General features: G+C 37.3%; 1 protein-coding gene and 1 pseudogene across 1 annotated transcript in view; one reads left to right on the top strand and one right to left on the bottom strand.

Annotated features, from left to right (window-relative positions):
* The first annotated feature begins 36,803 nt into the window (after nucleotides 1-36,803).
* Nucleotides 36,804-43,093, top strand: LOC129517968 (proteasome subunit beta type-6-like; annotated as a pseudogene).
* A 25,914-nt stretch (nucleotides 43,094-69,007) lies between these two features.
* CYLC1 (cylicin 1) overlaps nucleotides 69,008-72,089 on the bottom strand; it is a gene marked incomplete at its 5' end in the record, with an annotated part of 11,170 nt that continues 8,088 nt past the window's right edge. Inside the window, 2 exons of the mRNA XM_055338051.1 lie at nucleotides 69,008-69,145; nucleotides 70,943-72,089. The exon at nucleotides 70,943-72,089 is cut by the window's right edge and continues 545 nt beyond it. Coding sequence (XP_055194026.1) covers nucleotides 69,008-69,145; nucleotides 70,943-72,089 — 1,285 coding nt within the window. The remainder of the gene's footprint in view (nucleotides 69,146-70,942) is intronic.

Below are 72,089 nucleotides of genomic sequence, written 5' to 3'. Positions count from 1 at the left end.
CATTTTCTCTCTCCTCTTCTTCTGGGACTCATTAATGTTATTACATTTGATGGATTCATTGATTTTCATATGTCTACTCTTGTGATCCATCATTATTCTTTCTCTTTTGTTCAGCTTCATTATTTTGTCTTCTATACTGTTTATTTCTTCCTTTGCTTCTTCCGTACTTGTGTTCATTGCCTCAATCCTGTTTCCAATCTCAATTATTGTATTTTTCATTTCTGTTTCCCTTTTAACTCTTATCTCTGCAGGAAGGGCTCCCTGACATCTTCCATTTCTTTTCAAGCTCAGTGTGTATCCTTATGATTGCTGCTTTAAATTCTCCACCAGGCATGTTAGTTATATATGGTTCACTTAAATCTGTGGCCATGACTTTATCTTGTTGTTTCATTTGGGATTAATTCATCCATCTTGTCATTTTGATTAAGTCTCCTTCTCATTCTCTGTGTTAGGAAATTCCATTATGTTTGGTGCTCCTGAGAGTAATGGCTTTATGAAGAAGGGGTCTATAGTGTTCCAGGCCTCATACTTCAGGTTATTTCCCTATTGTACACTGCATGCACTTTGCTTTTCTGTTTTGTATGCTCTGTCTTTTAGACACATCTTCTGCAGATGATTTTCTTGTCTGTAGTGGGCAATGCTTGGACCGTAGCAAGAATATGGTGAGTTTTAAGTAGGTGTGCTCTGCTCTGATTGTGAAATGAGATCTGATACTACTTCCACAATAACTGAAATCCTGCATAAGGATGCCTGGTTGACTTAATGGTTAAAGCATCTGCCTTTGTATCAGGGCATGATCCTGAGGGCCTGGGATTGAGTTCCACATCAGGCTCCCTGCATGGAGCCTGCTTCTTCCTCTGCCTGTTTCTGCCTCTCTGTGTGTGTGTGTGTGTGTGTGTGTGTGTATTTCATGAATAAATAAATAAAATCTTTTAAAAATGTATAAGGAAATAAAATCCTGCATAATTCTCATCAGGAGACATGGTGTGGGTAGGGGTTTCTGCTCATTTTCTGGAGAAAGGGCTCACTATTCTGGGACTAAGGCAAACTTGACCAAGAAGGGTAGTACTTGTAAAATAAATTTCCTGTCTAAAATGTTAAAAATGGGAGGAAGACTGGAATATTAACAAATACATGGAAACTAAAAATGTACTTTTGGAACAATCAATGCATCAAAAATAAATTGAAGGGGATATTAAAAATGTATCTTGGGGATCCCTGGGTGGCGCAGCGGTTTGGCGCCTGCCTTTGGCCCAGGGCGTGATCCTGGAGACCCGGGATCGAATCCCACGTCAGGCTCCCGGTGCATGGAGCCTGCTTCTCCCTCTGCCTGTGTCTCTGCCTCTCTCTCTCTCTGTGTGTGACTATCATAAATAAATAAAAATTAAAAATAATAAATAAATAAAAATAAAAATGTATCTTGACGCAAATGAAAATAGAAACACAATATATTAAACCTTACTGGATATAGCAAAAGCAGTTCTTCTTTTAAATATTTTATTTATTTATTCATGAGACACACAGAGAGAGGCAGAGACATAGGCAGAGGGAGAAACAGGCTCCCTGCAGGGAGCCCAATGTGGGACTCGATCCCAGGACCCTGGGATCATGTCCTGGGCTGAAGGCAGAAGCTACCCAAGTGAGCTACCCAAGTGCCCCCAAAAGAAGTTCTAAGAAAGGAATTTTATAGCTATGATTGCATACTATAAAAATATATCAAAAGGCAACCTCACACATTAAGTACCTAGAAAAAGAAGATCAAACTTAGTTTAAAGTTCTTAAAAGAATGCAAAAAGTTAAAACGTGGCTAGAGACACATTAAACAAAGACCAGGAAAACAATAGAAAAGATTAATAAAACTACAACATGATCCTTTGAAAAGATGTACAAATTGCTAAGCCATTACCTAGATTAATGAAGAAAAATGTGAGAAGACCCAAATCAATAAAACTGCAAATGAAAGAGAAGACATTACAACTGACACTACAGAAATACAAAACAAAATATGACTTTTAATAGATATACTCCAACAAACTGGACAAACTAAAAAAAATGGAAAAATCTAGAAACAGAAAATACTTCCAAGACTTAATCAGGAAAAAAAATAGAAAATATAAACACCAAATGAGTACAATGATTGAATCAGTAATAACATATCTCCAAACACAATAAAGCTCTGCACCTACCAGTTGTACAAATACAGGTTGACTTTAACTGCTAAATTATATCAAATATATATAGCAGAATTAACACCTAACCTTCTCAAACTCTTCCAAAAAATTGAGGAGGGAATCCAAATTAATTTTACCATCATTATATTATGCACATAGCAATGCCAAATGAAAAGATTATAAGACACAAAAACTATATTCTAATATCCCCAGTGAGTCTAAATGCATCATTTTTAAACAAAATATTAACAAACTGAATTTAACAGCACTCTAAAGGATTATTTACCATGACCAAATGGAATTTATTCCTAGGATGCAAGAATGGTTCAACATATGAACATAAAATTATGTGATACATTAATTAAATATTTAAAAGGCATATAATCATCTTAATGGATGCAGAAAAAGCATTGGACAAGTACCACATTTTTGCATTGCAAAAACTCAACAACGTGTGTATAGAGGGAACATATTTCAATGACATAAAGTCCATAGTGGCAAACACATAACCAAATTAATAATCACAAAATGTTGAAAGTTTTTCCTGTAATGTTAGGAACAAGACAAGTGTGCACACTCTCACCACTCCTATTCATTATAGTACTGGAAGTCCTATATAGATCAATCAAGCAGAATTAGAGTGGGAGATATAAAATTGTCTCTATTTGCAGATAACATGATTTTACATATAGAAAATCCAAAGACTCCACCAAATACTTGTTTTAGTTAATCAACAAATTCAGTAAACTTGTAGGACACCAAATTAACATAAAAATCAGTGGTGATGCAATTACATTTCTGAAAAACAAAGAAAACAAATGGTAGAAGTTGGAAGATTCTGGAGTAAGAGGACCCTAGCCTCACCTTGTTACATGGATGCAACTAAAGAATATTTGCAGCAGTGTAAAATACTCAGAAAATGACCCAAATACTGGAAGAATAAATTCCACAACTAAATATAGAGAAGAGACTACATTTCTAAGTGGTAGGAAAGGCAGAGATGTGGTCAGGAGCTAAACATATTGCCAGGACTGTTCTCGAGGAGCAAGATGCCTGCAAGGGGAGACTGCACTGCAAGGGTAGAGAAACAAAACCTCACACTGTGGCACCTGCAAGGGCAAGATGAATCCCCATCACATTTGGCTTTGGAAATCAAAGAGGCCAGTTTTTGTGTGTTCTTACAAGCAGTGGGACTTAAAACCTAAAGTTAAAAAAAAATTAATGGCTGGGCTCTGGAAGTGCCAGCAGGGCAAGAGGAAATTGAGTCCCTGACCATAATGAGAGAGTAGTATAAGTAACAGCCCATACAGACACAGCATATAAACAGCAATTTGAAAGTTGCCTGAGTCACATGGAAAGGAGTATTATTTACTCATCTTAAAGCCTGTCCCAGATGAACAGAAATTACTAGGGATTCCTTCCTCCTGGAACAAAAGAACCATTTCCCTCTCCAGCACCCAGTGTAAATACAGGGGCACCTGAAGGACTGGCTATCAAACTTGCTAGCACAACTGCAGAGCTCCCATATGCTATGTTTCTGCCAAAATACCCCTCCAGGTATTGCCTCTGTCCCAGAACTACGAGGCCACTCACATGGTGCTCAAAGCATGTTATCACCACCCCCATGTGACACTGCCCCCTGCAATGTACTTCTGTAGCCCCAAAATGTCTATTCAATCTCTGTGCTGCAAGGTCCCTTCCCTGACACAAAGTTTGCTAGAACAGGTGCCTCAACAAGCAGCCACCCAAATCCACTGCTTCTGTGTTGTGCTTTGGAAGATCCATCTCACCTATATTCTCTCAGCCAGGGTGATGCTACAGGCTTGACAGTGTGCAACCATCCCTTACAGTGGTCAGCACCACTCCAAAGTGATTCCTGCCCTGAAGAGAGAGGGAAAGGTAACCAAACACATCAGTCAGACTGCTGTCCCAGCAGTGGGCTGGAGGAAAGCAACTGATCTAACTACAGTTTCACCCACCAACAGAATCTTCTCAAGAGACAACACAGGGAAAGCACCTATAGCACCTGGTACTATAGAATTTCTGGCAAAAGTCTGGTCTGACTCAACTCAAGTACAAAGCATTTCCAAACTGGTCTACTACCACCACAGGGACCAAACATTGCCTATAACAGACAAAGAGAGCCATTGCAAACAACTAGACTGAAGGATAAAAGTGGCTTAGCCACAACAGCAGGGTAAACACATCATACATAGGGGACACCTCTGAAGAACCATATTTTCATGAATAGAGGACACTACATGGCAGGGGTACTATAGGGTCTCTTCTTCATAAGGCCACTACATCTTGAAGGAGATGTAGCTGTCTGTCTTAAAATAAAGAAATAGACACAGAAAGTGAGAGAAAATAAGGAAACAAAGGAACATGTCCCAAATAAAAGAACAGGACAAAAACATAGCAAGAGACTTAAGTAAAACAAATATAATTATACTGATAGTAAATTTAAAGTAATGATCATGAAGACACTCACTGGACTTGAGAGATGAATATAAGACATTAGTGAATCCTTGGGAAAAGATATGGAGAATTTTTTAAAAAGGAACCAATCAGAGATGAAGAATAGAATAAATAAAATTTTAAAATATACTTGATGAAACAAATAACAGGTGAGAGAAATCAAAGAAAAGAATTAATGGTCTGGAGGACAGATAATTGGAAATTAATCAGGCTAAGCAAATGAGAGAAAAGAGAATTATGAAAAGTGACAGTAGACTTAAGAAACTGAGTAACTTAATCAAGTGAAATAACATTTACATTATAAGAATCCTAGAAGAAGAAGAAGAAAGAAGAAGAAGAAGAAGAAGAAGAAGAAGAAGAAGAAGAAGAAGAAGAAGAAGAAGAAGAAGGAAGAAGAAGAAGAAGAAGAAGAAGAAGAAGAAGAAGAAGAAGAAGAAGAAGAAGAAGAAGAAAAGAAGAAGAAGAAGAAAAGAAGAAGAAGAAGAAAAGAAGAAGAAGAAGAAGAAAGAAGGGGGGCAGAAAATTTATTTGAAGAAATAATAGTTGAAAACTTCCCTTATCTGAGGAAGGAAACAATTATCCAGATGAAGGAAGCACAGAAGGCCACTCCAACAAAATCAACCTAAGGACGTTATACAAAGTAAGATAGTAATGAAAGTGAAAAATGTAGTGATAAAAATAAAAAGTTAAAGCAGCAAGAGAGGGATGCCTGGGTGGCTTAGTGGTTGAGCATCTGCCTTTGCCTCTGAGAGTGGTCCTGGAGGCCCAGGATCGAGTCCCACATCAGGCTCCCTGCATGGAGTCTGCTTCTCCCTCTGCCTGTGTCTCTGCCTCTCTCTCTCTGTGTCTCTCATGAATAAATAAATAAAATATTTTTTAAAAAAAAGCATCAAGAGAAATGAATACATGCAAGGGTAACCCCAAGAGGCTATTAGCAGATTTTTCAGCAGATACTTTGCAGGCCAGAAAAGAATGGCATGTGCTGATAGGAAAAATGTCAGTCCTGGAAGGGAAAAATCTGCAGTCAAGAGTACTCTATCCAGGAAAGCTGTCATTCAGAATAGAAGTAGGGATAGAGGTTCTGAGAGACAAAAAAAAAAAAAAGGATAATAATAAAAAAAAAACCCACCACAACAACAAAAACTAAAGAAGTTCATGACCACTAAACCAGCCTGGAAAGAAGGATTAAAATGGATGTTTTGAGTGAAAAGGAAAGACCATAAATTACAGTATGACAGATGACTATAACTGCAGAAATCAGTCAAGGGATTAACAAAAGCATATAAAATACAAAACCATATACCAAAAACATGGGGAGGGAAAGGAGTAAAGAATGGGTTCAAACATAAGCTATCAACTTAATATAAACGACTATGTTAATAGAAACCTAATGATAATCCAGGGCAGCAATATTTATGTTGGGCAAAATATACTCTAAAACAAAATCTGTGGAAAGGAACAAAGAAAGACACTATATTATAATAATAAAGGAGGCAATCCAACAGTAAGATATAACAATTGTAAATATTTATGCACTAAAGAGCACCAAAATACATAAAACAGTGAATAAAAAAATAAACGAACTAAGTAAGGACAATACAATAATAATAGGGGAATTTAGCACCACACTTACATCAATGGGCAGACAGGTCACCTATATAGAAAATCAACAAGGAAATGATTGCTTTAAATGACACACTGAGACAGATGGATTTAACAGATATATTCAGAATATTCCATCTTAAAACAGCAGAATACACATTCTTTTCAGATGCACATGGAACATTCTTTAAAATGGATCATGTATTAGACCATAAACCAGGTCTCAATATTTTTTTAAAAAAAATGAAGTCATACAATGAACCTTTTCTGATCCCCAAAAATATGAAACTAGAAATCATCCACAAGAAAATATCTGTAAGACCACAAGTTTATGCACATTAAATAACATGCTACTAAACAATGAATTGGTCAAATAAATAATCAAAGAGGAAATCAAAGATTACATGGAAACATATGGAAATGAAAAACGCAATGGTTCAAAATGTTTTTACATAGCAAAAGTCATTCTAAAAGGGAAGTTTATAGGAATACAGGCTTAATTCAGGAAGCAAGAAAAATCACAAATAAAAAACCGAACCTTATTTCTAAAGGAGCTAGAAATCAAAGAACGGACAAAAGCCAAACCCAGTAGAGGAAAGGAAATAATAACCATTAGAACAAATAAAATAAAAATTAAAAAGGAAAAGGAAAAGAACATATGATTGAAACCAGGAAGTGGTTCACTGAAAAAAATAACAAATTGGAAACAAATTGAGCCAGTCTCATCAAAAGAGAGAAAAGGAAGAGGAAATGTAGCAACTGCCATCATAGAAATACAACAGATTTTAGGGGAACATTATAGAATAGCGCATGATAACAATTGAACAACCTAGAAGAAAAGGATAAATTCCTAAACATAATCTCCCAAAACTCAAACAGGAATAGAAAATTTGAATAGACCAATGAACAATAATAGAATTGAATCAGTAATCTAAAACACCCAACAAACAAAAATCCAAGACCAGGGGGCTTCACAAATGAATTCTACCAAACATTTAAAGAAGAATTAATATATATTCTTCTGAAAGTATTTCAAAAAATAGAGGAGAAACGAGAGTTTCCAAATTCATTTTATGAGGCCAGCATTATCATAATACCATAAAACAGGTAAAGACACCACAAAAACAGAGGACTATAGTTCTCTATTAGTCCTGATGAGCATACATGCAAAAACACTCAACAAAATATTAGCAAAGTGAATCCAAGAACATATTTAAAAATATTCACCACATCACATGGAATTTATTCCTGGGTTGCAAGAGTGGTTCAATATTTGAAAATCAAACAATGTGATGCATCACATCAATACAAGAAAGATAAGAACCATTTGATTATGTCAAAGATGCAGAAGAAACATTTGACAATGTATAACATCCAAACATGATAAAAAATTTTCAACAATTTTAAAGAGAACATACCTCAACACAATAAAGGCTATATATATATATATAAAAAAAACCCACAGCTAACATTACACTCAATGGGGAAAATCTGGGAGCTTTTCTCCTAAAGTTAGGAACAAGGCAAGGATATCTTTTCTCATTACTTCCATTCAACTCAGTACTAGAAGTCCTAGTCACAGTAATTAGACAAGAAAAAGGAATAAAAAAAAAACATTCAAATTGGCAAGGAAAAAAATAAACCTTTCACTATTTAAGATGTCATGACTATATAAGAAAACCCTAAAGACTCCACAAAAAAAAAAAAAACCCAAAACCAAAAATAAAACAAACAAAATGACCACAACTGATAGATGAATCAATACGGCCTTGGGATACAAAATCAATTTGTGGAAATCTTTTGCATTTCAGTACACTAATAATGAAGTATGAGAAAGAGAAATTAAGAAAACAATCCCATTTATGATTTCACAAAGATAATAAAATACCTAGGAATAAACTTAACCAATGAGGTGAAACAAAAGAGCATAAAAAGGCGCAGGGTTTCAAATTGGATAAAAAAGCAGGACCAATCTATTTGCTGTCTACAAGAGACTGATTTTAGACAGAAGGAGACCTACAACCTGAAAATAAAAGGTTGGAGAACCATTTACCATTCAAATGGTTCTCAAAAGAAAGCAGGGGTAGCCATCATTATATCAGATAAACTAAAATTTACCCCGAAGACTGTAGTGAGAGATGAAGATGGACACTATATCATACTTAAAGGATCTATCCAACAAGAGGACTTAACAATCCTCAATAAATATGCTCCGAATGTGGGAGCTGCCAAATATATCAATCAATTAATAACCAAAGTTAAGGCATACTTAGATAATAATACACTTATACTTGGTGACTTCAATCTAGCTCTTTCTATACTCGATAGATCTTCTAAGCACAACATCTCCAAAGAAACGAGAGCTTTAAATGATACACTGGACCAGATAGATTTCACAGATATCTACAGAACTTTACATCCAAACTCCACTGAATACACATTCTTCTCAAGTGCACATGGAACTTTCTCCAGAATAGACCACATACTGGGTCACAAATCAGGTCTGAACTGATATCAAAAATTGGGATGGTCCCCTGATATTCTCAGACCATAATGCCTTGAAATTAGAACTAAGTCACAACAAGAAGTTTGGAAGCACCTCAAACACGTGGAGGTTAAGGACCATCCTGCTAAAAGATGAAAGGGTCAACCAGGAAATTAAGGAAGAATTAAAAAGTTTCATGGAAACTAATGAGAATGAAGATACAACCGTTCAAAATCTTTGGGATACAACAAAAGTGATCCTAAGGGGGAAATACATTGCAATACAAGCATCCATTCAAAAACTGGAAAGAACTCACAAACAAAGGCTAACCTTACAAATAAAGGAGCTAGAGAAAAAACAGCAAATAGATCCTACACCCAGCAGAAGAAGAGAGTTAATTAAGATTCGAGCAGAACTCAATGAAATCGAGACCAGAAGAACTGTGGAACAGATCAACAGAACCAGGAGTTGGTTCTTTCAAAGAATTAATAAGATAGACAAACCATTAGCCAGCCTTATTTAAAAGAAGAGAGACAAGACTCAAATTAATGAAATCATGAATGAGAAAGGAGAGATCACTACCAACACCAAGGAAATACAAATGATTTTAAAAACATATTATGAACAGCTATACACCAATAAATTAGGCAATCTAGAAGAAATGGACGCATTCCTGGAAAGCCACAAACTACCAAAACTGGAACAGGAAGAAATAGACAACCTGAACAGGCCAATAACCAGGGAGGAAATTGAAGCAGTCATCAAAAACCTCCCAAGACACAAGAGTCCAGGGCCAGATGGCTTCCCAGGGGAATTCTATCAAACGTTAAAGAAGAAACCATACCTATTCTACTAAAGCTGTTTGGAAAGATAGAAAGAGATGGAGTACTTCCAAATTCATTCTATGAGGCCAGCATCTCCTTAATTCCAAAACCAGACAAAGACCCCACCAAATAGGAGAATCACAGACCAATATCCCTGATGAACATGGATGCAAAAATTCTCAACAGGATACTAGCTAATAGGATCCAACAACACATTAAGAAAATTATTCACCATGACCAAGTAGGATTTATCCTTGGGACACAAGGCTGGTTTAACACTCGTAAAACAATCAATGTGATTCATCGTATCAGCAAGAGAAAAACCAAGAACCATAGGATCCTCTCATTAGATGCAGAGAAAGCATTTGACAAAATACAGCATCCATTCCTGATCAAAGCTCTTCAGAGTGTAGGGATACAGGGGACATTCCTAGGCATCTTAAAAGCCATCTATGAAAAGCCCACAGCAAATATCATTCTCAATGGGGAAACACTGGGAGCCTTTCCCCTAAGATCAGGAACAAAACAGGGATGTCCACTCTCACCACTGTCATTCCACATAGTACTGGAAGTCCTAACCTCAGCAATGAGACAACAAAAAGACATTAAAGTCATTCAAATAGGCAAAGAAGAATTCAAACTCTCCATCTTCGCCGATGACATGATACTCTACATATAAAAACCAAAAGCCTCCACCCCAAGATTGCTAGAACTCATACAGCAATTTGGCAGCGTGGCAGGATACAAAATCAATGCCCAGATGTCAGTGGCATTTCTATACACTAACAATGATCCTGAAGAAAGAGAAATTAAGGAGTCAATCCCACTTACAATTACACCCAAAAGCATTAGATACGCAGGAATAAACCTAACCAAAGTGGTAAAGGATCTATACCCTAAAAACTATAGAACACTTCTGAAAGAAATTGAGGAAGACACAAAGAGATGGAAAAATATTCCATGCTCATGGATTGGCAGAATTAATATTGTGAAAATGTCAATGTAACCCAGGGCAATTTACACGTTTAATGCAATTCCTATCAAAATACCATGGACTTTCTTGTAGAGTTGGAACAAATTATTTTAAGATTTGTGTCGAATCAGAAAAGACCCCAAATAGCCAGGGGAATTTTGAAAAAGAAAACCATATCTGGGGGCGTCACAATGCCAGATTTCAGGTTGTACTACAAAGCTGTGGTCATCAAGACAGTGTGGTACTGGCACAAAAACAGACACATAGATCAATGGAACAGAGTAGAGAACCCAGAAGTTGACCCTCAACTTTTGGTCAACTAATATTCGATAAAGGAGGAAAGACTATCCATTGGAAGAAAGACAGTCTCTTCAATAAATGGTGCTGGGAAAATTGGAAATCCTCATGCAGAAGAAGGAAACTAGGCCACTCTCTTTCACTCGACACAAAGATCGACTCAAAATGGATGAAAGATCTAACTGTGAGACAAGATTCCCTTAAAATCCTAGAGTAGATCACAGGCAACACCCTTTTTGAACTTCTTGCAAGATACATCCATGAAGGCAAAAGAAACAAAAGCAAAAATGAACTATTGGGACTTCATCAAGATAAGAAGCTTTTTTAAATTTTTATTTATTTATGATAGTTACAGAGAGAGAGAGAGAGAGAGAGGCAGAGACACAGGCAGAGGGAGAAGCAGGCTCCATGCACCGGGAGCCCGATGTGGGATTCGATCCTGGGTCTCCAGGATCGCGCCCTGGGCCAAAGGCAGGCGCCAAACCGCTGCGCCACCGAGGGATCCCAAGATAAGAAGCTTTTGCACAGCAAAGGATACAGTTAACAAAACTCAAAGACAACCTACAGAATGGGAGAAGATATTTGCAAATGACGTATCAGGTAAAGGGCTTGTTTCCAAGATCTATAAAGAACTTATTATACTCAACAGCAAAGAAACAATCAATCCAATCATGAAATGGGCAAAAGACATGAACAGAAATCTCACAGAGGAAGACATAGACATGGCCAACATCCACATGAGAAAATGCTCTGCATCACTTGCCATCAGGGAAGTACATATCAAAACCCCAATGAGATACCACCTCACAGCAGTGAGAATGGGGAAAATAAACAAGGCAGGAAACCACAAATGTTGGAGAAGATGCGGAGAAAAGGGAATCCTCTTACCCTTTTGGTGGGAATGTGAACTGGTGCAGCCACTCTGGAAAACTGTGTGGGGATTCCTCAAAGAGTTAAAAATAGACCTGCCCTATGACCCAGCAATTGCACTGCTGGGGATTTACCCCAAATAAGCAGAAAAATGAAACGCTGGGACACCTGCACCCCGATGTTTATAGCAGCAATGTCCACAATAGCCAAACTGTGGAAGGAGCCTCAGTGTCCATTGAAAGATGAATGGATAAGGAAGATGTGGTTTATGTATACAATGGAATATTACGCAGCCTTTAGAAATGACAAATACCCACCATTTGTCAACGTGGATGGAACTGGATGGTATTATGCTGAGTGCAATGAGTCAATCGGCGAAAGACAAACATTATATGTTCTCATTCATTTGGGGAATATAAATAATATTGATAGAGAATAGAAGTGAAGGGAGAAGAAATGGGTAGGAAATATCAGAGAGGGAGACAGAACATAAAGACTCGTAACTCTGGGAAACGAACTAGGGGTGGTGGAAGGGGAGGTGGGTGGAGGGTGGGGGTGAATGTGTGATGGGCACTGAGAGGGGCACTTGAGGGGATGAGCACTGGGTGTTATTCTGTATGTTGCCAAATTGAACACCAATACAATATATATTTAATATTAAGAAAAAGAAATCAATCACAAGGAAAAAAAATTGGAAAACCCCCCACAAACGTGCTTAGGCTAAACAACATGACACTCAATAATCAATGGCTTATGAAGCAATAAAAGAAAAAAATTTAAAAAATATATAAGAAGTCAAATGAAAATAAAAACACAGTGACCTAAAATCATTGGGATGCAGCAAAATCAGTTCTAAGAGGGGAACAGATAGTGGCACAGGCTTACCTCAAGAAAAAAAAGCTCAAATAATCAATCTGATCTTACATATAAATTTCGTAGGAAAAAAAAAGCCCAAAGTGAGTAAGAAGGAAATAATGATGAAAACAGATATAAATGACTAAAAAATGAATAAATGAGAAAAGAAAAAATCAATGAAGACATGAATTGATTCTTTGAAATAATAAACAAAATTAATAAACCTTTATCCAGCCTCATCAAGAAAAAAGATAAAGGACCCAAAAGTAAAATCAGATATAAGAGGAGATGGGTGCCTGGGTGGCTTAGTCAATTAAACATCTGCCTTTGGCTAAGGTTATAATCTCAAGGTCCTGGGATTGAGCTGTGCATTGAGCTTTCTGCTCAGTGGGAGTCTGCTTCTCCCTCTCCCTCTGTGCTGTCTCTCTTCCTCCCAAATAAATAAATAAATAAAATACTTTTAGAAAGAAATAAGATGGGAGAAGTAACAACCAAATTCACAGAAATACAAAGGGTTATAAAATAATACTACAAAAATTATTTGCCAACAGTTTGCACGACCAAGAAGAAATTAGTGGATTTCTAGAAAGGTATAATCATTCAACACTGAATCAAGAAGAGAAAATTTCAACAGATAAATTACTAGTAATGAAATTAAATTAACAATCAAAAAACTACCAAAAAATAAAAATAAAAGTCCAGGACCAGATGGATTCACAGGTAAACTCTGCCAAACATTTAAGGAAGAATTAATACCTATTCACCTCAAACTTTTCCAAAAAACCAAAAAGAAGGGAGAGTTTCAAAATATGTTTTTTGGGGCCAAAATTACCCTGTACTAAAACCTGATTAAAGACACAATTAAAAAAAAAACACTGCAGGGCAATATCTCTGATGAACATAGATGCTAACATTATACTCAATGGTAAAAAAATTTGAGAGCTTCTCCTCTAAGATCAGGAAAAAGAGAAGGATGTCCACTTTCACTATTTTTATTCAACATAGTACCGGAAGTCCTACTGACAGCAATCAGATATGAAAAAGAAATAGGGCACCTATATTGGTAAATGATAAGATAAACCACAGTTCTTTGTAGATGACACAATTGATTCTGTAATAGGAAATCCTTAAAGTCCCCACCATAAAAAACTACTAGAAGTAATAAATGGATTCAGTAAAATTGCAGTATGCAAAATTAATATCCACAGCCTGTAGCATTTCTATACACCAGTAGCAAAGAAACAGAAAGAAAAAATAAGAAAACAAAATAATTTATAATTGCACCAAAAAAAATTAGCTAGGAATAAACTTAACCAGGGAAGCAAAAGTGTTGTAGTTTGAACACTAGAAAATGTTGATGAAATTGAAGATGATATAAATGAGTGAAAAGATATTCCATGTTCATGGATTAGAAGAATTATGCTGAGTGAAATAAGTCAATCAGAGAAGGACAAACATTATATGGTCTCATTTATTTGGGGAATGTAAAAAATAGTGAAAGGGAATAAACGGGAAAGGAGAGAAAATGAGTGGGAAATATCAGAGAGGGTGACAGAACATGAGAGACTCCTAACTCTGGGAAACGAACAAGGGGTGGTGGAAAGGGAGTTGGGTGGGGGGTTAGGGTGTCTGGGTGACATGCACTGAGGGGGGCACTTGATGGGATGAGCTGTCTCTCTTCCTCCCAAATAAATAAATAACATAACACTGGGTGTTATATGTTGGCAAATTGAGCTCTAATAAAAAAATTTAAAAAAATAAAAAAGAATTAATATTGTTAAAATGCCCATTTTAACAATATTTTAAACAATCTGCAGACTCAATGCAATCCCTATCAAAATGCCAATAGTATTTTTTTTCACAGAACTAGATCAAATAATACTAAAATTTGTATGGCATCGCAAAAAATATCTGAATAGACAAAGTGATCTTGGGAAAGAACAAAGCTGGAGGTATCATAATTCTAGATTTTAAAATATAGTACAAAGCTGTTGTAATCCAAACAGTACAAAAATAGACACATAGATGAATAGAATAGAAGAAAGAATAGAATAGAATAGAATAGAATAGAATAGAATACCCCATAAATAAACACATCTATTTGGTTAATCTACAACAAAGAGGATAATAATATAAAATGGGGAGAAGACAGTGTCTTCAATGAATGGTACATAGAAAACTGGATAGTTATACATTAAAGACTAAAACTGGACCAGTTTCTAACATCATACACAAAAATAAGTTCAAAATGGCTTAAAGATGTAAGTGTGAGATTTGAAACCATAAAAATCCTAGAAGAGAATACAGGCAATAATTTCCCTTGCATAGGTCATAGCAACATTTTTTTCTAGATGTGTCTCCTAGGACAAGGGAAACAAAAGCAATAATAAACTATTAAGACTACATGTAAACAAAAAACTTTTGCATGGTGAAGGAAATCATCTACAAAACAAAACAAAGAAAACATATTACTGGATGGGAGAAATATTTGCAAATCATATATCTGAAAAGGGGTAACATCCAAAATATATAAAGAGCATATAAAACAAACCAAAAAAACCCCTAAATAATTTGATTAAAAATGGGTAGAGGACCTGAGTTGACATTTTTTTTTCAAAGAAGACATACATATGATCGACAGGCATGAAAAGAAGCTCAACACCACTAATCATCAGGGAATGGCAAGTCAAAATGACAAGATGTTACAACTCACTAAATAGCTAAAATATAAAAGACAAGAATTAACAAGTGTTGGCAATAATGTGGAGAAAAAGGGACCCCATACACTGTTGGTGGAAATATAAATTTGTACAGCCACCATGAAAAACAACATGAAAGTTCCTCAAAAAATTAAACATAGAATTACCATATGATCCATTAATTCTACCACTGTTTTTATTTTATTTTATTTTATTTTATTTATTTATTTTTTTAATAAATTAAATTTTTATTGGTGTTCGATTTACCAACATACAGAATAACACCCAGTGCTCATCCCGTCAAGTGTCTCCTTCAGTGCCCGTCACCCATTCACCCCCACCCCCCGCCCTCCTCCCCTTCCACCACCCCTAATTTCCCAGAGTTAGGAGTCTTTATGTTCTGTCTCCCTTTCTGATATTTCCCACACATTTCTTCTCCCTTCCCTTATATTCCCTTTCACTATTATTCATATTCCCCAAATGAATGAGAACATACCCTGTTTGTCCTTCTCCGATTGACTTACTTCACTCAGCATAATACCCTCCAGTTCCATCCACGTTGAAGCAAATGGTGGGTATTTGTCGTTTCTAATGGCTGAGTAATATTCCATTGTATACATAAACCACATCTTCTTTATCCATTCGTCTTTCGATGGACACCGAGTCTCCTTCCACAGTTTGGCTATTGTGGACATGGCTACCACTGTTTTTTTAATTTACATTCAATTAGCCAACATGTAGTACATACTTAGTTTCAGATGTAGTGTTCAATAATTTATCAGTTGCATATAACACCCAGTGCTCATCACAACACATGCCCTATTTAATGCCCATCACCAAATTACCCAATTGCCCCCACCTCCCTTCCAGCAAACCTTAGCTTGTTTCCTATTAATAGTCTCTCATGTTTTTCCCCCCTGCGTTTTTGCCACAAGAAAACAAAAACACTAATTTAAAAATATATATTCATCCCTTTGTCTATCACAGCATTATTTACATTAGCCAAGATGTGGAAACAACCTAAGTGTCCCACGGATAGATAATTGGACAAGGAAGATGTAGGATACACATATACATATGGTATATGCATATATAGTAAAATAATACACAGACATAAAAAAGGATGAGATCTTGCCATTTGTGACAATACATATGGAACTAGGGGGTATTGTGCTAAGTGAAATAAGTCAATTAGAGAAAGACAAATACCATATTATTTCACTCATATATGTTGTTTGAACAACAAATGAGTAACAAAAAGCAGAATCAGACCTATAAATACACAGAAAAAAAAATGATGGTTGCTAGAGGGGATAAAGGAGATGGATGGGCAAAATGTGTGAAAAAGATCGGGAGATTCAGCCTTCCAGTAATGGAACAAATAAGCCGTGGGGAAAAAAAAGGCATAGCATAAGGAATATAGTCAATGATATTGTAATAGCATTGTATAGTGACAGATGGTAGTTATACTTGTGGTGAACATAGCATATGTATAAACTTATTGAATCATTTTATTTTATGCCTGAAACTAATGTAACATTGTTTCAACCATACTCAAAAAATTTTTATTTTTAATTTTTTAAAAATTGTTTTAAAGATTTTATTTATTTATTAATGAGAAACATAGAGAGAATGAGGCAGAGACATAGGCAGAGGGAGAAGCAGGCTCCATGTGGGGTGCCTGATGTGGGACTTGGTCTCAGGACTCCAGGATCACACTGTGAACCAAAGGCAGATGCTCAACCACTGAGCAACCCAGGCATCCCTATTTTTAATTTTTTCAAAAAAAAATTTAAAAATTGAAAATGAGTATTTGGCCAATATTGAAAAAATACTTATAAACATGGAGTATATAATAATACTTTTATTTTGTGGAATAAAAGGATATTAATGTGTAATTTGAAAAAAATTCTGTTAATAGATAAAATAGTTGAAGGGGATTAACAAATGCAAACTTACACATCTGTGTTATAAGTCACACAGATGAAGAGTACAGCATAGAAAATATAGTCAATAATATTTTTAATAAGTACTTTCTTCATGGACCTAGAGCCATTTACTTGACTGTACATTAGGGAAAGGAGAATACCCAGGTACTTTGAGGACTATTGGACACAGTATCTGACTTGACATTTATATCCAGAGAATTGAAACATCATCATCATGGTTCCTTTAGTAAGGACTTACAGGTGTTATGGATTGAATTTGTCCCCAAAATTTATATGTTGAGGTTATAACCTTCAGTACTTTAGAACATGACCTTGGAGGGAGAGTCTTTACAGAGATAATCAAGTTAAAATGAGGTCATTGGGATAGAGCTTAATCCATTGTGATGTGTGTCTTTATAAAACTGGGAAACTTGGACACAGAGACATATATAGAGAATGCCATGTGAGTATGAAGGCAGCCACCTGCCAGACAAGTAGAGTACTTCCCTTATAGTCCTCAGAAGAAAGCAGCTCTGTCAATATCTTGGTTTTGTTTTTCTAGCCTCAACAATGGTGAAAGAATAAATTTCTGTGACTCAGTTTGTGGTAGCTTCAGTTTGTGGTAGTTTAGGTACCTGTCACTTTGCTAGACTACCCTAGAAAACAAGTACATGTGAACAGGTATTAGTCTTGGTTATGATTCAGTTTACTATGGGTCTAATTGATCTTACAAACCCACCCACTGGCCTTTTCCTCAACTTCTAAGTGTATCATTTCCGGTTGCATACTTAGCAGTTTGAATAAACCTCTAGGTGGTCCATAGACTGTCAGGTAGTGGCTTTAATAGTAATGAAATCACATGGAAACCTTTGAAACTTCCTCCACACACCCCCTAGGAGAAAAAATAATACATGTATAACACATACACACACACACACACATTGCATCCCTGGATCCATCTGGCAATGATTTATACTACTTTTAGAGATAAAGTATACAGGAGTGATAGTCTCACTCATGTCTCCGCTTAATTTGCCAATCTGACTACTGAGAAAATTGGATGAATAGTGGAGAATGACTACAAACTACTACAAGTTCATCCAGGTAGTATCGCCAATTGTAGTTGTTCTGCTGGGCGTGATGTTGTTGTTAGATCAATTTAGTAAGACCTCAAATACACTGATTTTGACAACTAATTCTTTTCCATTTAATCAGAAAAAATAAATAGAAAAGTTTACTCTCATGAGACAGATGACAATATTCATTTACAATTCTGCACAGGGCTGTATTAAATCTATCATTCTTTCTTATAACATAGTCCAAAAAACTCTGGAAAACCTGAATACCCTATAGAATATTATATCAATGGCATTATTCTGATGATGCAGGATAATAAAGAAAGGTGAATAATATGCTGGAAGGCTTTATTAAGGCATATTTATTTTAGAGAATAGAAGATAAATCCCAGAAATATTCAGCAACTTGCAATATTACTAAAAATTTTAATCCAGTGGTCAAAGACATGCTGAGACATTTTTCCCTCTACAGAAAAGAAAAAAATACTGTGTCTTGCATTTAATACTAAAGGGAAAGAAATACAATATCTGATGGGCTTCTTTGGATTCTGGAGCAACACAGTTCACACCTAAGAATACTACTCCATTTGATTTACTGGGTTACACTAAAGGCTGACAGATTTCAGTGGGACCTTGAAACTGAAAAGAGCTTGACATCAAGTCCAAGTTGTGGTGTCAGTAGCCCTGCTGTTCGTGGTATGCAATGAAGAAAACACTATGATTTGGGAGGTGTCAGTTGTAGGGAAATGTGAAGGGTGGAGCTTATGGCAGGTTCCAGTGTTATAATCTCAATGTAAGCCCCCAGGATTCTGAAGGAAGGCCATGCCATTTATATCAGAGAATTATATGTTCTTTAATAGACAGTTCTTGGCATGGTACTGGGCCATAAAAGAGACAAAATTCTATATATTAGGGCATGAATTCATAGGTTATGAATTCATAACTCCCAATTACAAGCCAGATTCTGTTGGATATACCAAATCAAAAAGTATGCAGGCCCAGTAGCTATCATAAAACGGACATAATCATTCTGGGATCAAGTCCAGGCAGGGCCAGAGATTATAAATAAACTGTATGAATACATTACACAGACCTCTATGTCATCCAACATACTCATACCAGCACCTTCCCTCAGCTTGCATGTATAATTATTTGAATGAGGAGAGAAAGCCTGGATTTGGCTTATAAATAGGTTGGTTCACGTTGGTTCAAGCTATAGATATATGGCACCTACATTACAGCCACACTCAGGGATGACCTTGAAGGAGTATAGCATCCAAACAAAGGATTCAATTCACAGTAAAGGAGGTGCAGGAGTGAACTTCAAACTAAGAGATTCACTGTTAATATTACATATTGTACTATCCATAAGCAGTTGACCTCAGAGAGCGCTTGAATGACCTACTGAAACACAATTAAGTGTTAGCTTGGATGCAATACTCTGAAAAATTGAGTGTCATTTTTTAAGATATAGTGTTATATCTTACAACATAAGATGTGTGTTATCTTATAACTTCTTTAAGATATAGTGTTATAGTGCTGAAAACAGAAACTTCTATATAATGTTGTGTCTTGAATAGGAAAAACATATGTCCTTAGAAATCAAGGAATGTGATATACTCAGGAGTAGCTTCACTTACCATCACTTGCGATAGCTCACTGGGGGCTTGTGTTCTTCTTGTTACATCAGCTCTGTCCAATGCAATTTTAGAAGTCTTAATCCCCCAAAGGGGACATATTATTGCCAGGGGATACAATAACAGTCCCATTGAAGTACAAGTTATGGCCCCTGTCAGGGAACTTTGAACTCCTTATGCTTAGAAGCCATCTGTTGTGAAGAAGAGTCACCAACTTGACAGATAATTTAACCTGGTGAGCAAGAGGAGGTAGAGTTCCTTTTCACAATATAAGAAAAGGAATATCTGTGGAAGCCACAAGATCCACTTAGACTCCCTTGCCCAATTTTTACTATGAATGGAATTTGGAAAGAGTATGGTTACTAGTGCTCAGACCCTTCAGGAATGCAGTTTGAGATCATACCACCAGGTAAGGCAGCAAGACCTATAGAAGCAATAGCTGAAGTTGAGGGGGAAATAATGTACAGTGTAGGAGGTCAGCCACTTGTGACCCTAAGATTAATGGAAGTGATGAAGGCTATCATTTTTCCACTACTGTTAAGTTTCCCCTAAGGAGAAGCCTGAGGGGACTTTGGAGGGGTGAGTTTGGATAGAGAAGTAGATCTGTATAATGACACTCATGGGAGTTTGCTGCTTAGATCTTACTTCAAGAAATATTGCCATGAGGAGTAAAGTTACTTGATAGCCTCAAGCTACAACAATTTGAAATCCACCAGTGTGCAAGCCACAACAGCTCTTTCACTGGATTGCTTCCAGCTAATGATATAGCACTGTGGGGGTACTATGGCACGGATATTACTTACCAACTCAGACTCCTCTAAAGAGCACTATCTGTTTAGGGCTCCTCACTGGCCTGGTTAAGACTTTCTCTGACCTGCAGCACAGTCTGAGGCTCTTCCTTCCCAGCTGTCCTTTTTCTTTTTCCTTTAACATAGGTTAGAACTGCATGGTAATCTGAAGATTCTCCCTACCTACTATTTCTCCTTTTCTCCTTTATTCTTCACCATGGTTTCTCTTAATAAGTATTTTATACATTTCATTTCACTTTACCTTTGAATTTTTGGAGGATCACCGGTGTTCTAGGGGAGAAGGCCAAAGAGACATTTCAGGTGGAGGGTGAACTGTATAGCTGTCATTTATTAACTGTATTGGAAGTATTTTACCAATAATTACATATCTATCCTTGCATATTGTCTGAATAGCAGTATTGGGTCTGAATTTCATCCTTGTTTCTCCGATGTCACTGGTTATTTATAGGTAATTGTGTTTCTTATTTTGTTTCCTTCTAGAGTTTCTTTAAGTAATGACAGGTAAATAGAGACATACACACACACATTTTCTCTTCCTGCTTAAAAAAATACCATAGCTCATACAGCATATACTCTCTTATTCATCTTGATTTTTTTCACTAAAACTTAAGTCAGAGATCTTTCCATATCACTACATAGCTTTATTCCTTTTCTCACTCAAAAGTCATTCAATTGCAAAGTTCTGTTATATATTCAACCAATCACTTATTGACAGATAATTGGATTGTTTTTGAACTTTTCTTGTCTACAATATTGCAGTAAAACCTTTTATGTGTCACTTAAAACATGTATAAGATGTTATCAAATGGGTTAGAAAAATGATACCTCTTTAAGAATTGGATCTGAAATCTAGTAATTTTTGAGTAAATGGAAGTCAAGCTTATAACAAAAGGCAGAAAGCAGATTGGATGCAATGAAGAAAGTCTTCTTATTTATATCTGTTTATAACTCTATATGTATATTTATCTTTGCAATAGATTGAATGTCTGCGTTCTCCCAAAATTCATATGTTAAAATCCTAATCCCCAATATGATGGTATTAGGGTGGAGCCTAATACCCCAAAGGAAGGGCCTTTGGGAAGCTTTGGGGAAGTAGAGTCCTCACAAAGGGAGTTAGTGCTTTTATAAAAGAGGACCCAGAGCTCCACAGCCCCCTACTACTATGTGAGGATACAATGAGAAGGGAAGTCTATGAACCAGAAAGTGGACTCTAACCAGGCTCTGAACTTTCTGGTGCCTTAATCTCAGACCACCCAGCTTCCAGAACTGTGAGAGATAAACTTTGGTGTTTATGCACTACCCAGTTTACATTATTTTTGTTATATCAGCCTGAACACAGACTAAGACTAAGACAATTATCTATCTATCTATCTATCTATCTATCTATCTATCTATCTATCATCTAATCTATAATCTTTCTTCTCACATCCATTTCCTGCTCTCAGGAATAAATGTGACAAGTATATTCCTGGAAAATATAAAATAATCGACAAATGTGCATTATTCTTTCAGGGTATTTTGCAGTTTATCATTAAATAAAGTAATAGTCTATAGAAAACAGTTTCTAAAGGTAAATGATTACATTTAGTGGTTTTCTTACGTATGGAGGAAGTGGTTTTTACTGTCTACATAGAGTTTTCTATTTCTTTTAGAGGCATAAAATATCTGGTTCTTTCCATTCTTTGTTTACTTTTTCTTAATGCTAAGTAAAATATATATTTAAAAAAACATGATAAGGGTATCAAAAGGAAGATTGGTAAGTTTTAACCTAAACTCAGAAATGGTTTCCAAATTAGTTTCAAGAACATGGAGTAAAATGCTACAGCAATTTGGCTTGAGTATTTCAAGCACATTATAAGTACAGCATATACCTCTAAAATCACCTCTATAAATTACACGAAAAAAAATTAGCTCCTGGGACTCACATAAGACTTGTTTTTATTTATTACAGTTCCACAGAAGCAGAAATGCTCACACGAGAGTAGCCAGCATTTACCATGGTAAGGCCATTCTGTGAAACCAAGAGCTCAGTCGTTTTTTAAAGAAGCTTATGAATCCACTTTGCTTCAGGCTGAGAAATAAGGTAAAAAAAAAGAAAGAGAGAAAGAGGAAAATTTTATTTATCTTAATTATAGAGAGTTCCCATTTTTTTCTAGAGACCGCATAAAAACACATAATGTTGTAAGTGAAACTTATATATAATTTTTATTTTTTATTAAAAATGCAGGTCCCTGGAATCCACCCCTGACTTACCAAGTCAAGGACTAAGATGGAGTCAGCAATCTGCATGTTCAACAACTTCCCTGGGTCATCTTAATGATCATTAAAAATGAGAAGTACTGAATACTCATTGTACCGTTAACATTTATGTAGGAATCAAGGCCTATCGACGTACATTATGTGTCTAAGATCTCACAACTATTTTAAAGGACTAGAATATTTTAAATTGGTAACATGATATGAAAACACATAATGTATTTAAAATAACTGATAGTCACTCCAAATTCCACCACACTAATTAAGTATATTAATATTTGCATATTACTATCTTTGTTCAGAAGCATGCAGATATTTGCTTAGCTGTGATCCCATAATATTTTTCCTGCTTCAGTTTTATACCAGGATAGTATTAGATTTCCCCTTTAATTATCAAGGTTTTATAATTATCATTTCAATGAATGCATGCTATTATATGTATTATATTTCACTAAACCAATTTCCTAATTTCATACATTTAGTTTATTTTTTATATAAATTAATTTTTATTGGTGTTCAATTTACCAACACACAGAATAACACCCAGTGCTCATCCCGTCAAGTGTCCCCCTCAGTGCCTATCACCCATTCACCCCCACCCCCCACCACCCTCCCCTCCACCACCCCTAGTTCATTTCCCAGAGTTAGAAGTCTCTATGTTCTGTCTCCCTTTCTGATATTTCTCACACATTTCTTCTCCCTTCCCTTATATTCCCTTTCACTATCATTCATATTCCCCAAATGAATGAGAACATAAACTGTTTGTCCTTCTCCGATTGACTTACTTCACTCAGCATAATACCCTCCAGTTCCATCCACGTTGAAGCAAATGGTGGGTATTTGTCGTTTCTAATGGCTGAGTAATATTCCATTGTATACATAAACCACATCTTCTTTATCCATTCATCCTTCGATGGACACCGAGGCTCCCTCCACAGTTTGGCAATTGTGACATGACTGCTAGAAACGTCGGGGTGCAGGTGTCCCGGCGTTTCATTGCATCTGAATCTTTGGGGTAAATCCCTAACAGTGCAATTGCTGGGTCATAGGGCAGGTCTATTTTTAATTCTTTGAGGAACCTCCACACAGTTTTCCAGAGTGGCTGCACCAGTTCACATTCCCACCAAAAGTGTAAGAGGGTTCCCTTTTCTCCACATCCTCTCCAACATTTGTTGTTTCCTGCCTTGTTAATTTTCCCCATTCTCACTGGTGTGAGGTGGTATCTCATTGTGGTTTTGATCTGTATTTCCCTAATGGCAAGTGATGCAGAGCATTTTCTCATGTGCATGTTGGCCATGTCTATGTCTTCCTCTGTGAGATTTCTCTTCATGTCTTTTGCCCATTTCATGATTGGATTGTTTGTTTCTTTGCTGCTGAGTTTAATAAGTTCTTTATAGATTTTGGAAACTAGCCCTTTATCTGATATGTTATTTGCAAATATCTTCTCCCATTCTGTAGGTTGTCTTTGAGTTTTGCTGACTGTATCCTTTGCTGTGCAAAAGCTTCTTATCTTGATGAAGTCCCAATAGTTCATTTTTGCTTTTGTTTCTTTTGCTTTCGTGGATGTATCTTGCAAGAAGTTACTGTCTCACATTTATATCTTTCATCCATTTTGAGTTTATCTTTGTGTATGGTGCAAGAGAGTGGTCTAGTTTCATTCTTCTGCATGTGGATGTCCAATTTTCCCAGCACCATTTATTGAAGAGACTGTCTTTCTTCCAGTGGATCGTCTTTCCTCCTTTATCGAATATTAGTTGACCATAAAGTTCAGGGTCCACTTCTGGATTCTCTATTCTGTTCCATTGATCTATGTGTCTGTTTTTGTGCCAGTACCACACTGTCTTGATGACCACAGCTTTGTAGTACAACCTGAAATCTGGCATTGTGATGCCCCCAGATATGGTTTTCTTTTTTTAAAATTCCCCTGGCTGTTCGGGGTCTTTTCTGATTCCACACAAATCTTAAAATAATTTGTTCTAAGTCTCTGAAGAAAGTCCATGGTATTTTGATAGGGATTGCATTATACGTGTAAATTGCCCTGGGTAACATTGACATTTTCACAATATTAATTCTGCCAATCCATGAGCATGGAATATTTTTCCATCTCTTTGTGTCTTCCTCAATTTCTTTCAGAAGTGTTCTATAGTTTTTAGGGTATATTTTGAGAACCATTTGAATGGTAAATGGTTCTCCAACCTTTTATTTTCAGGTTGTAGGTGTGCTTCTGTCTAAAATGAGTCTCTTGTAGACAGCAAATAGATGGGTCCTGCTTTTTTATCCAGTCTGAAACCCTGCGCCTTTTGATGGGGTCATTAAGCCCGTTCACGTTCAGAGTTACTATTGACAGATATGAGTTTAGTGTCATCATGATATGTATTTAGTTCTTGTTTTTGTGGATTGTTCCACTGAACTTCTTCTTAAAGGGGAATTTTAAGAGTCCCCCTTAAAATTTCTTGCAGAGCTGGTTTGGAGGTGACATATTCTTTCAGTTCCTGCCTGTCTTGGAAACTCTTTATCTCTCCTTCCATTTTGAATGAGAGCCTTGCTGGATAAAGTATTCTTGGTTGCATGTTCTTCTCATTTAGGACCCTGAATATATCCTGCCAGCCCTTTCTGGCCTGCCACGTCTCTGTGGAGAGGTCTGCTGTTACCCTAATATTCCTCCCCATGAAAGTCAGGGACTTCTTGTCTCTTGCTGCTTTAAGGATCTTCTCTTTATCTTTGGAATTTGCAAGCTTCACTATTAGATGTCGAGGTGTTGAACGGTTTTTATTGATTTTAGGGGGGGATCTCTCTATTTCCTGGATCTGAATGCCTGTTTCCCTTCCCAGATTGGGAAAGTTTTCAGCTAGGATTTGTTCAAATACATATTCTGGCCCTCTGTCCCTTTCGGCGCCCTCAGGAACCCCAATTAAACGTAGGTTTTTCTTCCTTAGGCTGTCATTTATTTCCCTTAATCTGTCTTCATGGTCCCTTAATTGTCTGTCTCTTTTTTCCTCAGTTTCCCTCTTTGCCATTAACTTGTCTTCTATGTCACTCACTCGTTCTTCCACCTCGTTAACCCTCATCGTTAGGACTTCTAGTTTGGATTGCATCTCATTCAATTGATTTTTAATTTCTGCCTGATTGGATCTAAATTCTGCAGTCATGAAGTCTCGTGAGTCCTTAATGCTTTTTTCTAGAGCCACCAGTAGCTGTATAATCGTGCTTCTGAATTGGCTTTCTGACATTGAATTGTAATCCAGATTTTGTAACTCTGTGGGAGAGAGGGCTGTTTCTGATTCTTTCTTTTGAGGTGAGGTTTTCCTTCTAGTCATTTTTCTCAGTGCAGAGTGGCCAAAAACAAGTCGTATTGGAACACGGGGAGTATCTGACCTGATCTTAAGTCCTGACTCCCGGACTGGTCCGTCCAGCAGGTCTTCTGGGGGAGGAGCCTGCTGTGCTGATTTTCAGGTGTTAGCACTTGGGGGAGCTGCTCTGCCCCTGCCTGCTGCAGGGCTCAGTGGGGGTTGTTTACCCCGTGAGGTCCCAGGAGGAACAGCTGCAGTTGCTATGGCAACTCTGGAAGCCTGGATTCAGCCTCTGCAGGAACTACGGGGCTCGGGCTCCGTCTCGTCGCAGGGCCTGGAGGCTCCGGGGCGGGGCCGCTGATCTGCTCAGCTCGGGGCAGGAGCGTCCTTGCTGTCCTGGGCCATCCCGGCCTCTGCCTGTCCCGGGGGAGGCCGGATCCTGGGCTGTGTCCCGGCGCCCTGTGCTCCGGGGCCTGCGCTGTTGGATTCGCGCTCCCGCCCCGCAGCCCCCTCCGCGGAGCCGCCGCCCGAGCCCCTCCGAGCTGCTCCGGGTCCCGCCGTGCGCGCTGCAGCCCTTAGGGAGCTCGGCGCACTCTCCCGGGGCGCAGGTGTCTGTTAGTGTCCCCGGGAGCCCGAGGGCATCCCCGCCCTCCTGGGTCCTGCTCCAACTCCCTGCGAGCCCCTTTCCGCCCGGGAAGGTTGGTGCAGCTCCTGCTCCTCCGGGACGGGGCTCTCCTGTCCTGGGGACACTCGCCCCGGCCTCAGCCCGGTTCCTCGCGGGGCCCCTCCCCCTCGGAGGCCTTTTGTTTCTTTATTTCTTTTTCCCCGTCTTCCTACCTTGATAGAAGCACGAACTCTTCTCACTGTAGCATTCCAGCTGGTCTCTCTTTAAATCTCAGGCCGAATTCGTAGATTTTCACGATGGCTTGAGGGTTATCTAGGTAATTTGTTGGGGACAGGTGATTTGGGGACCCTAGTCTTCCGCCATCTTGCCCCTCCTCCCCCCTATTTTCCCAGTCCATACATTTAGTTGAATTCCAAAGTTTTTCTGTTACAGACAGTACTGCAGTCTTTATTCCTAGAGTTTGCTTTTCCTTCTGCTGATATCTTTATTACAATACATTTAAAATAATGGGATTACTGAGTCAGATAGTATTGCCCCATTTATGACTCTTCCTTCATAGAAGGTTAAACAGTTTACGCTATTCCTCTTTTGCAGTCAACAGTAAATAAATGTGCCACAATCCCTAAAGCCTCACCAGCTCTATGTAAGATATATATGTAAGGTATTTTACAAACATAATACATATAAAATTTGTTATATTTATATAATTTAGGTATACATTATTTAATTTTTATTTCATTATTATTTTTAGGGTCTTTTTTTAATAAATCAATTTTTTATTGGTGTTTAATTTACCAACATACAGAATAACACCCAGTGCTCATCCCGTCAAGTGTCCCCCTCAGTGCCCGTCACCCATTCACCCCCACCCCCCACCCTCCTCCCCTTCCACCACCCCTAGTTCGTTTCCCAGAGTTAGGAGTCTTTATGTTCTGTCTCCCTTTCTGATATTTCCCACACATTTCTTCTCCCTTCCCTTATATTCCCTTTCACTATTATTTATATTCCCCCAAATGAATGAGAACATACACTGATTATTTCATTATTATATGAGAAATGATCTCATAGGATTGCTTTGATTACTAACCATGGTAAATATTTTTAATAATTTTGTTTCTTATACATATTTATTTCCTCCTGTATAAATTACATTTCTGTTTCTTGGCCATTTGTTATGTGTATCTTTATTTTACTCTCAGAAATACGTCTTATCACTAACACTCTTGATTTACAGTTCAGTATTTTTTTTTCTACATCATGATGCTTCCCAAATATTTAGGATGAAGTATTAACTGTGCCAAGCCTTAAATATAGGTGGGATAACTTTCATCTATATATTGTGATTTGGGAGATGCACTAGAAATGCATTTCACATTACCCCAAATCCAAACATTTTAAATTAATTCATGTATATTTTGGCTTTAAGAATTTTTTTTAGGGACACCTGGGTGGCTCAGCAGTTGAGCATCTACCTTGCACTCAGGGTGTGTTCCCAGAGTCTCAGGATCTAGTCCCACATTGGGCTCCCTGCACAGAGCCTACTTCTCCCTCGGCCTATGTATCTGCCTCTCTCTCTGTCTTTCATGAAATAGAGAAAAAAATAAATAAATAAATTTTTTAAATAATTTTTTTAGAGATTTTATTTATCTATGAGAAATGGAGAGTGGTGGGAGGAGCAGAGGAGAGGGGCAAGCAGAACCCATGCTGAGCATGGAGCCTGATGTGGGCTCAATCTCAGGACCCTGAGATCATGACCTGAGCTGAAACAAAGAGTAGGGCCCTTAACTGAATGAGCCACCCAGTGCCCCTTGGCTTTTAGATTTGTAAATGCTTCAAGTTAACACTTGAAGGGAAACTGCTGTGAACTGAATATTTGTGTTCCCCTAAAATTCACATTTTGAAGCCCTAATCCCCAATGTAATGGTATTTGGAGGTAGAGACTTTTAGTGGGTAACTAGGTTCAGATGAAGTCATAAAGATGGATCCCTCATGTTGGGATTGTGGCCGTTATAGGGAAATAAAGAGACCAGAGCTCTTTCTATGCCATGCAAGAATATGTCAAGAAAATGGTGTCTACAAGCCAAGAAGAGGTCCTTTACCAGAAGTCCACCGCTCTTGTACCATAATTGTGCACTGATGGTCTACCAAATTGTGAGAAATATGTCTTCCTTAAGCCACCCAGTCTATGATATTTGTCATAGCAACCTGAACTAAGATAGTAATCAAAATTAACTTTGTAATAACTTAGTAAGAAATTATTACAATAATTCAGGAAAAAATAAGTGGTAGAGTTTTTTCCATGCAGGAAAGGGTTTTGAGTTTCTGGGACTTTCCAGAAAGTGAAACATTGTCTAAGGAAGGGAATCTTGGAAGTTGAGTTCGTTCCTGATGGCCAAATGTTAATAAGAAATCAAAACTAATGGTGAATTAGGGGAGATAAGTAGAGTAGTTGCATATTTGAAGCATAGCAAAGCAACAGCATAGCAACACAGTTATACAATAGACAAGAAAGAATAGTCTAAAATAACACTATTAAAAAATCAGAGGTTGGTTCATCTTTCCATTTATAGTTTAGTATTTTTTTAAAAAGCTCATGTTAGAGATATCACAATCTTCTGCTGCTTTTATGCCCCTTAGACTTTCATTATGCTTCTGTCAGTGGCCAACCCTCTGTCTCTCTCACCATTCACTTGGGATTCTGTCTGGAAATTTTGTTTTACTTCAGTTAATATCATCTTTAAATATCATACTGTTACTTTGTATCTAATGATGTAATTTTATAGACTGGCTCTCTCATTAACTAGTTGGATTTTCTTGGAGAGAAATTTCCCCACTATCTTTGCCTTTCAAAATATTTCTTATCTTTCATGACCAGGTCAAATATCACCTTGATAGATAGCTTTTTGACAGATAGCTCTCTGCACTCTCTTTGGATGAATGAATTGAGCACAATAAAAATTATACTACCTAGTGTCATCTGGATTTTTAAAACTGCCCAGCAATTCTTTGATTCATTTCTTGCTAATTTTCTAAAAAATGTCATACTAATTTACTTATTATATAAATGTTGAATGCCAACCACTATCTTGGGAATTTCAGATATATTAGTAAACAAAATTAAGAGTTTTGATGTCATAGATATTGCATTCTACCAGAGGATATACACAGTAAACATAATTACATTATATAATTGAAGGTAGCAAATTCTATAGAAAAAAAATAGATGAGATAAAATTGGAGTGCAGGAGGTAGAGATTGTTGCAATTTTAAATAGTATGGTTACATTAGCTTCCTTGAGAAATAGACATTTGAGCAAATATTTGAAGGAAAGAATTAGCCATTTGGAAATCTGAGGAAATAATATTGTAGGGAGAGGGGGATATCAAGGCAGAACCTAGATAATATTGCTGGGATGTTCTAGGAAAAGCAAGATGGCCAAAGGGACTGGGTCAGATTGATGAGGAGGAAAATAAGATGAGATCAAAGAGAACACCAAGGGCAGCCTGGGTGGCTCAGTGGTTTAGAGCCACCTTCAGCCCAGGGTGTGATCCTAGAGAGCCGGGATTGAGTCCCACATTGGGCTCCCTGCTTGGAGCCTGCTTCTCCCTCTGCCTGTGTCTGTGCCTCTCTATCTCTCTGTGTCTCTCATGAATAAATAAATAAAATCTTGAAAAAAGAGAACATCAAGTCAAATTATTTATGATTTTGTTGACAATTGTAAGAATTTTGACACTTATTCTGGCTGACATGGTGAAATATTAGAAGTTGTTACTTTTTTTGCAAGTTAGTTTTTTCTCTTAGATTTAATTGAACTACTAACCATACTTTAATCTTTATTGATTATATTGATGTTCAATAAGCTGCATCCATTTAAATGGATACTTGGCTGAGTTTTGATACACACACACACACACACACACATCAAACTACTGCCACAATCAAGATTCAGAACACTTCAATCACTCCCAAAAGGTGCTATGCATCCCTTCATTGAAAGTTTTAAGCAGAGAAATGACATGATGTGATGGATACTTTCCACAGGAGAGAGATAAGAGGGGTTGGGACCAAGTTGGTAGCAGCATAGTTGATAAGACGTGGTCATATTTTAGATTTTTTTTAAATCAACCACATCCAACAAAGGTTGTGAAAGAAAAAGAAGAAATAAAGATGTATTTGATGTACCCTAATCTTATTCTTAATCTTAATGTTTCTTGACTTAATGAGAAAGTGTGACATTTTCTGTTTTTGATAGCTATTATCAAAAGAAGAGAATTCTCTGTTCTTTTAAAAATTTATTTAAATTCCAGTTAGTTAGCATACTGTTAAATATTAGTTTCAGGTGTACAGTATAGTGATTCAACATATCCATACAACACTCAGTGCTCATCACAGCAAGTGCAATCCTAATCTCTGTCACTTATTTAACATATTCTCCCACCCATCTCTCCTCTGGTAACCATCAGTTTGTTCCCTATAGCTATGAGTCTGTTTCTCATAGATATACCTTTAGAGATGTGAAAATTGAAGCCATAATAATAGATGAATTCTTCTAGGGACAGTATGTAGAGAAGAGTGAAAGAAATGAACCAAGAACTACACCATAAACAACGTGAGTTGGACATGGGAGGATGAAATGCCAGAAATGCAGATAGATATATACTAGTCAGAAAGAAAAAAAAGAAAAAAAAAGAAAACCGTAGTAGTTGAAATTCAGGGAAATTAAGGGACTAGACACACTCCAATGAATGCAAGAGGTCAAAAGGGGATGAGGGTGTAAACAAAACCATAGTATTTGGTAATATCATTACAGGGACCATTAAAATAATACTCTTAAAAGAAGAACTAGAGGAATGTTCAATAAGGCAGCATAGGTAGACCCTCAATTCATCTCCTCCTATAAACACAACAAATGTACAGATATGTATGGAACAATTTTCTTCTAAAAAGGACCTGATAACCATACAGTGCCTCCAAAACAAGACAAGAGACACATCAAGAAGGGTAAAGGAGATAGATAAAGTCCTGGTTTTGCCCAGGACTTTACGCCACAGATGGTAACAATTAAGAGGAATCCCAAAAGTATGAATCTGTCCCTTGAGGAGTGAAGAGATTATATCTCATCAGCCATCCAAGCTTTGGGAGCTGACACTGGAGAGATGATCTCTGCCAAATGTCTACTTTTGAAAATCAATAGAAATTAAGACCAGGAGAATCATACAACTATAGAGAACAAAGATTCTACTCATAAAGGATTTGTGTGCACACCCAATTGTCCTGCTATTCAGCATCAAAGCAAAAAATTGAGAAGTAACAAAGACCCATTTACTAATTTTAAGCAGCTTCCCAAGAAGCAGAAACCTGCTGGAACTTTATCATGGGACAGAATCCCTGGACGATGTCATTTTTTCAATATCACTTTAACTTGCTACTGAAAAGGGCAATGGGAACCATTTTTCATGCTCTCCTTCTAGGCTGCTAACACCAGAGGGCTTGTGTTGTCCATCCTACACAGTAATTAGGACATCTGAATGCCCCATGTTCCACTCACCATACAGACCACCCAAGTCATAATAGGGCCAGGTGAGTGTGCAAGCCTTGCTCAACCCATGCAGAGACCAATGCGCAACCAGGCTGGGCAAGTGCCCCAAGCCCAGCACTACCCATACAGAAACAAATCCAAAATGAAGCTGAAAAAAGGCCCCACATCCTGCCATCCCAATGGAGTAGAAAGGCCACAACTGGGCTAGCAAGTGCCTTGAGCCCTAACCAACTTGTGTAGTGACTGAGCCAAAATCACTTTGGGAAAATGCCCTTAGAACCACATTCCCTATACAGCAGACTAGCCTCAACTTGAATAAATGAGTGCTCCAAGCCCTACTTACTCCACATCACACAGAGACTGAGCTACAAGAGATGAGCAAGTGGTTCAAATTACTCTCTCCCTGTGCAGGGGCTGAGCTATAAATGGCTGAGTTAAAGGCCTCAAGCTCCACCATCTCTGTGCAGCAACTGTGGCCTCCATGGGTATGTTCAAACACAAGAGGTACACCCATAGGGTACCTGGTTCTGGTGGCCAAGGAAGATTATACTTCTGGACCACACGGAACGGCTCCTACACAAGATTTCTCCTTCAAGACTGAAGGGGGTAGCCATTTTGCCTAATACAAAACAAATACAGGAAAAATGATGAGATAGAGGAGTACATTCTGAACCAAAGAATAAGGCAAATCCCCAAAATAAAATCTTAATGAAATAGAAATAAGCATGTTAACTAATAAAGCATTCAAAGGAATGGTCATGAAGATGCTCACTGATCTTGGGGGAAGAATGGATGTACCTAGTGAGCACTTCAACAGACTCCTTACTCTGGGAAACGAATGAGGGGTGGTGGAAATGGAGGTGGGTGGGGGGTCGGGGTGACTGGGTGACAGGCACTGAGGGGGGCACTTGATGGGATGAGCACTGGGTGTTATGTTATACATTGGCAAATTGAACTCCAATAAAAAATAAATAAAAAAAACAGTATAAAGAAAATATAAGAAAGTGTCAAACAAATTACAACTGTACTGGAAAATACACTAGAGGGTTTCAATAGAACAATGGTTAAAATAGAAGTATAGGTTAGTGAACTAGAAGACAATGCAATGAAAAACACCCAGTCAGAGCAGCAAAAGGGGAAAAAAAACAATTAAAGGAAGTGAGGATACTGTAAGGTGCCTCCGAGACAATATCAAGCAGAATAGGAGAAGAGAAAGAGAAAGAGCCATAGAAATATATCAAGAAATCAAGGCCAAGAAAACAGATATACAGGTCCAGGAAGCCCCAAGTGTTCAAAATAAGATGAAACCAACAAGAAGCACAGTGGGACATTTAAAAAATGGTAAAAGTTAAGGATAAAGAGAGAATTTTAAAAGCAGTAACAGGAAAGCAATTTATTACTTACAAGGGAAACCCTATAAGGCTATCAGTAGATTTTTCAGGAGAAACATAGGCCAAAAAGGAGTAGCATGTCATATTCAAAATGCTGATAGAGGAAAACTGCAAACCAAGAATTCTCTACCTAGCAAGGTTATCATTCAAAATTAAAAGATTCCCAAGTTGTTTTCCAGATAATCAAATACTAAAGGAGTTTATCACCACTACATTAGCCTTAAGAGAAGTGTTAAAGAAACTTATCTGGGACACCTGGGGGCATTCAGTTGTTGTGCATCTGCCTTTGGCTCTGGGCATGATCCCAGAGTCCCAGGATCGAGTCCCACATTGGGCTTTCTGCATGGATCCTGCTTCTCCCTCTGCCTGCGTCTCTGCCTCTCTCTCTTTCTCTGTGTGTGTGACTATCATAAATAAATAAAAAATAAAAAAAAATAAAAATGCAATAATTAGCTAAGGAATGCATAAACTGATGTTAAAGTGTGTCTTCAAAATTTTGTGGGGGAGGAATGAGTAATTATATAAAGCTTTGGAATGTATATAAAATATATGTCAACTTAAAAGAAACTGTAGCGTGCCTAAGATATTTTATATGAATCTCACAGTAACAGAAAGCAGTAAAACAAAAACAGCTTTTACTAAATACACAAAAGACAATGAGAAAGGAATCTAAACATAATCCTAAAGAAAATGACCAAACCACAAGAGAAGAAAGGGAAGAAGAAAGTAACAGAGAGAGGAAAAACAAAAACAGCCAGAAAACAATGAACAAAATGGCAGTATTACCAATTAATAATGCTTTAGATATAATTAAATTCTTCAGTCAAAAGACATAGAAGGTACTGGATGGATTAAAAAAATCAAAATCATTCTATATACTGCCTATAAGACACTCAACTCAAACTTAAATAAAATAAACTAAAATGAAGGAATTGAGAAAGAGATACATCATGAAAATAGAAATGCAAAGAGAAGTAGGATAATAATACTCATGTCAGACTATAAAACAAAACTAATAAAAAACAAATAAAAGCATTACATAAGGATGAAAAGGTCAATCCAACAAGAAGACATAACATTTGTAAACATGTTTGCAGCCAGTGTAGGTACACCTAAATATTTAAGCAAATATTAAGAGAAACAAATAAATAAACAGCAATATAAAATAGCAAAGGAATTTAATATTCCACTTCCATCAATGGATAAATCATCCAGACAAAAATTCAATAAAAAAGCCATTGGCCTTAACAACACACTATAATAGAATAGACTTAATATATACAGAACATTACACTAAAACTAACAAGATACACATTCTTTTCAAGTGCACATGAAACATTCTCCAGTATCCATCACATTTTAGGTCATGGAACAAGTCTCAATAAATTTAAGAAAACTGAAAGCAAGCACATTTACCAACAACAGTGGTATAAAATTAGAAATTAATTACCAGAAGAAAGCTGGGAAAAAAAACCCCAAAATACATAGAGACTATGCAACATGTAATTTTTTAAAAAATTTATTTATTTATGATAGTCAGAGAGAGAGAGAGAGAGAGAGAGAGAGAGAGAGAGAGAGGCAGAGACATAGGCAGAGGGAGAAGCAGGATCCATGCACCGGGAGCCCGATATGGGATTTGATCCCAGGTCTCCAGGATCGCGCCCTGAGCCAAAGGCAGGCGCCAAACCGCTGCGCCACCCAGGGATCCCTGCAACATGTAATTAAACAACCAATGGGTCATTGAAAAATTTAAAGAGGAAATAATAAAAATAACCTGAGAGAAATAAAAATAGAAACATACAATTTCAAAATCTTTGGGATAAAGCACTTTAAAGAGAAAAAGTTCATAGCAATACAAGCCTAACCTAAGAAACAAGAAAAATCTCAAATAAAGAACTTAACTTTACATTTAAGGGAACTAGAAAAGAAAACAGAAAGAACAAATACCAAAGTTAATAGAAGGAAGTAAATAATAACGATCAAAGCAAAAATAAATAAAACGAATACTAAAATACATAGAAAAAATCAATAGAATTAGGAGCTATTTTTTTGGGAAAATGAACAAAAATCGACAAATTTGTTGTCAGACTCATTAGAAAAAAGTTAGGATAATCATTTTTTTAAAAAAAAGCATAAAAGAGAAGAAATTGCAACCAATAACACAGAAATACAAAAAGAAAATAAGAAAATACTTTGAATCATTACATGCCAAGAAATTAGACAATCTGGAAGAAATATAAACTTACAGAAACATGCAATCTCCTAAGACTTAATCATGAAAAATAGAAAATCTGAATATATCAATTACTAGTAATGAAATTAAATCAGTAATCAACAAAAAATTCCTAATGAATACAAGTCCAAGTCATGATTAATTCCATGGTTAATTCTATCAATCTATTATTTTTAAAAGATTCTATTTATTTATTCATTAGACACACACACAGAGAGAGAGAGAAAGAGAGAGAGAGAGAGAGAGAGAGAGAGAGAGAGAGAGAGAGGCAGAGACACAGGCAGAGGGAGAGGCAGGCTTCATGCAGGAAGCCTGATGTGGGACTCGACCCCAGGACTCCAGGATCACACCCTGGGCTGAAAGCAGGTGCTAAACTGCTGAGCCACCCAGGGATTCCCCTTTATCAATCTTTTAAAGGAGAATTAATATTTATCATTCTCAAATTATTCTTAAAAAATGGAATAGAAAGGAACACGGCCAAACCTCCTTTAAGAGGCAAGTACTATTCCAATGCCAAAACCAGAGAAATTACAAAAAAAAAAAATCAGGCCAATATCTCCAATGAATATAAATGTAAAAATCCTCAATGACATATTAGTAAATTGAATTAAACAATACATTAAAAGAATAATACAGGATAAAGTGATATTCATTCCAGAGATGCAATGATGGTTCAACATATGCAAATCAATCAATATGATATACCACATTAAAGCAATGAAGGATTAAACATTATGTGATCAGTGGCTGTAGTAGAGGAGGAAGATGGCAACCACCCTAGTAGCCACTGGAGGAGCAGACAACACCAGCCTGTGGTCCAGAGGCTATTACCCCACAGTGGGAAAGCCAAGAAGTCTCCACAGGGACCACTATCATGGCCAAGCAATTTGACTGGGATGTGGTTCTAGGGGCTAATTCCAGAAAAACCAAGTCCTACATTGCCAATTGAGTGACTGACAAGCTTACTCCTATTCATGACTGTATTTTCTCCTTCTGCTCAGTCTCAGCAGCTGATACCCAGTCTGTAGCTGATGCTATCACCCATCAGCTTGGTTTCCACAGTATCAAGCTGAATAAAACTTTGCTGGTACATAAGGCAGCCAGCCTCTTTAAGGAGATATGTTACTGATACGAAGAAGATCTGATGGTAGGAATCATCATTGTGGGCTGGGACTTCCAAGAAGGAGGGCAGGTGTACTCAGTGCTCTTGGAGGGTATGATGGTATAGAAGTCCTTTGCCACTGGGGGCTTTGGGAGTTCCAGTGTCTATGGCCATGTTGATGCTACCTACTGGGAAGACATGATCAAGGAAGAATGTCAGCAATCCATTGCCAATGCTCTTGCTTTGGCCACAGAATGGGTCAGCTCCAGTGGCGGGGTGATCTGCCTATAGCCATTGTAGAATCAGCGATAGAGCAGCAGAAACTTTTGGAAGATCAGATTCCCAAACTTATCATTGCCACTTTACCAGTAAAAGTTATCCAAAATGAAAAGGAAGTAGTAAAATATTCACTATTTGTAAATGATATTATATACAGAAAACTCTAAAGATTCTACCAAAAATATTTTAAAACTATTAAATGAACTTACAGGATAAAAAATAATATACAGAATATGTTGTATTTCTATATGCTAAAATGAATTATCAGAAAGCAAAACTAAGGAAACAATCCTCTTACAATTATATCAAAATAATAAAATACCCAGGAATAGATTTCACCATGGAGGTGAAGCACTTATGCTTGGAAAACTAGGACATTGATAAAAGTAATTAAACAAAACACAAATAAATGAAAAGTTATTTTGTGTTCATGGACTGGAAAAATTAATATCATCAGAATATACTACCTACAGCAGTTTAAAGATTCAATGGAATATCTATAAAATACTAATGGCATTTTTTACAGAACTACAACTATGACAAATAATACTAAAATTTGAAGAGAATTACAGTAGATACTGAATAGCCATAGCAATCTTGAGAAAGAATAAATCTGGAGGTATCATATGCTACCTGATTGTAAACTATACTACAAAACTATAATAATCAAAATTATGTGGTACCAGAACAAAAAGGAACACATAGGTCAATAAAGCAGAATAGATAGCCCAGAGATAGATCCACTCTTCCATGGTCAATTTATCTACAATAAAGGAGGCAAGAACATATAATGGGGGGAAAAACAGACTTTTAAATAAATAGTGTAAAGTGAACCACCTTCTTAGAGTTAATACAAAAATAAACTCAAAGTTGATTAAATGCCTAAACATAAGGCTCAAAACCATAAAACATTGATGAAAACATAGGCACTAAGCTATTTCACATTGATATTAGTAATATTTTATTGGATGCGTTTCCAATAAAACAATATAACAATACAACTCAATATAAAAAAGCATTAAAAATGGCATAGCAATTGAATAGGCTTAGAAGTCATACAAGATGGCCCACAGCAGATGAAAGCAATGCTCAATATCACTAATCATCAGGGAAATGCAAATCAAAATTATAATGGGACACCAACTCAACATCAGTCAGAATGGCTATAATCAAAACAACAACAAATTAACAAGTGTTTGGGAGGATGTGGAGGAGAGAAAACCGTGGGCACTGTTGGTCAAGATGTAAATTGGTGTAGCCACTATGGAAAACAGTATGGAAGTTCTTCACAATATTAAAGGTTGAATTACTATAAGATCCAGAAATTCCACTTCACACTATTTATACAAAGAATGTAAAAACACTAATTCAAAAATATAGATATGTCCCTATGTTTATTGCAGCTTAATTTATCATAACAAATATATGGAATCAGCCTCAGTGTCCATTTGTCCATAACTGGACAAAGAAGACTTCACACACACATACACAGTGAAATGTTACTTAACCATAAAAAAGAAGTCAGTTTCAACATGTGTGGACCTAGAGGACATGCTAAGTGAAATAAGTCAAAAAGAGATGAATGACATATTACATAAGATTTCTACTTATATGTGGAATCTTAAAAAAAAGAGATAAACCAATAAAACAAGATAGAAGTAGGTTCATAGTTATAGAGAGCAAACTGTTAGTTGACAGAAGGGAGCGGGTAGAGGGATGGGTGAAATAGGCAAAAGGGACTTACAGACTTCCAGTTTTAATGTGACTAAGTCATGAGGATGTAATATACAGCATAGGGAATATAGTCAAAAATATTGTAACAATTTTGTTTGGTGATAGATGGAAATTAGACTAGATAGATGGAAACTAGTGGTGATCATTTTGTAATTTATAAAATTATCAAATAACTATGAGGTAAATTTGAGAATAACATATATTATATTTCAATAATATTTAAATAAGAATATAAAATAAAAGAACTAGGGATGCCTGGGTGGCTAAGTTGTTAAGCGTCTGCCTATGGCTCAGGGTGTGATCTTAGTGTCTTGGGATTGAGTCCCACTTTGGGCTCCCTGCATGGAGCCTCCTTCTCCCTATCTCCCTATGCCTGTGTCTCTGCCTCTCTCTCTGTCTCTATGAATAAATAAATAAATAAAATCTTTAAAAAATAAAAGAACTAGAGAAAAAGGATAGAACTGAAAAGTAATAAGAGCACTAAGAAAAAATTTCAAATAAAATATTTAAAGTTACAAAGATAATTAATAAAGGAACTAAAAACAAAGATAGAACCATATTAGGAAAAGAGGAGGAGAAGAGATGGTGCATATGAACAAAATATTCACCTATTCGGAAATGTGTAAAATTGAGATGTAATCATACAAATATTTATTTAGAGATTTTGAAGTAGCCACCAAATGCAGAATCACATTAATATGTGCCTATGTTTGCCTAGACAATTTATTTCCTTGGTACTTGAATATCTTATCTTCAAATATGGTGATACTGCTCTAAATTACAGCAACTATGGCTTTTTAAAATAGGTCAAATCAAGTAATGATTGAAAAAATGACCTTTATATATATATATATATATATAAATTATTTATTTATTTTAGAGTGAGATAGAGAGAGAGCATGAGTGGGCAGAGGGAGAGGGAGAGAGAATCTCAAGCAGTCTCTGCACTAACCATAGAGCTAGACATGGGGTTCAACCTCATGACTTGGAGATCATGACCTGAGCTGAAATCAAGTCAAATACTTAACCAACTATGCCAGCCAAGCAACCCCATAAGTATATATTGTAAATACACCTCAAAAGTTATTTTTTTAAGCTCTAGAAATCATAGTAGTACCTAATAATTCCCTTATCTTTTCCTTACGGAAGATTTCATAAGACAATAATTTTAATTTAATGCTAATTTTACCTCTTGTGTTTTACTAGTTCAGCCACCTATGCTACCTCATTAGGGGTATTCAATTTCTCTTCCATCCCAGATAATGGCAGACATATGGCCTACTTCTCTCAGACTCCATTAGAAAACACAAAACACTTTCCTCTATGCTATTCACACCAGTTTCAATTTATACATCAGTTAGCTAAATTCCTCATTTTGGAAATGAAGAAAGAAGATCAGGATAGGAAAAGGAGTTACTTGTTTTATTTTATCATGAAACGTGTTTCAGGGGAAAATGTATAGAGTCCCTACATTTCTATAGTCCCTATGTATTTAACTTCAGCTTGTGTATTAGCTAATTTTGTATAAGGTAAAGTTCTCTGAGGTGGATTTCAGTTTTACAAACAACATCTTTCTATGAATAAAAACAATGAATGGGGTGTCTGGGTGGCTCAGTGGTTGAGCATCTGCCTTTGGCTCAGGGCATGATCCTGGGGTCCTTGGATCAAGTCCCACATTGGGCTCCCTTCAGGGAGCCTGCTTCTCCTTCTGCCTATGTTTCTGCCTCTCTCTGTGTGTCTTCCATGAATAGATAAATAACATCTTTAAAAAAGAAACAATGAATAATTTTGCAGCTTCCTTCTTTGTTTTTTTTTCTGGTTATTTGAATTGTCTTCACTTGACTCCTAATTAACTGCAATAATTGACAATATAAGCTATTTAATAAAATGCCTAATATTGTGTATAATACATGTAAATTCTGAGTGCTCTGTAAATGAAAATATCAGCAGGAAAATAAAATAATCTATCAATTGACTGTTTCTATTGATAAGAGGATGATACTTAACATATTGATTTATTTTTTGTCTTGAACATTTTGTACTGAATTGGTTTCATTTACCTTGTGTTCATATTGCCTAAAAGAAGTTAAAGATATATACACATCATTGTTTGAAAAATTTTGATAGTTGTAAAGCTCTATGAATATGTATTATACAACCGTAGATATATTACTAAGCAATTTACATGCTTCATTTTCCTATAAGGAGATTCTAATTAATGTCCCTTTTTACCCTTGAGAAAAATTATATTCCATGGGATTATAAAAGTTCTATATAAGTGGTAGAGTAAGAATCAGAATCGAAGCTCTCTGAGTCTAAAACTGTAGGAAGTAGCAACTACATTATACAAGATTTATAATACATTCTATTTTCAACTTTTTTATTTTGAGGGAAATTAGGGAATCTTTGCCAACACATTTTAGGATGCTAGACCTTTGATTATCACAATGCCCTGAGTTTAGGACTTGATGATTCTTTATTATTTACTTAGGACTAGCTTTTGTTTTTTCTCTCTGTTAAAAATTACCTCATGGAGAAGATAATTTTCACCAATATAGAAAGAGGAGAACAAATAAAAGGAACTACAAATATATTTTGCCATATAAAGATTTATAAATTTTGGAATTGCAAAAAAACCCAATAGATAAATGAGAGTTGAGGAAAATACATCAATGAAGAAAAATGAAGACTAATGTCTATAATAAATATCTATAAATTCTATAATAATAATATATATTATCTATAGTAAACAATGTTATAAACTGACAAAATTATATAAATAACTCATGAGAAAAATAGAGACTACAAAGGTGATTCTAAAAATGATCAAACCAAAGTGGACAAAGTACATTCTAAAGATATTCAAATTCACTAGTAGTCAGGGAAATGGAAGATAAAGTATCAGTAAAGTATTATGGATTCATTAGAATGGCAAGAGTAAGAGCTATAACATCTATTGCTAACTTGGTTGCAGAGAAGTATGTATTATTTTAGACTTTAAATAAAAATAACAAAATATCACTCCTCTGTTCTCTGCACCACTCCCCTCTCCCTTGTGTGTGGGAAGGGTGTGGGTGGGTGTGTATTTTGAGGTTTAACATGATAAAATGAATCGTAGAATAAAGTAAGGAATGATAAATAGTGGGGCGGGGCAAGATGGCAGAAGAGTAGGGGTCCTCAACTCACCTATCCCCACCAACTTACCTAGATAAATCATCCTGAAAATTTACAAATTCAACCTGGGATTTAAAGAGAGAACAGCCAGAATGCTACAGAGAGAAGGGTTTTTGCTTCTAGCAATGTAGGAAGGAAGAAAAAAAAAAGAATAAACTAGGGGAGGAGCACCGCGAGGAGCCAGGCTAAAGCCCGGCAAAAAAAAAGCCTCCTGGACAGGAAAGCCCAGCCCTGGAGAAGCAGCGAGAACTATAAAAACCCACACCAGATTCTCCCTGGACAGAAAGGTGCTTAGCAGGGAAATCAGGCAGAATCTCAGGAGGGGCAGTGAAGCCTCCAGTTTCCTGGAGTCACTAATAGAGAAAGTGCCCCCGGGGGTAAGCACACCACAAACTGTGGACCAATCTCCTTAAAGGGCTGGAGCGTGCACCTGGCAGGACATCTGGGTGAAGCCCATTGGTCAGGCGGGTGGCTCCGGATGGAGGGGTCTGCGCCCCCTTCCCTGCGGGAGCCACGCCCCCGGGAGCAGGATTCCAGCAGCACAGGCCCCTGGTCCCAGGGTGCCAAGCAGACGGAGCCCATGTTCCTGCACTCCCCCTGGAATGGGTGGAAGTGGGGAGGGCACAGGATAGTGAGGACTCTCCAGCCGCTGGGCACCGTGCAAGATGTGCAAATCAGCACATGTATGTCACCCCAGGAGCATCTAGGTCAGTACAGACTGGGAGACTGCATGAGTTACAAGTGGGGAGCTGACTCCAGAGCTTAAAACCTAGGCCACAGCCATTGTTGATTTTCCAACTAGTTTCACCAGGTCCCTGGAGCCCAACAACCAGCAGGGGGCGGGGTTTGGCTGCAAAGGCACACACAGCTGAGAAACAGCACATCAGACCCCTCCCACAGAAGACCAGCCTGAAGAACAGGGGAAAAGCAAGTTTTTGAACAAACAGCAGTGGAAAGCTCCAGGGGAAGTTGAGGGATTTATAGTATATATAACTACAGGGTACCCCCCCTTTTTTACCCTTTTTCCAGTACAACTAGTTTTTATATCAGACTAAAATTTTTTGATATTTTGTTCTCTTTTTCCACCTTATCTTCAATATGTTACCACCTCTTCTTTTTTAAGTTTCTTCCTTTTTGACTTAAATACTTCTACAATTACGTGTCTTAGATAAATTTTCCACTTCAAGACTCCCATCAACATATATACTTTTGGGAGATATACAAGATATGTTTTTGCTGTTGTTTTGTTTGTTTTGTTTTTTTTTTTTGTTTTTTTTTTTTTTTTGTTTTCTCTGACTCATTTTGTTCTACAATGGCAGAAGTTAATATCTTCTAAAATGTGACCAGCATGCACCCAGAACCAAGTGGTATAACGTGCTGGTTCATTTTGTGAGATTATATCCTCTCCTCATTCCCATTCTGCCCCCCCCCACTATTTTATCTTGTTTATATTTTGTGGTCAGTGTTGGAGCTTGCTACAAGAATTGCTGGTTTATATAAATTTGGGACTGAGCATCTTCTAACATACTCAGAAACAAGAAGAGCACCATCTAGGACCACTCAGATAAATCTCAGGTGGAAGTTACATAGGTTCGTATTCTTTTTTTTATAGGTTGATATTCTTGATTCAGACTGCTTATACAGACAATCTTCATGGAACAACATAACTAGAAGGAAGAACTCACCACAAAAGAAAGAATCAGAAACAGCACTCTCTGCCACAGAGTTACAGAATTTGGATTACAATTTGATGTCAGAAAGCCAATTAAGAAGCACAATTATAAAGCTGCTGGTGGCTCTGGAAAAAAGCATAAAATATTCAAGACACTTCATGACTCCAGAATTTAGATCTAATCAGACTGAAGTTAAAAATCAATTAAGAGAAATGCAATCCAAACTGGAAGGTGGAAGAAAGAGTGAATGACTTAGAATACAAGTTGATGGCAAGAAAGCAAGTTGAGTAAAAAAGAGAAAAACAATTAAAAGACCATGAGGAGGGATCCCTGGGTGGCGCAGCGGTTTAGCACCTGCCTTTGGCCCAGGGCGAGATCCTGGGGACCCGGGATCGAATCCCACATCGGGCTCCCGGTGCATGGAGCCTGCTTCTCCCTCTGCCTATGTCTCTGCCTCTCTCTCTCTCTCTCTCTCTCTCTCTCTCTCTCTCTGTGACTATCATAAATAAAAAAAAAGACCATGAGGAAATGTTAAGTGAAATAAACGATAGCCTCAGAAGGAAGAATCTATGTATAATTGGGGTTCCAGAAAACAACGAGAGGGCCAGAGGATCAAAAAGCGTACTTGAACAAATCATAGCTGAGAACTTTCCTAATTTGGAGGGGGGGAACAGGCATTCAGATCCAGGAGACAGAAAGTTCACCCCCCAAAAAATCAATAAAAACCATTCAATACCTCAACATTTAGTAGTGAAACATGCAAATTACAAATATAAAGAGAAAATCCTTAAAGCAGAGAGAGAGAGAGAGAGAGAGAGAGAGAGAGAGAAGAGATTCTTAACTTATATGGGGAGAAATATCAGATTAACAGGAGACCTATCCACATAGAACTGGCAGGCTAGAAAGGGCTGGCAGGATATATGCAGGGTACTAAATGAGAACATGCAGCTAAGAATACTTTATCCAGCAATGCTGTCATTCAGAATAGAAGGAGAGAAAAGGGCTTCCAAGATAGGCAGAAACTGTAAGAATAGGTGACCACCAAACCAACTCTGCAAGTAATGTTAAGGGGGACTCTGGAAAAGAAAGAGGAAGCCCAAAGAAATAATCTAAAAACACAAGAGACTGAACAGGTGATACGATGACACTAAATTCGTATCTTTCAATAGTTACTATGACCAGGAATGGGATAAATGATTCCACCAAAAGTAGCAGGGTTTCTGACAGAGTTAAAGAGCAAGACCTATTTGCTGTCTACAAGAGACTCATTTTAGACCTAAGGACACTTGTAGACTAAAAATGAAAGGTTGGAGAACCATTTACCATTCAAATAGTCCTCAAAAGAAAGCTGGGGTAGCAATCCTCTTATCAGATTAATTAAAGTTTATCCCAAAGACTGTACTAAGAGATGAAGAAGGACACTATATCATACATAAAGGGTCTATCCAACAAGAAGACCTAATGAATATTTATGCCCCTAATGTGGGACTTGCCAAGTATATTGTTTAATAAGCAAAGTAAAGATATACTTAGATGATAATACAGTAAGAGGAGGTGACTTCAACACCGGACTTTCTGTGAATGACAGATATTCTAAGCACAAAATAACCAAAGAAACAAGGGATTTAAATGATACACTGGACCAAATAGATTTCACACATATATACAGAACTTTTCACGCAAACCCAACTAAATACAAATTCTTCTCAAGTGCACATGGAACTTTCTCCAGAATAGACCACATACTGGGTCACAAATCAGAGGACTCAACCGATACCAAAAGATTGGGATTGTCCCCTGCATATTTTCAGACCACAATGCTTTGAAAATAGAACTCAAACACAAAACCAAATACGGAAGAAATTCTAATATGTGGAGGTTAAAGAGCATCATGCTAAAATTGAATGGGTCAACCAGGAAATTAGAGAAGAATTAAAAAGAGTCATGGAAACTAATGAAAATGAAGATACAAACATTCAAAATCTTTGGGACAGAGTAAAAGCACTTCTAAGTAAAATATATCAGAATACAAACCAGCCTCAATAACTGGAACAAATCAAACACACAAGCAAACCTTTCACCTAAAGGAATGGGAGAAAGAACAGCAAATAAAACCTACACAAAGCAGAAGAGAGTTAGTAAGGATTCAAGCATAATTCAATGAAATAGAGACCAGAAAAACTGTAGAAAGGATCAATAAAACAAGGAGTTGGTTCTTGGAAACAACAAGATAGATAAACCATTTGCCTGCCTTATTAAAAAGAAAATAGACTCAACTTAATAAAATCACAAATGAAAGAGGAGAGACCACAACCAATACCAAGGAAATACAAATGATTTTTAAAAAGTATTATGAACGGCTATAAACCAATAAATTAGGCAATCTAGAAGAAATAGACCCATTTCTGGAAAACCACAAACCACCAAAACTGGAACAGGAAGAAATAGAAAACCGGAACAGGCCAAAAACCAGGAGGAAATTGAAGCAGTCATCAAAAACCTCCCAAGTCAAAAAAGCCCAGGGTCAGATGGCTTTCCAGGGGAATTATATGAAAAGTTTAAAGAAGAAACAATACCTATTCAACTAAAGCTGTTCCGAAAGATAGAAAGGGATGGAATCCTTCCAAACTCATATTATGAGGTCAGCATCACATTGATTCCAAAAACAGAAAAAGGTCAAACCAAAAAGGAAAATTATAGACCAATATCCCTGATGAACACAGATGCAAAAATTCTCAACACGATACTAGCCAATAGGATCCAACAATACATTAAGATTATTCACCATGACCAAGTCGGATTTATCCCTGGGATGCAAGGCTGGTTCAACACTCATAAAGCAATCAATGTGATTGATCATATCAGCAAAATAAAAAACAAGAACCATGTGATCCTCTCAGTAGATGCAGAGCAAGCACTTGACAAAATACAGCATCCATTCCTGATCAAAGCTCTTCAGAGTGTAGGGATACAGGGGACATTCCTAGGCATCTTAAAAGCCATCTATGAAAAGCCCACAGCAAATATCATTCTCAATGGGGAAACACTGGGAGCCTTTCCCCTAAGATCAGGAACAAGACAGGGATGTCCACTCTCACCACTGGTATTCAACATAGTACTAGAAGTCCTAGCCTCAGCAATCAGGCAACAAAAAGAAATAAAAGGCATTCAAATTGGCAAAGAAAAAGTCAAACTCTCCCTCTTCGCCGATGACATGATACCCTACATAGAAAACCCAAAAGCCTCCACCCCAAGATTGCTAGAACTCATACAGCAATTTGGCAGTGTGGCAGGATACAAAATCAATGCCCAGAAGTCAGTGGCATGTCTCTACACTAACAATGAGACTGAAGAAAGAGAAATTAAGGAGTCAATACCATTTAAAATTGCACCCAAAAGCAGAAGATACCTAGGAATAAATCTAACCAAACAGGTGAAGGATCTATACCCTAAAAACTATAGAATACTTCTGAAAGAAATTGAGGAAGACCCAAAGAGATGGAAAAATATTCCATGCTCATGGATTGGAAGAATTAATATTGCGAAAATGTCAATGTTACCCAGGGCAATTTACACGTTTAAAGCAATCCCTATCAAAATACCATGGACTTTCTTCAGATAGTTGGAACTAATCATCTTAAGATTTGTGTGGAATAAGAAAACACCCCGAATAGCCAGGGGAATATTAAAAAAGAAAACCATAGGTGGTGGCATCACAATGCCAGATTTCAGGTTGTACTACAAAGCTGTGGTCATCAAGACAGTGTGGTACTGGCACAAAAACAGACACATAGATCAATGGAACAGAATAGAGAACCCAGAAGTGGATCCTCAACTTTATGGTCAACTAATATTCGACAAAGCAGGAAAGACTATCCACTGGAAAAAAAGTCTCTTCAATAAATGGTTCTGGTAAAATTGGACATCCACATGCAGAAGAATGAAACTGGACCATTCTCTTACACCATACACAAAGATAAACTCAAAATGGATGAAATATTTAAATGTGAGAGAAGAATCCATCAAAATCCTAGAGGAGAACACAGGCAACACCCTTTTTGAACTTGGCCACTGTAACTTCTTGCAAGATACATCCATGAAGGCAAGAGAAACAAAAGCAAAAAAATGAATCATTGGGACTTCATCAAGATAAAAAGTTTCTTCACAGCAAAGGATACAGTCAACAAAAGTCAAAGACAACCTACAGAATGGGAGAAGATATTTGGAAATGACATATCAGATAAAGGACTAGTATCTAAGATCTATAAAGAACTTGTCAATCTCAAAACCCCAGAAACAAACAATCCAATGATGAAATGGGCAAAAGACATGAACAGAAATTTCACCAAAGAAGACATACGCATGGCCAACAAGCACATGAGAAAATGCTCCACAGTACTTGCCATCGGGGAAATACAAATTAGAACTACAATGAGATATCACCTTACACCAGTGAGAATGGTGAAAATTAAGAAGACAGGAAACAAAAGATGTTGGAGAGGATGTGGAAAATGGGGAATCATCTTGCACTTTTGGTGAGAACGTGAACTGGTACAGACACTCTCGAAAACTGCATGGGGGTTCCTCAAAGAGATAAAAATAGAGCTACCCCTATGACCTATTAATTACACTACTAGGGATTTACCCCCAAAGATACAGATGCAGTGAAAAGCCGAGACACCTGCACCCCCAATGTTTATAGCAGCAGTCTCCACAAGAGCCAAACTGTGGAAGGAGCTTTGGTGTCCACTGAAAAATGAATGGACAAAGAAGAAATGGCATATATATACACAATGCAGTATTGCTCAGCCATTAGGAAAAACGAATACCCACCATTTGCTTTGAAGTGGATGGAACTGGAGGGTATTATGCTTAGTCAAGTAAGTCAATAGGAGAAGGACGATCATTACATATGTTCACTCATATGGAGAATATAAAAAATAGTGAATGGGATTATAGGGTAAAGAAGATAAAATGAGTGAGAAAAATCAGAGAGTGTGTCAAAACTTGAGAGACTCCTGACTTTGGGAAATGAACAAGGGGTATTGGAAGGGAAGGTGGGGGAGATGGTGTGACTGGGTGACAGGCATTGAGCGGGGCACTTAACAGGATGAGCGCTGGGTTTTATACTATATGCTGGCAAATCGAACTCCAATACAAATATACATATTAAAAAAGGAATGATAAACAATAAGATGTTAAATTTTACCAGGAGAAAAGAAAATAAGTTGGAATGAATGAGGGTAGAAATGGATGTGGGAAGACAAGGAGAAATAAAATGTTAAAAACTGATATAAGGCAAATCCAGAATATATGGCATCTTGGAGTATAAAATTATGTATGTGTTTTCATAAATAAGTTGGAACTAAAAGCAACAGCATATATACCAACTTATAGGGATAACCAGGATATTGTCAAGCGTAAGACTAAATTATAAAGTACTACATATTTATGATTTTAGTTTAGTCAAAACAAATTATTTGTCTATCTGCTTACATGTATTGTATGCACAAGGAGATGATGTAAAAGAAAAATGAACTGGCTTGTAGTACTGGTTACCTCAAGAAGATGGACATGTGAAGAAGTTAGAAGTACAGGAATTAAGATAAAGTCTCAATATTTTTTACATATTTTGTTTTATTTTAGTTATAATATATTTGTATTATTTTGTCAGTAAAAATATAAAAGAAAAAAGATCATAAAAAAGAAAATAAATAAGGAAACATCAATTTTAAACAACACATTATACCAGATAAACTTAACAGATGTATACAAATATTGTAAACAAAAGCAACAAAATATATATAATTCTCATTGGCCCATGAAAAATATTCCAGAATAAATCATAGAGTAACCCATAAAAACAGTCTTAAAAATTAAGAAGATTGAAATCATATCAAGCATATTTTCCAACCATAATGATATATAAATGAATTATAAGAATACAAGTGGAAAAAAAAAGAATACAAGTGGAAAAATACATTATGTGGAGACTTAAAAACATGCTACTAGATAACCAATGTCATAGAATAAATCAATAGAGCAATTAAAATATAACAACAAATTAAAATGTAAATGAAATTACCCTAAACTTAGGGGATGTAGAAAAATAATTCTAAGAGAAAAGTTCATTGTAATAAATGCCTGAGTATAAAATAAAATAAAGAAAAGAGGGGTGCTTAGGTGGCTCAGTGGATTAAGCATTGCCTCTTGATTTTGGTTCTGGTCATGATCTCAGGGTTGTAAGATCGAGTCCCATGTCAGGCTCCATACTGAGCATACAGTCTGCTTAATATTCTCTTTCTCAGGGTGCCTGGGTGGGTCAGTTGTTAAAGCATCTGCCTTTAGCTCAGGCCATGATCTAAGGGTCTTGGGATTGAGCCCCCCACATCAGGCTCCTTGCTCAGTGGTTAACTTGCTCCTCTGTCTCTCTCTCCCCCTACCCTCCACTCAGGTTCTCTCTTGCTCACTCTGTTCTCTCTCTCAAATAAATAAATATTCTTTAAAAAGTCTCCCTCTCCCTTTACCTTCTCCTCTTCTCCTCCTCCTCCTTCTCTTCCTCTTCCTCCTCCTTCTCGTCTGAAGAAGAAGAAGAGAAGAAGAAGAAGAAGAAGAAGAAGAAGAAGAAGAAGAAGAAGAAGAAGAAATAAATCTCAAATAAATTTTACACGTGAAGAAATCAGAAAATGAACATATAAAGCAAAGGCAACCTCCAGAATGGAAGAAGATATTTACAAAGACTTATCAGATTAAAGGCTAGTATCCAAAATCTATAAAGAACTTATCAAACTCAATACTCAAAAAATCCAGTCAAGAAATGGACAGAAGGCATGAACAAACATTTCTCTCCAAGACATACAAATGACTAACAGACACATGAAAAAATACACATCACTTGGCATCAGGGAAATACAAATCAAAATCATGATGAGATGCTACGTCACACTAGTCAGAATGCCTAAAATTAACAAGCTAGGAAACAAGATATTTTGGCAAGCGTGCAGAAAAAGGGGAACCATCTTACACTATTAGTGGGAATGGAAACTGATGCAGCCACTCTAGAAAACAGTATGGAGGTTCCTCAAAAAGGTAAAAATAAAACTACCCTACAACCCAGCAATTGCAATACTAGGTATTTAACCAAAAGATAAAAGCATAGTGTTTTGAAGGGGCACATGCACTCCCAATGTTCATAGCAGCAATGTCCACAAGCCAGACTATGGAAAAAGCTCAGATGTCCATTGACAGATGAATGGATAAAGAACAGATGGTATATATAGACAATGGAATATTATTCAGCCATCAAAAAGAATGAACTCTTCCCTTTTATGGTGTCATGTATGAAACTAGAGGGTATTATTCTAAGTGAAATATGTCAGAAAAAGACAAATATCATATGGTTTTACTCATTTGTGGAATTTAAGAAACAAAAGAGATGAACATAGGGGAAGGGGAGGGACAATAAAATAAGATAAAAACAGAGAAGGAGACAAGCCATAAGAAACTCCTAGCTGTAGGAAACAAAATGAGGGTTCCTGGAGCAGAGGTGGGTGGAAGGATGGGGTAATTGCATTATAGGCATTAAGACAGGCATTTGAGGAATGCATGCGTGGTTCAGCGTTTGGGTGGCTGCCTTTGGTTCAGGTTGTGATCCTGGAATCTGGGATCAAGTCCCACATCAGGCTCCTGGAAAAAGCCTGCTTCTCCCTCTGCCTATGTCTCTTCCTGTGTGTGTGTGTGTGTGTGTGTGTGTGTGTGTGTGTGTGTCATGAATAAATAAATAAATCGTTAGAAAAATAAAAAAAGAAGGGCACTTGGTATTATATGCAACTGATGAATTACTAAATTCTACCCCTAAAACTAATAATACAATATACATTAACTAAATTGAACTGAAATAATAAAGAATTAAAGCTCAAATTTACTAGAATGAAGACAAAGATCAAAGCAGAAATAAATGAGATGGAGACTAAAAAGGTAATAGGAAAAATCAATGAAACAAAGAGCTAGTGGTTTGAAAAGATAAACAAAAGTGATAAACCTCTAGCTAGACTCACCAAGAAAAATATAAAAGTGTGTCAAATAAATAAATTCAAAAATGAAAAAAGTCAGAACACTGTTACAACAGAAATGCAAGGAATCTTAAGAAGCTACTATGAAGAAGAATTTGATAAATCCTGACAACATATAACATTCCAAGACTAAATCAGAAAAAATAGAATATCTGAGAAGACTGATTACTAGTAAGGAGATTGAATGAGTAATCAAAAACCTCCCAATGAATAAAAGTTCAGGATCAGAGGGTTTCCAAGGAGAATTTTACCAAACATTTAAAGGAGAACTAATATCAATCCCAAACTCTTCTAAACATATAGAAGAAGAAGTAACATTACTGAACTCATTTTATAAGGCTAACATTATCCTGATACTAAAACCTCACAAAGATGCCACAAGCAAAGAAAATTACAGGCCAATCCCTGATGAATATAGATAAAAAAATACTCAACAAAATATCATCAAAACTGAAATCAACTATATATTAAAAGGATTATACAACATGACCAAATGGGATTTATTCCAGGGATGTAGGGATGGTTCAACACCTGAAAATCAATGTTTTACACTACATTAACAAAACAGAGGATAAAAGTCATCTCAATAGATGTGGAAAACACCTGTGAAAAAAGTCAGTATTCATTTATGATAACACACTGGGTGTAGGGAGAATGTACCACAACATGAGAAAGGCCATATAAGACAAAACACACAGCTAATATCATATTGAATGGGGAAAACTGGACATTTTCCATCTAAGATTAGGTACAAGCCAAGAATTCTCATTCTCATTACTTTTATGTGACATAGCAAGGGAAGTATTAACCAGAGCAGTTAAGTATGAATAGGAAATTAAAATCATCCAAATCAGACAAAAATAAGGAGGATTAAGAGGTACAAACTTTCATTTACAAAATAAATAAATCATAGAGAAAAAAGTGCATCATAGGAAATATATTCAATAAGATAGTAATAATGTTTGGTGACAGATGGTTAGTACACTTATTGTGATGAGCATTGAGTGATGTATAGAACTGCAGAAGAATTATATTTTACATTTGAAACTAATATAACACTGTATGTTAATTATAACTCAATTAAAATTAATCCAAACAAAAAGTCACACAAATCATAAAGGAAGGAGTACAACTGTATCTACTTGCAGATAACTTGATATAATACATTAAAAACACTAACTCCACCAAAATCTGTTGGAACTAATAGAAAGCATTCAATAAAGTTGCAGGATACAAAATCCATACATAAAAATGTGTGTTTCTACACAATAATAATAAACTATCAGAAACAAAAGTGAAGAAAATAATTCCACTTACAATTGCATCAAAAAGAATAAAATACCAGGTATAAATTTAACCAAGGTGGTGAAAGATATGGATTTGGAAAAATATAAGACAGTGAAGAAAGAAATCGAAAAAGACAAATAAATTGATATTCTATGCTAATGGATTGGAAGAATTAATATTGTTAATGTATCCATGCTACTCAAAACAATCTACAGATTTAACACAATCCCTATCAAAATCCCAATGGTATTTTTCACAGAAATAGAGCTAACATTCCTATGAAACTGTAAGTTAAAGTAATCTTGAGAAAAAATAACAAAGCTGTATGTCTTTCACGTGATTGCACATGATTTCAGACCATACTACAAAGCTATAGCAATCATAATAGTATGGTACTGGCCCAAAAACAGACAATAAGATCAATGGAGCAAAATAGATCAGAAATAAACCCAGACATATACCATCAATTTAGTTTTGACAAAGGAGCCAAGAATATCCAATGAGGAAATGACAGTATCTCCAATAAATGGTGTTGGGAAAACTAGATAGTCACGTGCAAAAAAAGTAAAACTGGACTACTATCTTACTATCTTATACCATACACAAAAATTAACTCAAAAATGAATTAAAGATTTATTTTTTAAAATATTTTTATTTATTTATTCATGAGAGATACAGAGAGACACAGGCAGAGGAAGAAGCAGGCTCCTTGCAGGGACCCTGAAGTGGGACTCGATCCCGGAATCCCGGGATCACATCCTGAGCCAAAGGCAGACGCTCAATCACTGAGCCACTCAGGCGTCCCTGAATTAAAGATTTAAATGTAAGACCCAAAACTATAAAACTCTTAGAAGAAAATATAGGCAATAAATTTCTTGACATTAATCTTGATAATTTTTTTTAGTTAACTCCAAAAGTTATGGAAAAATAAGTCACAGGAATAAAAGGCACAGCATAAGGGATGTAATCAATTATTTAGCAATAGTGATGTATGCTAACTTTGTCTCACTGATACACCTAGATAACAGCCACATCAGTGCAACCAACCCAGAAAATGACCCGAAGATTGGCAGAACAGACTCTCCATTCTCCATTAATCAGAGAGGAGGCCACATAGAAAATGGCTTAACCTGGATACTTTAAAAATAAGCTGGCTCAGCTCTGGGAAAGCCTGGAGGCAATAGGATCCTGAGTTACTGCCCGTAGAGAAATAACATAACAAACAACCCTACTGAGATACAGAATAACAGGAGCAGTTTGAAATCTGCCTGGGCATAGGGGAAGGAAACTTATTTATTAATTTCAGAACATGCAACAGAGGAGCAGGAATAATACGAGACTTCTCTGAAAACAAGAGTTGGAAGCCTCCATTTTTCCCTGTACCCGTAGCCTAGATGCCCAGACACCTTCAGGAACAAGTGCAAATACTATGCACACACCTTGCTAACACTACACACCCCATCCCTGTGTTCTCTTGTACATCTGCCCCATCTAAACCACCTGACTTAGAGTCTCTACAAAGTGGCTCTAACCAGGTCTCATCTGGCAAGCAGCCCTAGTAGGGAAGGACAGCTAGCTGCAAAACATATACCATTTGCCTCAGCATTATCCTGAAAACTTACCCCATCCAACCCATCCCTCTTGGCAGGAGTCTCTACAAAGTGGTGCCTACTGTGTCTCATTTTGCAAGAAGCTGCAATAGTGACCAACAACATTCCAAAGTGACTCTTATCTTAAGGATAGGAGAAAGTAGCCACACACACCAGTTCTACTGCAGCCACTACAGTGGGCTGGGGCAAACATCTGATCTGATTGCTAGCCCTGGCAACCAAGAAAATCTCATAGGGGAAGCTCAAGGAGAGAGCTCTGTAGTTCAAGGTCATTGCAACCCCCACAAGTGAAACTGGAGTCAACACTCTGGTCTGACTATAAGCCCTGTTCACCAACTAAAGTTTCTCAGGAGAAAATACAGGAAGAACAACCTGCAGTTCAGTGCGACCACAGCCCTGCCTGGCAAATGGGCTGATACAGAGTCTGATCTAACTGCAAGGCAAAAGCAGCCTCAGACTTGTCCTTAACAGGACAGGGATCAAAACTTCTGACTACAAGGGGGTCATTGTATCTGACTAAACTGAAAGTAAAAATGGCTCAACCACAATAGTAAGGTGCACACAACACACATTAGAGACATCACTGAATGGCCTGGTTCTGGTGAAAAAGAGACTTTGCACTACAGGGCACTATAGGAGGACCTTTTCTTCATAACATCACTACTTTTAAATTCAGGAGATATAGCTGACTTTCCTAATACATAGAAACAAGCACATAAAAAAAAGAAAAAGAAAGAAACAAACACAGAGAGTTAGACAAAATTAAGAAACAGAGAAATATATCTCAAATGAAAGAACAGGACAAAATTAGAGAAAAAAAAAGCTAAATGAAACGGAAATAAGCAATAGGCCTGAGAGAATTCAAGTTAATGATCCTAAAGATACTGGATTTCAGAAAAGAGTGGAGGATCTCAGTGAAACTTAAAAAAAAAAAAAAAGATAGGGAAAAGTAAAAGTAACCAATCAGAGATGACGAACTCAATAACTGAAATTTAAATATACACTAGAGGGGGAAAATGTAGTACACAGGAAGCAGAAGAATATATTAATGAAAAGTAAGCTGAACAGTAAAAATAAATGGAAGGAAGGAAGGAAAGAAGGAAGGAAGGAAGGAAGGAAGGAAGGAAGGAAGGAAGGAAGGAAGGAAAAACTGAGCATACGGTAAGAAAGCTCAGTAAAATCATCAAGCTTAATAACATATGCATTATAGAAATTTCAAAAGGAGAAGAGGAAAAAACAGGCAGAATTTTTTTGAAGAAAAAATAGCTGAAAAATGCCTGAATCTGGGGAAGAATATATAAATCCACATCCAGGAAGTGCAGATAGCTCTGAACAAAATCAACCTACAGTTGTCCACATCAAGACACATAATGATTAAATGGCAAAAAGCAGTGATAAGAGATAATTTTAAAAGGAACAAGAGAAAAAATTTCAGTTAAGTACAAAGGAAACCACATAAAACTGTCAGCCTATTTCTCAGCAGAAACTGTGCAAACCTTAAGAGTTGTATGATACATTCAAAGTGCTGATGGGAGAAAACCTACAGGCAAGAATGCTCTATTGAACAGGGCCATCATTCAGAATAGAAGAAGATATAGTTTCTCAAACAGATTGAAGTTAAGTAAATTCAAGATATGTTAAAGCAAATCCTTGACTAGAAAGAAAAGGCCATATCAAGAGTAAGAAAAACACAAAATAAAAAAAATCAGGTTAAATACAAACATAATAAAAGCAGTAGATAAGTCACTTATAAAACCAATATGGGGACACCTGTGTGGCTCAGCGGTTGAGTGTCTGCCTTTGGCCCAGGGTATGGTCCTGGAGTCCTGGGATTGAGTCTTGCATCAGGCTTCCTGCATGGATCCTGTTTCTCCCTCTGCCTGTGTCTCTGCCTCTCCCTCTGTATCTCATGAATAAATAAATAAGATCTTTTTTTAAAAAAATAAAACCAATATGAAGGTTAAAGCACAAAACAGTAAAATCAATTATATGTATAAAATTTGTCATAGGCTTCATAAAATGAAAGATTGTAAAGTAGCACATGATATACATAAAACATAAGGGGAAGTAAAATTTTAGTGCTTTTAGAATGGGTTCAAACTTAAACAACCATCAACTTAATATAAAATCTGTATCCATAGGATATTATATATCAGCCTAACAGTAACCATAAATTAAAAACCTGTAACAGATACGAAAGAGAGAGAGAGAGACAGAGAGAGAGAGAGAGAGAGAGAGAGAGAGAGAGAGAGAGAGGTATCCAAGCATATCACTGAAGAAAACAAACAAACCACAAGGAAAGAAAGCTAGAACAGGAAGGAACAGAGAACTACAAAAACAGTCATGAAAGAAGTAACAAAATGGCAAAAAGTGAATGCCTATCAATAATTAATTTGAATGTAAATGGACTAAATGTTCTAATACAAACACATATGGTAACTGAGTGGATGAAAAAGCAAGATCAATGCATATGCTGCCTACAAGAAATTTACTTCAGACTGGAAAACACATTCATATTCAAAGTGAAAGGATGAGAGTTAAGATGTTGGAGTAGTAAAGAGATCCTATACTTGCCTCATCCGTCAAAAACAGCTAAATAAATATCAAATAATTGTGAACACTTAAGAAATTGTTCTGAGGCCTGAGAACAAACTATATCTAGAGGGAGAAAAAAGGCTAAATCATGGAAGGTAGAAGCTGCAGAGAGTTAATTTTGGAAAGATAAGAATTGTGGGTGTTGTTGGGGGCAGGAATCCCTGATCATGAAAAGAGTGAGAGAGAAAGAGAGAGAGAGAGAGAGAGAGAGAGAGAGAGAGAGAGAGAGAGAGAAAGCAGCATTCAGGAGATTGCACAAGAAAAACTTCTTCTAAACCATTGATTGGGAAAAGAAGAGGCACTGATCATCATAAGATTTTGCAAGCATTGGAGCTCAAAGTCTGAAATTTTAGAAATCCAAGTCATCACCAGGACCATATATGGCAGGCTTCCTCCTGTGGGGAAGTAGGGCAGAGATCCTGTAGCAGATAGCATGGCCTGAGGATCTCATGTGTCACAACGGGAGAAATAGTTTGCCTACTTGAAGTGTATTTGGGAGAAGTGCAAAAGTCCATTTTTGTTCCCCAACCAGGGAACAAAATATATAGGCAGGAGCCATTGAGTGACCATGTTAATTAGCATAGCAGCAGAGGTACCTGCTGAAGGCAGTTAACCTGGAAGCCAGTTTTCGGCTGTATTTTACCATAAACGCCCAGCCCTTGCATGATCATGTGACTGCTTTTCTGGGACAAGCCTGCATCAGCAACAGCACAGGGAGACCGTCCCCCAGAATATCAGCAAGTGTCTATACCACTCAAGGTCTCTAAAATTTGGAATTTTTGAAACCAAGCTGTGCACCTGAAATAAAACATAGGAGCTTTGCACCACCAGACAGGCAGATGACACAGAGACAGGGTGAAAGGAAGAATCTTACAGAAGCCTGTGGCACAAGAAGGGAAATTGTAAGCTCTTCTGTGAGGGCTTCCTGAACAGCTGCAGCTTGAAATTCCCTATGTGGGGACAAAACAACAAGATGATACAATTACCCCTGCCCCACTCATCAGCACTGATAGACTTCAGTGAGCAGCACTGTGGCCCCCAGTGGAGGCTGGTGCCACTTAAGAAACCCCTACCTCACTGATTCTTGCAGGTGTATCTTTACTAGGGCAAGTTCGCTTGAGAACAGAGCATTATGCCCCTCCCTCAGAAGATAAGCATAAACCACCACATGCACCAAGTCTACTGATCATAGAGTGCTGCAAAGCTTCAGCTCTAGAGGAAATAGGGGCCGGCTTATTTTAACAAACAGACAAAAATATATTTAAGATACCACACACTGGGCAAGGTCCAAACACTCTCCACTCCTAGCAAGGAGAAACTCTGCAGAGGATTGACCTGAGGGAAAGAGAAACCAAACCAAAACAACAGAATGCATACTCTGAAAGACTTTCTGATGTGCCAAGCCCTGGACTCTATAGGACCTCTTCTCAATATAGCTATAAGTCTCAGGAGCAGGAAATTTAACAGGCTTTCCTAATACACACACACACTCACACACACACACTGATCTAGACGAAATGACATGATGGAGGAATTCACCCCAAAAGAATGAAGGTGGAGAGGTTATGGCCAGGGATCTAATCAAAACATATATAAGTAATATACCAACACCATATTTTAAACAACAATCCTAAGGATACAGCCTGGGCTTGAGAAAAGGAGAAAACATAAGAGAATACCTTTCTGCAAAGGTAAAAGAACGAATGAATAGTCAGATTGAAATTTAAAAAATTCTATAACCAAGATGCAAAACTGACTGGATATAATAACAATAAGGATGAATGAAGCAGAGGAATGAATCAGTGACATAGAAGATAAAATTATGGAAAATAATAAAGCTGAAAAAAAGAGGGAAAGAAAAGTAGTAGATGAGGAATGTAGATTTCAGGAACTCAGTGACACCAAAAGTATAACATTCATATTATAGGGAGTCTCAGAACAAGAAGAGAGGGAAAAAGGGCAGCAGTTTTATTTGAGCAAATAATACTGGAAAGCTTCCCTAATCTGGGGAAGGAAATAGACATCCAAATCCAGAAGGCAGAGAGAACCCCCATCAAATTCAACAAAAACAGGCCAACACCAAGATATATTGTAGTAAAATGTTGGAATACAGAGATAAGGAAAGAATCCTGAAAGCAATAAGAGAAAAGAAACCCCTAATGTACAAAGGAATACAAACCAGATGTGCAGCAGATCTTTCCACAGAAATGTGGCAGGCCAGAAGAGAGTAGCATGATGTAGTCAATGTGTAAAATGGGAAAAATATGCACCAAGAATAGTTTATCAATCAAGGATATCATTCAAAATACAAGGAAAGACAGTTTCCCAGACAAACAAAAACTAAAGGAGTTTGTGAATGCTAAATCAGCTCTGCATTAAATATTGAAAAGGAACATTTGAGTAGGAAAGAAAGAACAAAAGCAACAAATATTAGAAAAGAACAGAGAAAATCTTCAGAATCACTATAGTCAGTGTAATAAACAAAATGACACTAAATTCTTACCTATCAATAATCACTCTAAAATATAAGTGGATTAAATGCTCCAATGAAAAGATATAGGGTATTAGAATGGAATAAAAAGAGACAACAAGACACATATATATGCTAAGAGACTCATTTGAAACTTAATATCACCTATAGATTAAATATAAGGTGATGGAGAGCCATCCTTTATGTTAAGGGACATCAAAATGAAGCCAAGTAACCATTCACAAAACAAACTATATTTTAAAACAGACTCGAATAAGTGATTAAGAAGGGCACTGTATCATAATAAAGGAGTCCATCTAACAAGAATATCTATCAACTGTAAATATTTATGTCCCCAACTACTTCAGAGTGTATATATATACATATATTTTATAATCAATTAATAACAAACATGAAAGGCAGCCTGGGTGGCTCAGCAGGTTAGTGCTACCATCAGCCCAGGGCGTGATCTTGGAGTCCCGGGGTCGAGTCCCATGTCAGGCACCCTGCATGGAGCCTGCTTCTCCCTCTCCCTGTGTCTCTACCTCTGTGTGTGTGTGTGTATGAATAAATAAATAAAATATTTTAAAATTTTTTAAAAAATAACAAACATGAAGAAACTCATTGATTATAATACAATAATAATAGAGGATTTTATCACCCCACATGCAGCAAGGGATAGATCATCTAAGCAGAAGATCAACGAGGAAACAAGGGCTTTGAATGACACATTGGACCAGATGGACTTCACAGAAATATTTAGAGCATTTCATCCTGAAGCAGTAGAATACATATTCTTTTTCAGTGCACATAGAACTTTCTCCAAAATAGAACACATACTGGGTCAAAAATACGTCCTCAACAGTAGAAAAAGATTGAGATCATACCATACATATTTCCTGACCACAGCACTATGTACCTTGAAGTAAAACACAGGACAAAATTTGGAAAGAACACAAATACATGAAAGTTAAAGAACATCCTACTAAAGAATTAATGGGTAAACCAGGAAACTAAAGAAGGAATAAAAAGTACATTAAAGCAAATGAAAATGAAAACACAACCTTTGCTATGCAGCAGATATAACCATAAAAGGGAAGTATATAGCAATACAGGTCTACATCAAGAAAGAAGAAATATCACAATTTTGCAATCTAACCTAAAAACTGAAAGGAGCTAGACCAACAACAATTCAGGACTACACCAGCAGAAGAAGGACAATGATAAAAATCAGAGAAGAAATAAATTATATGCAAACAAATAAACCAGGAAACTAAAGAAGGAATAAAAAGTACATTAAAGCAAATGAAAATGAAAACACAACCTTTGCTATGCAGCAGATATAACCATAAAAGGGAAGTATATAGCAATACAGGTCTACATCAAGAAAGAAGAAATATCACAATTTTGCAATCTAACCTAAAAACTGAAAGGAGCTAGACCAACAACAATTCAGGACTACAACCAGCAGAAGAAGGACAATGATAAAAATCAGAGAAGAAATAAATTATATGCAAACAAACAAAAACAGTACACCAAATCAATGAAACTAAGATCTGGTTCTTTGAAAGAATTAATAAAATTGAAAAACTCCTAGAGAGACTTATTAAAAATGTTGGAGAGGATGCGGAGAAAAGGGAACACTCTTACACTGTTGGTGGGAATGTGAACTGGTGCAGCCACTCTGGAAAACTGTGTGGAGGTTCCTCAAAGAATTAAAAATAGACCTGCCCTACGACCCAGCAATTGCACTGTTAGGGATTTACCCCGAAGATTCAGATGCAATGAAACGCCGGGGCACCTGCACCCCGATGTTTCTAGCAGCCATGTCCACAATAGCCAAACTGTGGAAGGAGCCTCGGTGCCCATCGAAAGATGAATGGATAAAGAAGATGTGGTTTATGTATACAATGGAATATTACTCAGCCATTAGAAACGACAAATACCCACCATTTGCTTCAACGTGGATGGAACTGGAGGGTATTATGCTGAGTGAAGTAAGTCAATCGGAGAAGGACAAACAGTGTATGTTCTCACTCATTTGGGGAATATGAATAATAGTGAAGGGGAATATAAGGGAAGGGAGAAGAAATGTGTGGGAGATATCAGAAAAGGACACAGAACATAAAGACTTCTAACTCTGGGAAATGAACTAGGGGTGGTGGAAGGGGAGGAGGGTGGGGGGTGGGGGTGAATGGGTGACGGGCACGGAGGGGGACACTTGACGGGATGAGCACTGGGTGTTATTCTGTATGTTGGTAAATTGAACACCAATAAAAATTAATTTATAAAAAAAAGATATGATTTAAAAAAATAAATAAATAAATAAATAAATAAATAAAAAGAAAAGAGAAAGTATCAAAATAAATAGAATCATGAATAAAATATGAGAGATCACAACATCACAGAACAATGAATGGGTCAGCCAGGAAATCAAAGAACAAATACAAATTAGTGGAGACAAATGAGAATGGTGACACAATGTTACAAAATCTTTGGGATGTAGCAAAAACTCTTCTAAGAGGGAAAATTATAATACAACAGGCATCCCTCAAGGGTATTATAATTTCAAGAAGTGGGGGGGGAGGGGCAAGATGGCGGAAGAGCAGGGTCCCCAAATCGCCTGTCCCCACCAAATTACCTAGATAACCTTCAAACCATCCTGAAAATTTACGAATTCGGCCTGAGATGTAAAGAGAGACCAGCTGGAACGCTACAGTGAGAAGAGTCCGCGCTTCTATCAAGGTAGGAAGACGGGGAAAAAGAAATAAAGGAACAAAAGGCCTCTGAGGGGGAGGGGCCCCGCGAGGAGCCGGGCTGAGGCCGGGGCGAGTGTCCCCAGGACAGGAGAGCCCCGTCCCGGAGGAGCAGGAGCTGCACCAACCTTCCCGGGCGGGCGGAAAGGGGCTCGCAGGGAGTTGGAGCAGGACCCAGGAGAGCGGGGATGTCCTCGGGCTCCCTGGGACACTAACAGACACCTGCGAACGCAGGAGAGTGCTCCGAGCTCCCTAAGGGCTGCAGCGCGCACGGCGGGGACCGACCGGAGCAGCTCGGAGGGGCTCGGGAGCGGCTCCAGGGAGGGAGCTGCAGGGCGGGAGCGCGAATCCACCAGCGCAGGCCTCAGAGCACAGGGCGCCGGGACACAGCCCAGGATCCAGCCTACCCCCGGGACAGGCAGAGGCCGGGAGGGCCCAGGGCAGCAAGGACACTCCTGCCCCGAGCTGAGCAGATCAGCGGCCCCGCCCCGGAGCCTCCAGGCTCTGCGGACGGAGAGCCCCGTAGTTACTGCGGGGGCTGAATCCAGGTTTCCAAGCTGCCATAGCCACTGTGGCTGTTCCTCGTGGGGCCTCATGGGGTAAACAACCCCCACTGAGCCCTGCACCAGGCAGGGGGCAGAGCAACTCCCCCAAGTGCTAACACCTGAAAATCAGCACAACAGGCCCCTCCCCCAGAAGACCAGCTAGACAGACCACTTCCAGGGGAAGTCAAGGGACTTAAAGTATACAGAATCAGAAGATACTCCCCCGTGTTTTTTTTCTTTTTTTTCTTTTTGATTTCTGATTGCTTCCCCCACCCCACCCCCTTTTTTTCACCTTTCTTTCTTTTTCTTTCTCTTTTTCTTCTCTTTTTTCCTTTTTTTATCGTCTTTTTCTTTATTCTTTTTCTCTTTTCTTTCCTTCTCTCTCTTTTTCTCCTTTTCCAAATACAACTTGTTTTTGGCCACTCTGCACTGAGCAAAATGACTAGAAGGAAAACCTCACCTCAAAAGAAAGAATCAGAAACAGTCCTCTCTCCCACAGAGTTACAAAATCTGGATTACAATTCAATGTCAGAAAACCAATTCAGAAGCACTATTATACAGCTACTGGTGGCTCTAGAAAAAAGCATTAAGGACTCACGAGACTTCATGACTGCAGAATTTAGATTCATTCAGGCAGAAATTAAAAATCAATTGAATGAGATGCAATCCAAACTAGAAGTCCTAACGACGAGGGTTAATGAGGTGGAAGAACGAGTGAGTGACATAGAAGACAAGTTAATGGCAAAGAGGGAAACTGAGGAAAAAAGAGACAGACAATTAAAAGACCATGAAGACAGATTAAGGGAAATAAATGACAGCCTAAGGAAGAAAAGCCTAAGTTTAATTGGGGTTCCTGAGGGCGCCAAAAGGGACAGAGGGCCAGAATATGTATTTGAACAAATCGTGGCTGAAAACTTTCCCAATCTGGGAAGGGAAACAGGCATTCAGACCCAGGAAATAGAGAGATCCCCGCTTAAAATCAATAAAAACCCTTCAACACCTCGACATTTAATAGTGAAACTTGCAAATTCCAAAGATAAAGAGAAGATCCTCAAAGCAGCAAGAGACAAGAAGTCCCTGACTTTCATGGGGAGGAATATTAGGGTAACAGCAGACCTCTCCACAGAGACGTGGCAGGCCAGAAAGGGCTGGCAGGATATATTCAGGGTCATAATGAGAAGAACATGCAACCAAGAATACTATATCCAGCAAGGCTCTCATTCAAAATGGAAGGAGAGATAAAGAGCTTCCAAGACAGGCAGGAACTGAAAGAATATGTGACCTCCAAACCAGCTCTGCAAGAAATTTTAAGGGGGACTCTTAAAATTCCCCTTTAATAAGAAGTTCAGTGGAACAATCCACAAAAACAAGGACTAAATACATATCATGATGACACTAAACTCATACCTGTCAATAGTAACTCTGAACGTGAACGGGCTCAATGACCCCATCAAAAGGCACAGGGTTACAGACTGGATAAAAAAGCAGGACCCATCTATTTGCTGTCTAAAAGAGACTCATTTTAGACAGAAGGACACCTACAACCTGAAAATAAAAGGTTGGAGAACCATTTACCATTCAAATGGTTCTCAAAAGAAAGCAGGGGTAGCCATCCTTATATCAGATAAACTAAAATTTACCCCGAAAACTGTAGTGAGAGATGAAGAGGGACACTATATCATACTTAAAGGATCTATCCAGCAAGAGGACTTAACAAGCCTCAATATATATGCCCCGAATGTGGGGGCTGCCAAATACTTAAACGAATTATTAACCAAAGTGAAGAAATACTTAGATAATAATACACTTATACTTGGTGACTTCAATCTAGCTCTTTCTACCCTCGATAGGTCTTCTAAGCACAACATCTCCAAAGAAACGAGAGCTTTAAATGATACACTGGACCAGATAGATTTCACAGATATCTACAGAAATTTACATCCAAACTCAACTGAATACACATTCTTCTCAAGTGCACATGGAACTTTCTCCAGAATAGACCACATACTGGGTCACAAATCGGGTCTGAACCGATACCAAAAGATTGTGATCGTCCCCTGCATATTCTCAGACCATAACGCCTTGAAATTAGAACTCAATCACAAGAAGAAGTTTGGAAGGACCTCAAACACGTGGAGGTTAAGTACCATCCTGCTAGAAGATGAAAGGGTCAACCAGGAAATTAAGGAAGAATTAAAAAGATTCATGGAAACTAATGAGAATGAAGATACAACCGTTCAAAATCTATGGGATGCAGCAAAAGCAGTCCTGAGGGGGAAATACATCGCAATACAAGCATCCATTCAAAATCTGGAAAGAACTAAAATACAAAAGCTAACCTTACATATAAAGGAGCTAGAGAAAAAACAGGAAATGGACCCAACGCCCAGCAGAAGAAGAGAGCTAATTAAAATTCGAGCAGAACTCAACGAAATTGAGACCAGAAGAACTGTGGAACAGATCAATAGAACCAGGAGTTGGTTCTTTGAAAGAATTAATAAGATAGACAAACCATTAGCCAACCTTATAAAAAAGAAGAGAGAAAAGACTCAAATTAATAAAATCATGAATGAGAAAGGAGAGATCACTACCAACACCAAGGAAATACAAACGATTTTAAAAACATATTATGAATAGCTCTATGCCAATAAATTAGGCAATCTAGAAGAAATGGACGCATTCCTGGAACATCACAAACTACCAAAACTGGAACAGGAAGAAATAGAAAACCTGAACAGGCCAATAACCAGGGAGGAAAGTGAAGCAGTCATCAAAAACCTCCCAAGACACAAGAGTCCAGGGCCAGATGGCTTCCCAGGGGAATTCTATCAAACGTTTAAAGAAGAAATCATATCTATTCTACTAAAGCTGTTTGGAAAGATAGAAAGAGATGGAGTACTTCCAAATTCATTCTATGGGGCCAGCATCACCTTAATTCCAAAACCGGACAAAGACCCCACCAAAAAGGAGAATTACAGACCAATATCCCTGATGAACATGGATGCAAAAATTCTCAACAAGATACTAGCCAATAGGATCCAACAACACATTAAGAAAATTATTCACCATGACCAAGTAGGATTGATCCCCGGGACACAAGGCTGGTTCAACACTCGTAAAACAATCAATGTGATTCATCATATCAGCAAGAGAAAAACCAAGAACCATATGATCCTCTCATTAGATGTAGAGAAAGCATTTGACAAAATACAGCATCCATTCCTGATCAAAACTCTTCAGAGTGTAGGGATAGAGGGAACTTTCCTCGACATCTAAAAAGCCATCTACGAAAAGCCCACAGCAAATATCATTCTCAATGGGGAAGCACTGGGGGCCTTTCCCCTAAGATCAGGAACCAGACAGGGATGTCCACTCTCACCACTGCTATTCAACATAGTATTGGAAGTCCTAGACTCAGCAATCAGACAACAAAAAGACATTAAAGGCATTCAAATTGGCAAAGAAGAAGTCAAACTCTCCCTCTTCGCCGATGACATGATACTCTACATAGAAAACCCAAAAGCCTCCACCCCAAGATTGCTAGAACTCATACAGCAATTTGGTAGCATGGCAGGATACAAAATCAATGCCCAGAAATCAATGGCATTTCTATACACTAACAATGAGACTGAAGAAAGAGAAATTAAGGAGTCAGTCCCATTTACAATTGCACCCAAAAGCATAAGATACCTAGGAATAAACCTAACCAAAGTGGTAAAAGATCTATACCCTAAAAACTATAGAACACTTCTGAAAGAGATTGAGGAAGACACAAAGAGATGGAAAAATATTCCATGCTCATGGATTGGCAGAATTAATATTGTGAAAATGTCAATGTTACCCAGGGCAATTTACACATTTAATGCAATCCCTATCAAAATACCATGGACTTTCTTCAGAGAGTTAGAACAAATTAGTTTAAGATTTGTGTAGAATCGGAAAAGACCCCGAATAGCCAGGGGAATTTTAAAAAAGAAAACCATAGCTGGGGGCATCACAATGCCAGATTTCAGGTTGTACTACAAAGCTGTGGTCATCAAGACAGTGTGGTCCTGGCACAAAAACAGACACATAGATCAATGGAACAGAATAGAGAGCCCAGAAGTGGACCCTCAACTTTATGGTCAACTAATATTCGATAAAGGAGGAAAGACGATCCACTGGAAGAAAGACAGTCTCTTCAATAAATGGTGCTGGGAAAATTGGACATCCACATGCAGAAGAATGAAACTAGACCACTCTCTTGCACCATGCACAAAGATCAACTCAAAATGGATGAAAGATCTAAATGTGAGACAAGATTCCATCAAAATCCTAGAGGAGAACACAGGCAACACCCTTTTTGAACTTGGCCACAGTAACTTCTTGCAAGATACATCCACGAAAGCAAAAGAAACAAAAGCAAAAATGAACTATTGGGACTTCATCAAGATAAGAAGCTTTTGCACAGCAAAGGATACAGTCAACAAAACTCAAAGACAACCTACAGAATGGGAGAAGATATTTGCAAATAACATATCAGATAAAGGGCTAGTTTCCAAAATCTATAAAGAACTTTTTAAACTCAACAGCAAAGAAACAATCCAATCATGAAATGGGCAAACAACATGAAGAGAAATCTCACAGAGGAAGACATAGACATGGCCAACATGCACATGAGAAAATGCTCTGCATCCCTTCCATCAGGGAAATACAAATCAAACCCACAATGAGATACCACCTCACACCAGTGAGAATGGGGAAAATTAACAAGGCAGGAAACAACAAATTTTGGAGAGGATGCGGAGAAAAGGGAACCCTCTTACACTGTTGGTGGGAATGTGAACTGCTGCAGCCACTCTGGAAAACTGTGTGGAGGTTCCTCAAAGTGTTAAAAATAGACCTGCCCCATGACCCAGCAATTGCACTGTTAGGGATTTACCCCAAAGATTCAGATGCAATGTAATGCCGGGACACCTGCACCGTGATGTTTCTAGCAGCAATGTCCACAGTAGCCAAACTGTGGAAGGAGCCTCGGTGTCCATCGAAAGATGAATGGATAAAGAAGATGTGGTATATGTATACAATGGAATGTTACTCAGCCATTAGAAACGACAAATACCCACCATTTGTTTCAACGTGGATGGAACTGGAGGGTATTATGCTGAGTGAAGTAAGTCAATTGGAGAAGTACAAACAGTGTATGTTCTCATTCATTTGGGGAATATGAATAATAGTGAAAAGGAATAGAAGGGAAGGGAGAAGAAATGTGTGAAATATCAGAAAGGGAGACAGAACATAAAGACTCCTAACTCTGGGAAACGAACTAGGGGTGGTGGAAGGGGAGGAGGGCGGGGGGTGGGGGTGAATGGGTGACGGCACTGAGGGCGACACTTGACAGGATGAGCACTGGGTGTTATTCTGTATGTTGGTAAATTGAACAGCAATAAAAATTAATTTATTAAAAAAAGAATAGACACATAGATCAATGGAAGAGGATAGAAAGCCCAGAAATAAACCCAGGATTAAATGGTCAATTAATCTAGAACAAAAGAAAGAAGAATATAGTGGGAAAAAAATCTCTTCAATAAATAGTGTGGAGAAATCTAAACAGCTACATGCAAATAAGTAAATAAAATTGTACCACTTTCTTTCACCATACACACAAAAAAAATTCAAAATGGATTAAAGGCTTAAATGTGAAACCTGAATCTATAAATTTCCTGGAAGAACATATAAGGCGTAATCTCCTTGACTTCAGTCATAGAAACATTTTTTCTAGATATGTCTCCTTTGACAATGAAAACAATAGCAAATTCAAATAATTGGTACTATACAAAAACATAAAAGTTTTGCACAAAGAAGGGAAACATGAACAAAACAAAAATATATACCCTAAAAAATGAGGGAAGATATTTTTAAATTGTGCAAGATCAGGACCTGAGAGGGTAAGAGAAACAAGAACAGGAACATGCATAAATGGCCACAGCTTTATTTGTGTGGCAAAAGCCAATTATTCCTGCCATTGTTCTGTACTGAAAACAGTACATGTTGAATACAGCAATGATGGTGGATATCCACGCCTGCTGAGGTCAGTTCTTCATCCTCTGAAGCCCCCTAGTTAATGCTTCTCTGAGACCCATGCCTATAGTTACATACACAGTTCCCTGCTGCCCCTCAAGTGATTGGTTTCTTGAGTTGTTTTTCCTTCCTTGCTTCCGCATACTTTACATTGTATTATAATAAGGCTGAAAACCAACCTAGACTCAGGGCTTCACCTTGGTGCCTGTATTTCTTGGTAGTGCCTGACAGAGTAGCCTCTTTGAGTCTCTCTTTTTCCCAAGATGTTGGACTCTGAGTAATCATTTCATCTCTCATCGGAACACACCATGTGGCAGCAAATCATATATCTGATAAAGAGTTAATATCCAAAATATGTAAACAATTTACACAACTCAAGATAAAAAAGAATGAGTTAAAATGAATCCAGTTAAAATGAATGAGCAGAAGAGATGCACAGACATTTTCCAAGGAAGACCTATAGATGATAAAAAAAACATATAAAGATGCTCAACATCACTAATTCTCAGGGAAATGCAAATGAAAATAACAATGAGATATCACCTGTCAAAATGGCTAAAATCAAAAAGGTAATTGAATTTAAATAAGTAAATAAATAAATAATAAATAATAAATAAATAAATAAATAAATAAATAAATAAAATAAAGCTAAGGAGTAAGCACACACAAAAAGATAAATAACAAATTGTGGTGAATATGTGGAGAAAATATATGAGAGAGAAATGGAGATCTATACATAAAATTTTATTGTAAACCAAGGATAGAAAAACTTGGAATAAAATGTAAAGAGAGATCCTCACGAGACTAGAAGAGGAACTAGATGCCCTTTGAGAGGGAATAAGCATATGAGAATGGGAAGGAAGAGGAGAAAGGGAGGGATTCAATTAATAAGAGAAGCTCAAAGTTAAGACTCAGCAATATCTATGGAAGCTCTGAATTTAGCACAACACAGTGGGTCAGTCCTATGATGCTTAGAATTGACAATAAACACTGTGTGAAATGAGAGGACATATAATAATGCCTGGAAAGCATGCAAATAAATTAAATCCTAGCCAAAGATCAGAGAGAGTCAGCAAGGGTGGAGAATATGGGGAACAGGAGCCCCTACATTAAATTGAGATGTCTACTTAAGCTTCTGTTACAGCCAGACTTTGGAGGAAGGAGGATGGTAGGAAATCTGGAGAAAATAAATTAAGAAATGTCTTTCTATCTCATTAAAATCTACCCCTGTAGAAGTTTTAGTCAGTTTTCATTTTTTATTTCTTAAGAATATAACAGTAAATCACCCTTGTAATAGTATTCTCCTTATAAATAATTTTAAATTTTTAAGTCACAAGTTAGTTTTGTGTCAATCTAAATATTATTCTTTTTGACAATTAGTTTCAACTCTTTTGAGTCCTTTTTAGTATTTTTGCTTATCTGTTAGTCCCTAACTTATCAATATTCCAGTAAAATTAAACTACTCTTAAGGAAAATATAAATTCAATCATTAAAAATAGTTTTCATTTTAGGTCATTTTTTTCTAAAATAAAACACAATAAACATACCAAAGGAGCATATCTTGGTTTTAGAGGCTCAGGAGGCATCTTGCACCGACAGAGACGTTTGATCTTGGGTGATGGTAGTAAAGGCTCACAAGGAGGTAGTGGTGGTTTTTCTCTTAATGGGGGGACTCTACCTGTACCTGTTTTTTTCCCCTTTTCTTTGAATGTAGTCTTTTTGGATGACATTTTGAATTCTCTCTTTAGTTCCAGTGTTTCCTTCTTTGAATCTGCAGATGTGGCATCAGATTCATCAACTCCTTTCTTTTTAGCCTCAAGTTTATATAGTGACTCTTCAGATTCAGCATCTGAACTTTTGAATGTCTCAGGCTTCTTTGAGTCTCTCTTGGAATATTCATCATATTCTGCATCAGTAGACTCTTGTTTCTTGGCATCTTTCTTTGAATCTTTCTTAATTTTCTTTGATTCATACTTATCCTTTGACTCCCAATCCGATTCAGTTTCAGTAGACTCTTCAGATTTCATTGCAGATTTATTTTTGTTTTTTTTTGAAATTCTCTTATCCTTTTTTTCATCTTGTTTACCCTTTTCTGAATTCCATTCAGATTCAGAATCAGCATCAGTGGACACTTCATCCTTCTTGGCATCCTTTTTCTTCTCATCTTTTTTTGAATCTACCTTATCCTTCTTTTCATCTTTCTTCCAATTCATTGTCTCCAATTCAGACTCAGATTCAGCATCAGTAGACACTTCATCCTTCTTTGTATCCTTTTTCTTGTCATTTTTCTTTGAATCTTTCTTAGCCTTCTTTGACTCTTTCTTTGCATCCTTTGAGTCAGCTGATTCTGCATCAGTAGTCTCCGTGTCTTTTTTTGCATCCCTTTTCTTGTCACTTTTCTTTGAGTCTTTTTTAGCCTTCTTTGGCTCTTTCTCTGCATCCTTTGAGTCTACAGATTCTGCATCAGTAGACTCTGTGTCTTTCTTTGAATCCTTCTTCTTGTCTTTCTTCGTACCTTTCTTGTCTTTCTTTACATCTTTCTTTGCATCTTTTGAGTCTACAGATTCAGCATCAGAGTTCTTTGCATCCTTTTTTGTGTCCTTCTTCGAAGGCTTCTTTGAATTATTCTGAGAGTAATTCTTTAACCACATATCAAGTTTCATGGATTCAGCACCAGACTCCTCGAAATAGAGT

Source organism: Nyctereutes procyonoides, unplaced genomic scaffold, assembly GCF_905146905.1.
Source record: "Nyctereutes procyonoides isolate TBG_1078 unplaced genomic scaffold, NYPRO_anot_genome, whole genome shotgun sequence".
Lineage (NCBI taxonomy): Eukaryota > Metazoa > Chordata > Mammalia > Carnivora > Canidae > Nyctereutes > Nyctereutes procyonoides.
Note: the sequence above shows the minus strand (reverse complement) of the source record. Positions and strands in the feature narration are given on the sequence as shown.